Raw genomic sequence first — 62,596 nt, forward strand, 5'->3', positions numbered from 1 at the left:
AAGCCTCCCCTCCTCTTCAATTTTTTGGAAGAGTTTGGGAAGGATAGGTATTCAGTCTTCTGGTCCTGGACTTTTATTTTTTGGGAGGTTTTTCTTGCTGTTTCTATCTCCATACTGGTGATTGGTCTATTTGAATTCTCTACTTCTCCTTGGTCTAGTTTTGGAAGGTTGTATGTTTCTAAGAATTTATCCATTTCTTCTATATTATCCAATTTGTTGGCATACAGCTTTTTATTTTTTTAAAGATTTATTTTTTTCCTTTTTCTCCCCAAAGCCCACCGGTACATAGTTGTATATTCTTAGTTGTGGGTCCTTCTAGTTGTGGCATGTGGGATGCCGCCTCAACGTGGCTCAACGAGTGGTGCCATGTCTGCGCCCAGGATTCGAACTGACGAAACACTGGTCCGCCTGCAGCGGAGCGCACAAACTTAACCACTCGGCCCCCGGGCCGGCCCCAGCATATAGCTTTTCATAGTATTCTCTTCTTATCTTTTGTATTTCTGAGGTGTTCATTGTAATTTCCCCTCTTTCATTTCTGATTTTATTTATTTGAGCCTTCTCTCTTTTTTTCTTGATGAGTCTAGCTAAGGGTTTGTCAATTTTATCTTTTCAAAGAACCAGCTCTTGGTTTCATTAATTTTTTCTATTGTTCTTTTAGTCTCTATTTCATTTATTTCTGCTCTGATTTTTATTATTTCCTTCTTTCTGCTGATTTTGGGATTTGTTTGTTCATCTTTTCCCAGTACCTTTAGATGCACTGTTAGATTGCTTATTTGGGATTTTTCTTCCTTGTTGCGGTAGGCCTGAATTTCTATAAACTTTTCTCTTAGAACCGCTTTTGCTGTGTCCCACAGATTTCGGTATGTTGTATTTTCATTTTCACTTGTATCCAGAAACTTTTTGATTTCTCCTTTGATTTCTTCATTGACCCAATCGTTGGTCAGTAGCATTTTGTTTAATCTCCACATTTTTGTAACTTTTCCGGTTTTCTTCCTGTAGTTGATTTCTAGTTTCATACCTTTACATAACTTTGTGGTCAGAAAAGAGGCATGGTATTATTTCGATCTTCTTAAATTTATTGAGACTTGTTTTGTGGCCTAATATGTGATCAGTCCTGGAGAATGTCCCATGAGCATTTGAAAAGAAAGTATATTCTGTGGTTTTTGGATGGAATATTCTATATATATCCACTAAGTCCATCTGGTTAAATGTGTCCTTTAAGGCCAGTGTTTCCTTACTGATCTTCCGTTTGGATGATCTATCCATTGGTGTAAGTGGAGTGTTATTAAAGTCCCCTACTATTATCGTGTTACCGTCTATTTCTCCTTTTATGTCTGTTAATAATTGCTTTATATATTTAGGTGTTCCTATGTTGGGTGCATAGATATTTACACGCGTTATATCTTCTTGTTGGATTGTTCCCTTTATCATTATAAGTGCCCTTCTTTGTCTCTTGCTACAGTTTTTGTTTTAAAGTCTATTTTGTCTGATATAAGTATTGCTGCCCCCGCTTTCTTTTCTTTGCCATTTGCATGGAATATCTTTTTCCATCCTTTCACTTTCAGTCTGTGAGTGCCTTTAGGTCTGAAGTCTGTCTCTTGGATGCAGCGTATATATAGGTCTTGCTTTTTATCCAGTTGGCCACCCTATGCCTTTTGATTAGAGCATTTAGTCCATTGACATTTGAAGTAGATATTGATAAATATGTATTTATTGCCATTTTGTTACCTTTTTTTCTGGGTGTTTTAGTAGTTCTTTTCTGTTCCTTTCTTTTTCTCTTGCTCTCTTCCCTTGTGGTTTGATGACTTTCTTTAGTAATATGTTTGATTTATTTTGTCTTACTTATTTGCTTACTTATTATAGGTTTCTGATTTGTGGGTACCATGATGAGGATTTTATGAAGCGTTACTCAGTGTAATGCTGAGTGAGTTCCTGGGCTTTACACAGATGTCTGGCAAAAGAAAAATGCAAGTTGAGTATGAGCTGCAAGCATGAGAGCAAAGAAAAGAGAAGTAGCTGGATAGACATTAGAATGAGAAGGAAGGAACAGAGCCAAGAAAAAAGTAAAAAAGATATTTGAAGGTACAGGAAGGGATTTGAGTTTCCAGATGCAAACCTCATCTGTGTTGCCACGTCTCAGTTGGTCTTTGTCCTAGCCCTACTCAAAGAGATCAGATTGTAAAGGCCATATATAATTGAAGTCAAACAGGGAAAAGCATTTAAGTCACACAAGTAAGATGCCATTCTAGAATTTTCTTTTGAAAGTAACACTCAGGAAAACAAGTAAAAATACAAATGACATGAACTTTCTGCTTAAGTATCTCACCCTAATAAGTGGTTTTAAAATGGGTTCCTTATAATAGCAGTGAGTCCAAAACCTTATCAAGGATATTAAATTATAGCTAAAATGAACTGTAAAACAATTCAAGGCATCATATTGTAACAAGGTGATGTTATAGTAAGGGCTACAGTAAGTATGGATATACGCGAACCTAAAACTAAGTGCATTCTTGTCAACTTGAAAGTAGAGAAGAATATATATGTTTTCAAGAAAGCAATATAACAAAATTGTTATAAACATGAAGTAGGAAGTCAGAGTGCCCTGGATTCAAGTTCTAGTTCAATGATTTATCATATGGAGAAAGTTGTTTTCTCCCTGAGCCTCAGTTTACTACAATGGAAATAATGAGAGTATCTATCTTATAGAGTTGCTGTGAGGATCTCCACATTCATTTATTGAACAAATATCTATTGAATGTCTTCTCTATGCCAGACATTCTATTATTATTAGTGCATGAACCACGGCAGCACTCAATCAATATCACCTATTATTATTTTTATAGCTCCAAGGCACTGTCTATTAAGATCATTATTCTTTGCTCTTATATACTAGACAGTCTTCTTATCATAACTTAGCTTCAAGGTAGGCTAACCTACTCAGTGGGAAGTTCGTAGAGTAGCCAATGTTGGGTCTGATCTACCAAGTAGCAGTTGATTTCTCTGTACACATAAAGCATTGATATTCAGGCTTATCAGGTCTTTCTTGTAGTTTTGGTTAGTAGAAACCAATTCCTCAAAGCCTGATTACCTTTAAGTATACCAATAAAGTTGTATTCCCCAAAAGTGGAAAGCCAAAGTTTACTCACAATTATGGAGTCAACTTAGACTCAATCTGAGGAACCAACTGGGCTCCATCTAGTTATTTCATTTTAATATTACACATTTTGGCACTAAATGAATTATATTTCTCTGAATTTTAACCCCATCTTGTGTAATTATTTCAAGATTATTTCCAAGACTGAAAAGGATCTGAAAATTTCTCTCTTCTTCCTGTATTCATTTGGTTTGCCTGCTCATTCTTCTCCGGTTCTCTTCTCATCTATCATAACATCCTATTGGCTCTCCAAACCAGGGCTTCGTGACTTGCCCTATCTGTGAGCTCAACTGTAAATAGAAACATTTATGCTTTTTTAGAGTTCCTCAGCTCAGGGTCTTAGAAGTCTTAACAATCTACTGTTCTTTATTGAAGTTAACACAAATATATAAAGGACTCATAAAACCCAACAACAAGATAAAAAACTATCCAATTAAAAAGTGGGCAGAGGATCTGAAGAGACACTTTTCTAAAGAAGACATGCAGATGGCCAACAGGTACGTGAAAAGATGCTTTACATTGTTAATCATCAGGGAAATGCGAATCAAAACACAATGAGATATCATCTCACACCTGTTAGGATGACTATTATCAAAAAGGCTAGAAATAACAAGTGTTGGTGAGGATGTGGCGAAAAGGGAAACCTTGTGCATTTTTCATGGGAGTGTAAATTGGCGCAACCACTATGGAAAACAGTATGGATATTCCTCCAAAAATTAAAAATAGAATGAACATATGATCCAATAATTCCTCTTCTGTGTATTTGTAGAAGAAAACAAAGCACTAATTCAAGAACATGTATGCACCTCCATGTTCAATGCAGCATTATTTACAATAGCCAAGATCTGGAAACAGCTTGTGTCCATCAATGAATGAATGGATAAAGAAATTGTGGTATATTTACACAATGGGATATTATTCAGCCATAAGATAAAATGAAATCTTTCCATTTACAACATGGATGGACCTCAAAGACATTATGCTAAGTGAAATAAGTCAGACAAAGACAAATACCCTATGATCTCTCTTATATGTCGAATCTATAAAACAATTAAAAATAACATAAAACAAAACTAAGCTCATAGATACAGAAAGCAAGTTGGTGGTTGCCAGAGGTGGGCGTTGGGGGATGGGGAAAATGAGTGAACAGTTTTGTCTTTTTTTAATTTAAACAAATTGAATAAATAAATAAATAGAAAGTGTCTGGTAATGGTAACTGAGTAATTCAGATCTGGAAAAAATGCAAAAGGATCTATTTGAAGGCAGTGGAGAGCCGAAAATGAAGTGAAGAATTACGGGTCTAAAGAAAGAAAGCAAGAGATGTGAGCCTGGCATTTTAGATGTTTATATCTTAGCAACATCTGTTTATTCCAGAAGTAAAAGAAAAAATTAGAATTTAGTATACAAATGAGAAGTTTCTCTGATAAACTTTGCTCCTTAGGCTTTGGATTGGAACCCCAAAGTACTCTACCTTAGGAATAAGATGGGACTGAAAGTTGATTACTCTTTTAGGAACTATAGCCCAGCCCAGCCCCTAATGTACTAAAATAATCTGGGATACTAACGTCCTACCAATGTCAGAAGCAAAAGTAAATTCTCTCTGTAGGAAGATCAATTCATCCGAGATGCTAGAAATAATGTTAAAACTCTGCAATTTTACAGAATAGGTCAATATACAAAAATAAATTGTATAGTTATGTAGTAGCTTTAAATAATCAAGAAACAAAATTTAAATTATTATACCATTTACAAAATTGTGGATAGTTGTAACACTTGGGAATACAGATAACAAATATGTTCATGTTGAAAGACTCAATGTTGTTATACCTTACACTCTTCCCAAGTATAACTATATATTCAAAGAAATTCCTATCAAAACCCCAGTGAGCTTTTTTCCTAGAAATTGGTACATTCATTCTAAAATGCGTATAGAATTACTATTAATCTAGAATCACCAAAACAGTTTTTTAAAACGTTAGAGGACTCGCAGTACCTAATTGCAAGACTTAAACCACAAATCTTCATTAATTAAAAGGTAATAGTCTAAAAACATATCTAGATCCATGGAACAATACAGAGTCCAGAAACAGGTTAATCATATAGAGTCAATTGATCTTCATGGGGTTATGGATTGTGGTTTCAAAATTGTACTTCGTTACAGGAAAAAGAAGAACTTTTATCTCTACATTACATCATACAAAAAGTTTAATTTGAAATAGAATCATAGACCTAAATCTACAACCCAGAGCTCTAAAACTTCTAGAAGAAAGCAGAGGGGAAATTCTTTGCAACTTTGGATAGGCAAAGGTATCTTAGATGAACCACAAAAACAAGAATGACTGTAAACAAAATGGTGATGGATTGAATGCCAAGAAAAATAAAACTTTCTACCCATGAAACGATACTTAAGAGAATGACAGACGAGCTATCAACTGGGGAAAAAATATTTACAACAAATATACCGTCAAAAATTATTTATCTAGAATTTATATATGTAACTCTTACAAGTCAGTAAAAAGAAGACAAATAATCCAAGAAAAACTGAGCAAAAGGCTTAACATGTTCTTCACAAAAGAAGATATCAGAATGGCCAATGAAACAGGTATATGAAAAAGTGCTCAACATCACTAATCATCAGAGAAATACAAATCAAAACCACAATGAGATAGCACATCCTACCTGTTAGAATGACTATTATCAAAAACTCAAAAGTATTGACAAATATGGAGAGAAAAGGAAAATTTTATACACTGTTGGTGGGAATGTAAAGCGGTACAGCCACTATAGAAAACAGTATGAAGGTTCTCAAAAAATTAGAAATAGAACTATGATATGATCCAGCATTCTCATGTTTGGGTGTATATCCAGAGGAAATAAAATCACTATCCTGAATAGATATCTACACCCCCATGTTCATTGCAGCATTCTTCACAGTAGCCAAGATATGGAAACAACCTAAGTATCCATCCCTCAATGGATAAATGGAGAAAGAAGATGTGATTGTGATATATATAAAAATATATATATATCATATGTACACACATGCAAACACAACACACTGGAATATTTTTCAGCCTTAAAAGAGAAGGAAATCCTGCCGATTTCAACAAATGGAAGAACCTGGAGGACTTTTTGCTAAATGAAATAAGCCATACAGAGAAAGACAAATACTGAATGATCTCATTTATACGCGAAAAAGTCAAACTCGTAGTAACAGAGAGTAAAATGGTGATTAGTGGGGTAGGAGTGGGGAAAATGGGGAGATGTTGGTTAAAGGGTACAAACTATATCAGGTATGAAAAATGAATAATAAAGAGGAATAAATTCTAGAGACAATGTAAAGCATGGTGAATATAGTTAATAATAATGTATACTTGAAATTTCCTAAGAAATTAGACATTAAATGTTCTTCCACATATACAAAAAAGTAACTATTTGAGGTGATGGTCATGTTAATGAGCTTGATTGGGGTAATCACATCACAAAGTATACATGTATCAAAACATCACATTGTCCACCTTAAGCATATGCAATTTTTGTCACTCATATCTCAGTAAAGCTGGGGGAAAATAAGGAACGGTCAATGAACCTATGAAAAGATGTTCAGCATCACCAGCCATCAGAGAAACATAAATTAAAAGAGTATGAGATATCATCTCACATTCACTAGAATAACAAATTAAAAGAGAGGCATTACTAAGTATTGGCAAGATTGTGGAATAACTAGAACTCTTATACATTGCTGGAGGGAATGAAAGCCCTGTGACTACTCTGAAAAAACAGACCGACAATTTCTTATAAAGTTAAAAATGTATTTTTAACCCCAAGTTTAGGAAACCCCTAATCTGGTAAAAGGGACTGCTAGCAAACCCGCCTGGTCTCTACCACAGAGAGAGACATTTTTTCTTTCTTTCTTTCTTTCTTTCTTTCTTTCTTTCTTTCTTTCTTTCTTTCTTTCTTTCTTTCTTCCTTTCTTCCTTTCTTCCTTTCTTCCTTCCTTTTTTCCTTCCTTCCTTCCTTCCTTCTTTCCTTCTTTCTTTCTTTCTTTCTTTTTTTGAGGAAGATTAGCCCTGAGCTAACATCTCTGCCAATCCTCCTCTTTTTTGCTGAAGAAGACTGACCCTGAGCTAACATCTGTGCCCATCTTCCTCTATTTTATATGTGGGATGCCTGCCACAGCATGGTTTGATGAGCGGTGTGTAGGTCCACACCTGGGATCTGAACCAGTTAAACCCAGGCTGCTGAAGCACAACATGTGAACTTAACCACTGCGCCACCAGGCCAGCCCAACATTTTCTTTATTTTACTGGTCAGGAATAAACCTGCCCTCTGTCTTGGAAAGAGACACTATCTCTGTCTTCCAAGGCTGTTTGCTATGCAAAAATCCTTGAAAAGATAGTCTGGAACAAAAACTGATCAGAGAAGTGGAGAAATATCCTGGAGAGTAGTCTCCCAACATCAACCTATGGTGTGCATCAGAATCACTTGACTGGCTTGTTTAAATACAAATTGCCAGGGCTAACCTCCAGTGTTCCTGATTTGGTAGGTCTGAATCTAGGAATGTGCATTTCAAATAAGTTCCCAGATGTACTGATACTGCTGGTCAAGAATCCGTCCTTTGAAAATCACTGTTTTAAGTCTGCTAAATGATCACACTTTGTTGTGCTGTTGTTCATTTGCTTTTATTGGGCTCTGCTTTATAATCAGAAACTCACAATTCTAAATTACTTATACCTATTATGATCGTTTATTTCATTAAATTTAATAACTGACATATCTCTTTTAGAGACAATTCTCATATCTTATAATGTGATTCAGCTTAACGATTTTTATACTTTCATTCCAGACAAACCTCAGCTATTATCAACTTCAGTTTACCCAGATATGAAACAAAGGAGACAGCTGAAATAAAAAAGAAAAAAAATCCTACTTATGGTCTTATCTTGATAACGTTAACAATAACCTTGCGCCTAATGTTGGCACTAGTGATATTCCAGTCTATAGCTGCAAAATACAGTGATTAAAGCATAGATGTTGACATCATTTAAAGAGCGTTGATAATTTTCCACTTATTGTAACATACTCTTGGTTACTTCAGCTGTAAAAATATTTTGAGTCAAAATTGAGTTTTAAATGATCTAACAATAATAGATATTTTAGATTACACACAGGTTCAGAAATCTATGTAATTAATACAGAAATATGCTTTCTGGCTATATAAGAATTGCTGCAAATCTAGCAGTGTTTTTGCTTTTATGGACTTAAAATTTAGCTGTTCTATAAAATTAATTCCATAAGTGGTCAAACAGGGATATGCAGCTTATTCTTATGAGAAAATCATTTGCTGTTATTCAGAATCATATTTTCATACTCACAATCTATTTCAACAGACATTTTATAGGAACTATGCAGTAACCCAAATTTGCCACCAGAGGGTAGATTGGGAGATTTGTTTGTGTTTTTCCTCTTAATCCAGGGCATTTACTCTATCTAATCAACAGATGGTGCTTGTGCTCATTTTACTTAGAATGTTAAGCTCTTGTGTTAAAAATCGTGGAAAATGTATCTAAAAAAAGGAATTAAATCTTAGAGAAGTTCACAAATGGAAGATAGGAAAAACTAGCACTCTGGTAAGTACTTTATAGATGTCTTCATAATTCCCACAAAAATACTACAAAATTGGCAATACCATATCAATTTTACAAAGTAAGGGTACTGAGGATAAACAATGTGTGCAAAATCTCATGGCAAATAGTGGAACCAGGATTTGAACACAGGTCTTCCTAGCTCCAAAACCTAAGTTTTCCCAATATTCCATACCAACAAATCAAGTCCTAATAGAAATAAATTGTTCGCATGATCACGTGCTACTTAACACATTTTTACCTTTGTTACCGCTCTTACCTCCTTGTTTTCTATGGTAGTTATGTGTGATGTGTCTTTATCACTGCTTCTAGATTTGTAAACTCTGTAAATTCGGGGAATCCATGTTGCTTCTCATTATATCTACTGTATGGCACAGGCAGACACATAGGAGTTCTTGTTCAATTACAGTTGTGTGTTGCTTAATGATGGGGATACATTCTGAGAAATGCATCGTTAGGTGATTTCATCATTGTTCAAACATTATAGAGTGCACTTACACAAACATAGTTGGTATAGCCTGCTACACACCTAGGCTATATGATACTAAGCTTATGGGAATACACTGGTCTCTATGGTCCGTCATCAACAAAAATGTCGTTATGCAGCACATAATGATATTGAAGCTTATTATTATGTGCCTCTATAATTAATGCCTTTGCTAATTTTTTATTAAGAAATCATTTCACAATTATTTTTCTCCTTGTGACTAATCTGTCCATTTCTTTAATGTGCGAGATTCTCTTAAAATCACATATAAATAGCAAACACACTTGAGATTGACTTAATCATCACAAAACATATTCATAAACTCAATATAAAACTTATAAATCTTTGAGTTTCATTTACTTCATCATCTTATGGGTTATTTCCAAGACTTTTATTTTTGAAGTTTTTAAACACAAAAAGTGAGAAAATAGTATAGCCTCAAAATATCTATCTTCCAGCCTAAATAATTATTAGCATATAGCTAATTTTATTTCATCTATACCCCACCACAACCAGGAACAGATTGTTTTAAAGAAAATTTCAAACATCATATCATTTCATCTAGAAATATTTTATTATATAGCTTTAAAATATAAGAAAATTTAAGACACAACCACAATATAGATATCCACACCTAAAAGACAAGAAAATCAAAAATTCCTTAATATTATCAAATACCTGGGCAATGTTCGCATTTCCATGATTGTTTCATAAATGTGTTTTTTACTATTAATTTCTTCCAAATCAGGACATCAACACTCCCATACGTTGTTTGGTTTATAGGCATCTTAAGACTCTGCCTATACCAGTTCTTCCTTCCTGCTTTCTTAATTCTTTTTTGCCATATATTTATAGGTAATGTAGGGGAGAAAAAATTTTTCCTCTACCCTTCTAGGTTCTTTTGGATGGTCCAATTATCAAACTGACCTGAGGCAGATTAACAGGAGAAAATCTAATTCAGAATTCAAATCTAGGTATTTTTCCAAACCTTATCGCCTCCACCCTAGCCTTGCTAGTCAAAGTCTGTTCCAAGTTCTAATACTATTTTGGTATCACTCAGGAGCTTGTTAGAAACAGAGACTCTCAGACTCCATCCACTCTAAGTGAATCAGAATCTGCATTTTATGAAATCTCCAGTGATTTGTATGCACATTGAAGTTTGAGAAGCACAGCTCTACAGTACTTGTGCTTTTATTTACTTGTCTGGTAAAGCCTTTTGCTGAGTTAAATTGACGTTGAAAATTAGCCATCTGCCCACTGTCTATGTCTAGAATGTAAGTTCAACAAGAGTAAGGATTTTTATCTGTTCATGGCTGGATCTTCAATGCCTGGAAAAATACCTAGTACATGGTATAAGCTCAGTAAATATCTATGGAGCAAATAAATCTAACACAAAATTTGGGAGGGGGAATGTATCTCTCAGAAATGTTTTAAATACTGAAGCAGAAAGAAATATATCCATAGGCATAATTCATTGCCAATCAAGGTCCAGATAAGATCGTGCTCTCCATTCAATTTGCCACAAATGCTGCAGGAGAGAAGGAAAGAACTGTTATTCTTGCTGCCCTTGCATGTCACCTTTGTGCAGACTAATCTGCACATAACCTCAGAAGCCCAGAGCTATGAGCACACTGCTGTGTTCAGAACACTCTTTTCAGAGCACTTGATTTCCATGATTGACATCCAGCATGTCTATTGAGAGAGAAGTTCTTAAAGCTTGGACTCCATAATCACCTTTCAAATGAGAACCTTAGTCATGAAGATGCCCAAGTTTAATAACACAATTAATATATCTCCAACATTCACTAGATGAATCTCTGCCTCAAGGGGTGATTTTTCATTATCAAATGGACCTAGTGTTTTTAGTGGATTCCTTTTCATTAAATCTTAGTACTTATCTGAACCAAAAAAAAGTGACTTTCCACATTTTGTTATACTTATTTGTGTGCATTTCAAACTTCTACCATTAAACTATGTTTCTAAATGAGTAAATCTCTTTTAAAAATATTGTTGCCATGTAATATTTGATATATTTAAAATACATGCAACATATGTGAGTTATAAAACATAACAAATCTTGACATTGTAAATCCAGACCCAAGATGGGAAGAAAAGATTATCAGTTCTATTCTACCCACCTGTGCTTGCAGTTAGCTGGAAAAAGAACAGTCCCTCAAAGGTACAGTCACTTCATAACCTTCAGAACCTGTGAATATTCTGTGAATAATCTGTGTGTGTGTATGCACACACAGTTATACGTACATATACATATATACATGTAATGTTCCTTGTTACTTTCGGTTAAAGAAGACAATAATTTGGTAAAATTAATACTGGACAGGATATCAGTTCTAGCCGTAGCTCTGCCACAAACATTCAGTCAATCCTACCTTCTTAAAAGTGGAAATTTCCTTTAAATGAAGAAATACAAATACATAATCTCTAAGAATTCCATGAGCTCTAAAATTTTATGATTCTATGAAGAAGTTTTGTGAGCTACCTGAAGAGAGATAGACAGAGAGGAGAATAAGTGAAAGTTTAATATAACTATCAGCTGAACTTCAAAGCAACCCTCTTTTCTCTTTTGAAGTAAGATTTACATGCAAATAATTCATGAAAGAAAAGTGATAAACACAATTGTATCGTTGGTACTTCAAAAAACTGAAGTGATCGTTAATGCATCAGATACATATTTAACATCTTTCTTTAATAAAATCAAATTGGGCAAACTTTATTTAATATCTTATACATTCTTGCTTATACTTCATTACACTTGAATTAAAAAATATCCCACCTTTAAGGAGTTCAGAACCTAGTGGGAGAAACATACGAGTAAATGGATAATGTGTTAGTTTCCTATTGCTGGATACAACAAACCTAGTGACTTAACACAACACAAATTTCTTATCTTACCGTTCTGGAAGTCAGAAGTCCAAAATGGGTTTCAGTGAGCTAAAATTAACTAACAATTCTTAGATTTGTAATAGTTCTTGAGGGTGTTAAAACAGGAATTTCCATTGAGACCCAATGCAACAGAATCAATATTCCAAGTAAAGGGATAGACTCTCATGAAACACTTACAATAAAGGTAAGAGGAAACATTTGACCTCCTAGATTCCCATACATTCTTGGTTCATAAACTAGCTCCCTTTCACGGAGGGCAGGGAGAGACTGAAGAAAGAGGCAGGCCACTCCAGGTTGGTAAGTGGCAGGTTTAATAAGTAAGGGAACTTACTTGTCTTGGGCAGCCACAAGAAGAGTACATCTCTGCACCCACTTGCCAGAATCTTAAGTTTATAGAGAGGCCTTAACTGAGTTCAGTCATGTATACCCATCCAGATGGTTTCAACACTTTACTCTCCCAAAGCTATGTCCTTGGGGCAGTTTCTAGTGCAGGGAAGGCAAGCAGAACACACATTCTGGGGACAGGGTAAGAAGTGAGGGGCCTCCTATTTCCTGGGTCCAGCTCTCCAGTCAACTCATGGTCACATCTTCTTGCTGACCCCCTCCGATATACATATGAAGGATCTAAAAACATCAGAAATTATGAAATTCAGGGGAGGGTTTTTGGAGAAGCCTATTGCTGTTCTGTGATTCTCACTCTTTCTCTGCCTACATGTTCTCTCTGTTTCAAAGAGCAGAGATGTAACTACCTGACCCTCAACTTCTGACTTTCTTTCTTTTTTTTTTTTGAGGAAGATTAGCCCTGAGCTAACTGCTACCAATCCTCCTCTTTTTGCTGAGGAAGACTGGCCCTGAGCTAACATCCATGCCCACCCTCCTCTACTTTATATGTGGGACGCCCACCACAACATGGCTTGCCAAGCGGTGCCATGTCCACACCTGGGATCCGAACCGGCGAACCCTGGGCTCCAAAGCAGAACGTGCACACTTAACTGCTGCGCCACTGGGCCTGCCCCTTGACCCTCAACTTCAACAGGGGGAACTTGGAGAGGGTAATGAACATACCCTGCACTTTGGGAAATAGCAGCCTGGTGTCTTACTCCACCCGGGAAGCTAAAGATCTAGAGATACCCTGACTGGCTGCTGTTTAAGCAAGGAATGAAGAGGTGGGTCAGATGTGGGCCAGGGAGAGATCGTCACCATGTGCTTCTCTTTACCTTGTCCAGGAAGACCGCCTGAAAGACCACACGAACGTGGGCAGAAAGAACCTGGAGGTATCACCAGATAACTTGGAGCTGCAAAAGTAAGTGAGCCTCTGGAATAGAAGCATGTGCCTTGTCTGTGGAGCTCCAGATGAGATTCTCCAAAGAAACCCATAAGAGAGTCAGATTGAAATACAGTCAAGTCTATAAAGCACTGATAATGCGGCTGCACAATTAGTAATAACTTGGTCCCCTTTTTCCTTCTGTGTCTCAATTTGGGTGGGATTAGAAACCACAGTTAGAAAACTGGAAGAAGAAGGACAGAAGCACTAGATGGAGAGAGCATGAGCCAACATACTCCTTTTTCTAATGCAGGCTTCTGATCTGAGGCTGGTTTGACACAGGCCCAAGTGTGGAAGGTGGAGAAATTTTAATGTTAAATCAAGATTGAAATGTGATTACTGCTTGCAGAAGTCATGAGGTTTTTCTGAGTTTTCATGCAGACAGAAGAATAATTAGTTCCCCATGGCAGATTTATAAAAGCAGTAAGAAACATAAATGAGGCTGCTCTAGCTGCGCCTTGCTTGTTCACCGTAATAGTTTCAAATGGCTTTAGGAGTCAGGGCTGGAAGGCGCTATGATGAGTGATCATCCAGTGCTTTCCATAGCCCGTAGTGCACGTGTAACCTTTAGGCCATCCTATCAGACATGGCGTATGCGCCTCCTCAGAATCTCTCAGCCTCACCTGCCTCCCAGGCCTCAGCCACTTGCTCTGCCAAGGCCACTGATACCCATTGGGCAGTAATGTTATGCTTTACACTGGTTAATTTTGTAGGAAAAAGGTGATTTCTCAATGTTTGGTTTTGCCTTGCTATGCCTTAACAATGAATTTGAACATTCATTCATACCTATGCTTTCTATTTGTGTATAACCTCTGTGATTTTTCATACCCGAACTTTTCTAATTTTTCAAATGGAGTGCTGTCTTTTATTCTTATGTACTCCTTATGTATAAAGGTTGTTAACTCTTTGACTACTATATAAGTTGCAAATATTTTTCCAAATTCATTGTTTTTGAATGTTCTTTATGGTACTTTTAGGAATGTAGAACTATTGAAATTTTATGGAGTTTAATCTATTAATGATTTATTGTCATGATTTCTGCCTTTGTTATCATTTTAGAAAGCCCTTCCTCACTCAAAGACTATAAAAATGTTTACCTACATTTCCTTCTGGTTTTGTGTCATTGTGTTTCACATCTAAATCCTTAATTCACAAGGAATTTCTTTTGGTGTTTGAAATGATGCAAGTATCTAGCTTTATTTTCTTCCTAATATTTAGTCAGTTGTTCTATTGCCATTTGGGAAATAATCCTTTGTTCACAGATCTTAAATAAGCCTTTATTGTGTCCTAAAGTCATGACATTAAAATACACTTTCCTATTGAAAGGTTTCATTATATTATTCTACCTTTGCAGAGCTAGAATGAACCCTACTTAGTGGATTATATTTGCTCATGTTTTATTTTGTATCAACGTATCACAATATATAAGTAAGCGTATCTTTATTTGCCTTGAACTTTTTTGATTTTTTATTTTTAATGAGAGTTATTCCAGCCCATCAGATACATTAGAAAACTCTCCTTCTTGGTGCTCTGTAATGGTTTGGGTAGTGTAAGAATCGTCTGTTCTTTAATGATTTGACAGAACTATCGTCTGTAACTTCTTTAAAGGTTATGCCTTTTCTCACAAAGAGATCTTTTACTGCCTTTTAAATTTCTTCTAAGATCTATTAAGTTTTCTATTGCTTCTAGAGTTAATGTTGATCATTTATATTTCACAATAAAGTTTTCCGTTTGTTCCAGATGCGTCTATAAAGCTAATGTGTATCGTGAATCTCTAAGAGTACAATGTAAAGGGTTTCTAAACTTTTTTGACTGGGAACATTTTCTTGTTGTTTAATCTCTCCTTTTGTAGGACTATTATTCTAAGTTATACTCCTTAGGATATGCTGACACAATGTCTTAGAGCATTCATGTAAATTTGTATTTAAATTGTCTCTGTACAAAAAATTGTATTTCTTTTCTTATTCTGAATCTTGTATATTACTTTTTCTCACTTTATTTTATATAATTATTTTTACTCAAAAAATTAGCTTTTGGGTATGTGTGTTAATTCTGTTTTTCTAGGATTTTTTTTCTTTAAAAATATGAATTTCCAAATTCTTTATAAAGTCAGACACCATGGACAATCAGTCTGTAGAGAAAATATTTTGAGTGTAAGGGAATTCTTTTTTTTGCCTCCTTCCGTTTGATAGAAAGGACAGACTTGTACCCTGTCTGTACATATAGCTTATTGGATAATAACATAAACATAGATCAATGCTGACTTAGATACCCCATTTGAACTGAATTATAAACTGTATTTCTATATTTCAAAACATGTAGATAGTGTCTACAGAGGGCCATCTGGACTATGAGACCTGTAGCAAAATAACTAATATTTACCTAATTCAGGCATTTGCTGCTCTATGAATTAAATGTCTTGATGAGTTGTTAAATGTCACGTTATTTTTCCTCTGTCTGCTAGTTCTCTAAGCATGTTATAATTTCTCTGAATTTTAGTTTCCATACTTATGAAGTAAACATTATAATATCTACAGAACAGGAGTTAGGTGATAATTAGAGCTAACGGGTTACCAGCCTCAGGACCCTTTCCCAATAGTTGTGGCCTCATAAATCCCCTACATAATTTAAAGAAGAGATCTTTGGGGCTTGCAGAATTCTAGGTGATTTCTCTTCATGATAGGCCAAAGCACCCAAGTATTTTAACCCATGGATAAATCTGAACCATAAAGCTAACACTTACAAAATTTTAAAGTTCCTGCATTACAATAAAGTATATTTCATTGATTTGAAAATGCATTTTTGTACATTCTCAATGATCTTTACAATCGATGATGTCTTACGAATTTTATCAGGTTTTTTTCTTTCTGAAGAGTACATCATGTAATTTTATAAATGAGGACATCTTAGATTCAACAAAATATTAAGATCTCCAGGCTTTTCAAATTGAACACCCTCTACCTAGGAATATCCACATACCTTAATGAGTTATTAGCCATTAGCAGAGGGAGTAAGTTTTGATGTTTGTCTTGTCCATGAGCCTTGTTTCCCCGTGACTCGTCATCTCCAGTATATTCCAGCCATTCAAGATAACAGACACACATACACACAGGCACATAGAAAAGGTCTTCAATGCACAGCATTGGAGGGTTACATTCCCTAAAATAGGTCCCTACCAACAGGCTCATAAAAAGGTAAACCTCAGAGCATGGTACTCGAAAGCAATAAACCAAAACAATAGAAGTCATTATGCAAACATGAAGGAACTTCCTTGAGGAAACAATGCCAAATTCCTGTTTCAGACTTAAAGGCACAGATTCCCTTTTTTTCTTTTATTTTTACTAAGGTGACATTAGTTTATATCAGATGTACATCATTATATTTCGATTTCTGTGTAGATTACATCATGTTCACCACCCAAAGACTAATTACCATCCATCACCACACTCATGTGCCTAATCATCCCTTTTACCCTCTTCCTACCCCCCTTCCCCTCTGGTAACCACCAGTCCAAGATCTATCTCTATGTGTTCGTTTGTTGCTGTTTTTATCTTCTTCTTATGAGATCATATGGTATTTGACTTTCTCCCTCCGACTTAATTCACTTAGCATAATGCCCTCAAGGTCCATCCATGTTGTCACAAATGGCAAGATTTCATCTTTTTTATGGCTATTTATATGGTATTCTATTGTGTATATAGACCACATCTTCTACTTCATCCATTTGTCTCTTGATGAGCACCTAGGTTGCTTCCAAGTCTTGGCTATTGTGAATAATGCTGCACTGAACATAGGAATGCACATATCTTTATGCATTTGTGTTTTCATATTCTTTTGATAAATACCCAGAGGTGGAGTAGCTAGATCGTGTTGTAGTCCAAGCTTAATGTTTTGAGGAGTTTCCAGACTGCTTTGCAAAATGGTTGCACTGGTTTGCACTCCCATCAGCAGTATATGAGGTTTCCCTTTTCTCCACATCCTCTCCAACACTTGTTATTTCTTGTCTTGTTAATTACAGCAATTCTGATGGGCGTGAGGTGATATTTCATTGTAGTTTTGATTTGCATTTCCCTAATAATTAGCCATATTAACATCTTTTCATGTGTTTGTTGGCTATCTGTATATATTTTTAAGAAAAATATCTGTTCAGATCTTTTGCGATTTTTTAATTGGTTTGTTAGTTTTTTTGATGTTGAGATGTATGAGTTCTTTATATATTTTGGATATTAACCCCTTATCTGGTATATGGTTTGCAAATGTCTTCTCCCAATTGTTAGGTTGTCTTTTCATTTTGCTGATGGTTTCCTTTGTTGTGCAGCAGGTTTTTAGTTTGATTTAGTCCGATTTGTTTATTTTTCTATTGTTTCCCTTGCCTGGTCAGACATGGTACTTGAAAATATGCTGCTACAACTGATATCAGAGAGTGTACTGCCTATGTTTTCTTCTAGAAGTTTCATAGTTTCAGGTCTTACATTTAAGTTTTCAATCCATTGTGAGTTAATTTTTGTATATGGTCTAAGATAACAGTCTTCTTTCATTCTTTTGCATGTGTCTCTCAGGTTTTCCCATCAGCATTTATTGAAGAGACTTTCCTTTCTCCATTGTTGGCATGCTAGCAGAATGTATTACTTTGCAAGTGTGATTGCCTGTTAAAAACATAGAGGTATAAAACTTTTCTAATAAAGCAAGTACATCTATTAAATTTCTACTTAAATTGCAGAAACTATTACAGTAATAGAAGCAAAAACAATTCCAACTACAATTTGAAATTAAATTGACTCCAATCTAATTACAAATTGACACAATCCAAAGAAACTTGAAGTTATTTAAATCAGCCTCAAGCCAGTAAGTTCTGGCTGCCTGACTGAAATGCAAGTTCTAATACAAGTGTTTGCAGCCCTGTCCTGTGCTCTGAGTTGATGTAGGCATGTCTGAAGCAACGATGAAAATTCAGGAACTAATTCCAGAATACTTTTCTTATTCTTCAGATGACTTTTAAACACGTAAAATGTTAGTTTGGGAATCATTTTAGAAGTTTGGTTGGTTTAATTTAACCAAATTAGATCTGCATCCTCATAATTGTGAAAACAGAAAATAGAAGTCTATGCAGTTCTGAAATTCCTTACAGGTTATTTCACAGCAAACCTCCCCCCAGTGCAGACACAGGAGCAGCATAGGGTGTAAGAAAGAGACTGATTAGAGAGAAGGAAAAAGTCTGTTTTTTTGCCTTTAAACTACCTGGAGATCTTGAATGAGACGCTATCTTTCTAGATTTCAGTTGAAGGAATTGGATACATTTTCTGCCTTTCCTGCCAGTCTTAATCCCCAATTTACATAACAAGGTTGAGGAAATTTGGGAAAGCCAAAGCAGTAATTGGGAGTGAACAGCATTACAGATGTTGTAGTTGGATGATGCAGGGAGATTAGGCATTTTATAGAGGTGCTTGTGTGACTGGATCTTTGCATCCATCCTTGGGTAAAAATTATTTTCTGAATGGAGAGTCTATATTCTGCTGAGAAGCTAAATTCCCCTAAACTTTGAGACACAGAAGTTGGGAACTGGCTTGGCAGGAATTTTAGTTCATTACCACTCTTTTTTCATCACTAGCTAAGAACTCACCCAATGAGTTTGCGTGGGCAGCATCTGTTATATTTGAAGACATAATTACGCTGCTTCCAGTTGAGAAATTTCTGCTTGCAACATCTCCTGGGCTGTTCCGAACAGAGTGTGCTCCATTGACAGCTGCCTCTGGAAGGAGCTGGAATCAATCTGAAGCTCCCAGGACTGAAAGACAGACCCCTAGAGACTACAGAGATTGGGTAATGACTTTTGATCTATTTGCGGAGCCCGGGTCATGGTATTTCAGGGACATATGGGAAATATTTGGAGGTACAGGACTTTACATGTTGGTGAGGAATGTTGTGTTTTGATTCTGTCAAGTTAAGCAAGAGATAACAATAGTTTAATGTGACCACTCCAGATGGAGAAGATATATTGCAGTCTTCTGGGCATGTTGTGGTGAGTGTTCCCTTTTAGAAAACTGTAGCATTTAGAAAGCAGACGTCGCTATATGTGATCTCATTGAGAAGAGGTACCATAAATCTACACCTAAGAAAGACAAGTGACAGATACTTTTATGTATTTAAGAGAATTTTCTTTGGGGTTTGGCATCTATACATTTGGATAATGTTTTAAAAATTGTTCAGCATTTTCAAAAAGCCCTTTCTTGTCTCATTTCAATGGCCTTGAGCATGAATATTTTTCGTTATGAGCAGGGTCATCTGCAGTAAATTATGGCCCGGTGGTTGGCAGGAGTCACTGTCCTAAGTGACATTCCTGCCTATGGAAATTATGAACACCTTTCTAAGACTTTGTGAAGGACACATCATTCTCCTTTGCTGTTGCTTTGTGATGAATAGCCTTACTGGGTGAGAAGTGAAAAAGTGGTTCATATTAATGTGAATGGTATTTAGAAGTAACATGCTCCTGCAACCCTTATAATTGCAGACCTGCATTCAAGGCTGGGGAGAAGAGGATGAGCCAACCCAATGGATGAACATTCCCCAGACATTGAGAGATTAAATGATTGCCCTTTAATTCAGTATATAAAAGCCAAACAGCTGTTGTTTTTTGTTTTTTACAATATACTTATTCTTTATTTTCTATTTCTAGAAATAAGAAATAAGTTGTTACCAGACTTTCTTCAAGTCTGAAAAAAGAAATCAGTTTAAATATATAATCACTTTAGTACACTTAAAGCGTCAGACCAGAAATATGATAGCATGGAACTAAATTTGGGGATCGGAATATGATGATAAAGGAGTCATTTTACTCTAAGACAGCTTGCTTTAATATTCCTTCACTGGCCTATCCCATGTCTCCTTGACTTTGTAAAAGAATTGAGGGAAAAATTATTTCTTCCACAGCTTCTCCTTTGTTGTCTACCTTATTTTATTTTTAAAATTTTGAAGCAACAATCTTTCAGAGGTCAAGTGCTTTGTCCTTAATATTGCAGAAGAGCCATGAAAATATAGTGCCCTCTAGATGTTTGCTATTTATTTTTCTTTTCTCCCTTGGACACTTTATTTCCCATTCATCCTAAAACTCTTTTCTCTTCTACTGCCTCTGGGCTTGGAGCGCTGAGCTATTGGCCTCTCAATCCTGTTTGAAGATCCTATCAAAAGTGTCTAGTCCTTCTTCCTTTTACACAAAGGTGCTTAATCCTCAAATCTTACATTTGTAAGCCTGGGTATCCTATTGTTTAGTGATTTCTTAGCCAGCCCTAGTGGTCTAATTGTTAAGATTCGGGGCTCTCACCACTCGTCTATCAGCTATTATACTGTGGCGGTGGCATTTGCTATGATGCTAAAAGCTATGCCACCAGTATTTCAAATACCAGCAGGGTCACCCATAGTGGACAGGTTTCAGCAGAGTTTCCAGACTAAGACAGACTAGGACCACTCACTTGTGAAAAATATTGACCATGAAAACCCTGTGAATAGCAGCTGAGTATTGCCTGATATAGGCCAGAATGTGAGAGGATGGCCCAAAAAGACCAGACAGGATTCTACTCTGCTGTACACAGTCACTAAGGAATTGTTACTGACAAAGACACTAACAACAACAAATAATTTCCTTCTTATCTGGCTGCATGCCCAGTTGTGCAAGTAGTGCAGGATAGGTTGCAAAGAGACCAAAGAAACGACTGAGAGATGGCCTACAAGACATGAGGTTTATTGGGACTTACATACAGGGAGTGTCCAGGTGTGGCCAGCTGGACAGAGTTGCACACTGCTACTGCAGGGCAGGGAAAGGGAGTTGCTTATATAGGCAAGGGGCATAAAGGCTATGAGCTTGCCAAGAGGGACTATCTCTGGTATGGCCAGTGTTCCCAGGAACAGTAGCTCACATGCAAGGGCTCTGTGTTCCTTCATGATGTTCTTTGAATGAGATAAGTTAAGATCTGGGGTGGCCAGGCCCGAGATTGTTACAAATCCCAACAGCTGGGTGTCCTGCCTAGACGGTTGGGGTCCTTCCCAGAAGGGGGCCAGAAGGACACGTGGTTCTAATAGGGCACACAGGTTATTGCTGAGCAGCGGGCCCAGGCCCACACTGCACCTGCCATGTGTTCGAACGGCCCTTACAATCTTATCGCATCATTCTTCCACAGAGTCCCTTGACAGAGACACATAGAGGAGCATTGTAACCAGATACAACAGCAACAGAGAGCACAGCAAGAGAACAAAATCAATAACAAAAAGGCACAAGTGCCAAAGAGCACTTTTCCCCATACTGAGGGGAGGGATTGAATCCAAGCGGAGACCAGGTCAGTGGACAGGGCGTCAATAACCCGTATATGGGTGTGTAAGGAGGCCACTGTAGAAGAAATATTATGAGCATAGTCCAGGATATAGACACAAGCCCCTCCCTGGGCAGCAGAAAGCATGTCCAGAGCCATTCTATTTTGCAACACTGCTTGTCTGATTTGTGATGTTTCCTCATTCAAAAGTGTTATTGCATATCTGGTGTGATCAGAGCTGTTGCCACATGTTGGGCTAAGGCAGACACTTGCCATTCTACATCAATGTCACAGAGGTTGACCACCCTTGGAAAAGGATTGTTACTTTATTGACAGTTCCTTTCCTAATAGCAATGTCAATACTGTCAAATGTTCCTTTGTTAGGGGTGTCAGACTGTTTTGCAACCTGGGACAACTCACCATAGTAAGACTCAGGAGAAGAGAGAGGCTTTTCCTTGGTAAACTAGAGTTGGAAAAGGAGAACGTGATTGAAGCTAGAAATTCTCAGGTCATATCAGTTTTAGGAAAAGTGTGATGTGGGAGTCAAAGATCTAGAATTTGATTTTTTTTTTAAACTATATGCCTGTCTATTTCTTGGAAAGTCATTGCACACCCTAGATGGAGACTACTGGGATATACACTTCTTCCTCCCAACAGTTTTTCCCCGTTGACATAATATTATAAATGTATCTTCATGTTATTATGTAGTCTTCATTAACATTTTAGTGACTTTATCTACCATATTTAATTAATTAGCTAATATATTTAATTAACGTATTATAGTTTATTTACTCTGTTTTGAATTTCTTTTTATTGCAAATAACAAGCATAAAAGCAATTTTGTAGAAAAAGATCCACCCTACCTTCAAATTGAGAATGTATCCTTTTAGTATAAATTTATTGAGTGGAACTTCTGGGACATAAGATATGGATGTTCTTAAAAACTCCTGGTATATATAGCAATACTGTTTACCAAATAAGTTGCACTAATTTATGCCAGCACTAGTAATCACTGAGAACAACAGCTTTGCAACACGGTTTCCCGTTTCTTTTTAATGAAGTCATAATTATATTCAGTAAATCAGGACAGATCTTAAGTGTACAATTCAATGAGTCTTGACAGTCATCTCAGTCAAGATACAGAGTGTACCATCACCCTGTAAGTTTACTCTTTAACTCTGCCTGCAACCCCACCATCAGCCAAACACTATTGTGATTTCTATTCCAACATATTGATTCCACCTCTTCTTGATCTTCATAGAAATGGAATTATAGATTAAGCATTCTTTTGTGTCTGGTTTCTTTCACTCAGCAAAATGTTTGTGAAATTTATCTATGCTGTTGCATGTGTCAGTCCATTCCATTGCATAACTATAACATGATTGTGTATCCCTTCTACTATTGATGGACATTTGGGTAATTTCAAATAATTTGCTATTATAAATAAAACTTCAGTGAACAATCTTGCAAACAAGTCTTTACATAGACCTATATTTTCTTTTATTTTGAGCAACTACCTAAAAGTGGAATTGAAATCTCACAGGGTTGTAAGAAACTGCTAGAATTGTTAACAGTCGTAATATTATAAACTGCCACCAGCAACATATGAGAGATCCAGTTGCTCCTCTTCCTCTTCAACATTTGTTGGTTTTGGTCCTTTTCATGTTGGCTAATCTAGTGGGTACGCAGTAGTAGCTCATGACAGTTTTAATTTGCATTTTTCTGATGATGAATAACAATATTGAGCATCTTTTCATGTGTTTATTGGCCCTTTGTGTATCCTCTTTTGTGAAGTGTCTGTCCAGTATTTTGCCCATTTTAAAATTTAATAGCATGTCTCATTATTATTTATTTCTTGAAATATCCTGGATGTGAGTACTTTATCATATGCCTATTGGAATATTTCATTTTGTCTCTGAATTGCCTTTTTACTTTCTTAATCATGTTTTTGATGATAAGTTTCTTATTTTAATGAAGTCTTGTTTGTGATATTTTTTCTTTTATAATTAGTTGTCTATCCCAAATTCATAGAGACATTATCTTCTGTTTTCTTCTAAGGACTATAGTTTAGTTTTTACTTTTAGGTTTGCAACATATCTCAAGTGTATTTTTGTGTCTGGTTTGAGAAACGTGTCAGGGTTATTTATTTTTTTTCAAAATTGATACCCAATTATTCCAGTAGAAATAATCACCACAAAGATTTTCCTTTTCTCATTGAACTGCATTGGAGCCTATGTCAAAAATTACTTGATTGCATATAATTTGGTATATTTCTGTACTCTACTCTTGTCATGGATCTTTTTCAAATCTTTTGTCAATACCACACTGTCTTAATTACAGTATCTCTATAGTAAAGCTTAAAATCAAGTAATGTAAGCTCTCAAATTTTATTATTCTTTTTCAAGACAGTTTAAGCTATTATAGGGTCTTCATATTTCTATAGAAATTTTAAAATCCGCTTGCCAGTTTTTATTAAAAAGGTTGCTGAGATTTTGACTGGAAGATAATCTATAGTTCAAAGTGAGAAATGGCAGCTAAACAATATTAAATCTTTTATGTATAAATAAGGTATATCTCCCCATTTATTTTGGTTTCTTTATGTCTTGTAATTTTCGTGTGACAATCTTACTGGTCTTTTGTTCACTTTATTTCTTGTTTTTCTTTTTTATATTATTTAACTCATTTTTAAAATTTTGTTTTCTAATCATTTTCATTAGTGTAAGGTAAACAATTGCTTTTCTTTATATTGGCCTTGTATCCTGGTACTTTTCTGAATTCACTCATTAGATCTAGTAATTTTTGTGCAGATTAGTTAGGATTTTCTAAATTCACTATCATACTATCTGCAAATAAATTCAGTTTTACTTCTACTTTCCCATCTTTGAGCATTTTTGTTCTATGTTGCTTTGCTTTTTCTTTTTGCTTTATTTTATTAACAGCACCTGCAGTACCATGCTGACTAGAAGTGATAAGAGCAGATATCCTTGTGTTTGTCTCTCTCTTATGGTGAAAATATTTAATATTTTACCATTGATTATAATTATAGCTGTAGAATTTTTTGTTCAAGTCCTTCAACTGATTGAGGATCTCTATTTCTATGTCTATTTTGCTGAGAATTTTTTGTTAGAAAGAGGTGTTGAGTTTTGTCAAGTGTATTTTCCAACTTCGAAACTTGTCATCTTTTATTTGCTGGTTTGATTAATTTCCATATTATTCTAATAATCTTGGCTACCAAATTATCCACCCAGAACATTAAGAACAGTTTCTCAGGACGGAGAGTACCCCGATAGCATTCTGCAAGAACAATTAATGTGTTACTGCTCAGTAAGATTGTTGGTGAGTGTAATGACGACCTTGAACTCTTTCAGTTGAAATCATAGTTTTTGCCATTTTTAAATAAGAAATGTGCAATACACTTTAGTAATATTTTCAGCTAAAGAGAGTTAAAATTATCAATGACAACCACAATAAATGTTGCAAAAAAAGCAAGTAAGTTTCTCTTACCTACTTACCATTCTCAAATTTATGCAGCAAATCCATATTGTGTACCTACCATGTTCTGTGTGTTAATGGCCTAAATTCCCATAAATGGTGAACAGATATTTACTATAAATACACTACCACTTCCTCAGGTATTTTTTGTAGCAGTCATATCCTGGTTATTCCAACCAGTGTGTTTTTATTGTTCCATACTCCACACTGTAAGTCATTAGAGCTACAGTTTGTTTTCCTCTTTTTGTTAACATATAGCACCTGTTCAGCCTAATTAAAGCCTTTGTGGGTATCTAAAACTGATTTATCTCTGCTGTTTCCACTTACTCTTCCGTTTATCGGCCTCAGAGAAAATAGTCCTATGTAGAAGCCCTTTAAAACCAAAATACTGATGTCATTTTTCCTGCCACAGAGGGAAGGCAGGAGGAAGAGAGAAAGAGCAAGAAGGAAAAAGAAGAAGGAGGGAGGAGTGAAGAAGAGAGAGAAGGAGGAAGGGACTGAGAGAGAGAGAGAAAATCCTTGAGGTGGTACACTACAATGGTCAGTAATTTCTCTTTCTCTTGAATAAAGAAATTTATCCCATTTTTTTCCAGAGGGCCAGGAATGAGGAAGCTGGAAAGATAACCAACTTCTTTTGACTAAGATTTTCAGCCTGTAACTTTTTATATTCAATTACTGAAAATTCCATGAAATGTAGTCATGCTGATCGTCATTACAAGAACTGAAATGATACGAGGAATGCTCCACCACATATACCAAGTAGTTTCTGGGGGTACTGGTTAAAAATGCAGCTCTTGAGTCTTATACTTTATCTTATAATCAGAATCTCTGAGAGAGAGAGCTGAAGGTTCTAGTATGTTTGACAATTCACCCAGGGATTCTGAGCTTTGAGAAAAGGAGTGAATGGAAATAACGTGGTAAGGATATTGGACCACTGAGGTTGCTTCTTTTTCGGTTTTCAATAACTTTACTGAGGTATAACTTGTATATTATAGTGTAATTAGCCATTATAGGTATACAAGTCAAGAGTTTTGACAAATAAATAAACCTATGTAACAGCCATAAGATCAACCTAGATGTTAAACATTCTCATCACCCTAGAAAGTTCCTTTATGTCTCTTTGCCCCCGCCCAGCCCTAACCCCCATGCACCCTTGATCTGATTTCTATCAGGATATATTGGTATTGATTTTTTTCTAAGATTTCATATAAATGTAATCATACTATACATACTCTTTTGTGCTTGCCTTGTTTCTTTTGCTCAAAATAATGTTTTTGAGGTTTATCCATGTGGTTATATGTATCAGTAGTTTGTCCCTTTTTTATTGCTGAGTAGTATTTCTTTGGATAGATATACCACTGCCTGTTTATCCAGTCTATTATTGACGGACATTTGGGTTATGTCCAATTAGAGCTTATTATGAACAAAGGTGCTATGAATATTTGTTTACCAATCTTTTTGTAGACATACGTTCCATGATGTGGTCATTTTATGTTGTATGTTTAACTCTATAAGACTCTATAAGATGATGCCTAATTGTTTTATCTAGTATTTACCATTTTATACTTCTACCAGCAGTGCATGAGAGTTTCACTTGTTCAACTTCCTTGCCAATAACTGGTCTTTTTAATTCTTGCTATTGTAGTGAGTGTCAAGAGGAATCTGATTATAGTTTTAATTTGCATTTCCCTTATGTCTGAAGATATGGAGCCTCTTTTTTGTGTACTTATTAGTCATTTTTTAATCTTCTTTTGTAAAGTGTTCGTTCAAGGCTTTCATCCATTTTATTCCTGGCTATTTGACTTCTTATTAAACTGTAAGAGATCGTTATATATTCTGGATAAATTTATTTGTCAGATACCTGTTTTACAAATATTTTCTCTAAATCTGTGGCTTGACTTTTAAATTTTTTAATGGTCTCTTTTCAATAGTACAAGATTTTAATTTTGATGAAACCCAATCTATCATTTTTTTTCTTTTATGGTATTTGTGTACTAAGATATCTTTGCCTACCCAAAGGTCACAAAGGTTTTCTGTGTTTTCTTCCAAACTTTTATACTTATAGCTCTTATGTTTAGACCAATGATTTACTTTTATCTTTTGTGGGGTTTTTTCATGTGCATGGTTCTAGCATGATTTTTGAAAGTATGACTCTTTGCCATTAACTTACCTTGGAAGCTTTGTCCAAAATCAATTGACCATTTGTATATGCCACTATTTGTGGGCTAATTATTGTATTCCATTGAACTATGTATTTGTCCTTATGACCCCACCACACAGTCAGTTTTGATTCCTGTAGCTTTACAGTTAGTCTTGAAATCAGGTAGTGTAATCATTTAAGTGTGTTTCTTTGCAAATATGTTTTGGCTATTTAGGTCATTTTAAATAGATTATAAATTTATATTTTCCTTATAAAATGATTTGGGAAGAATTTCTTCCGTAAATTTTAAATAGGATATTCACCAATGAAATCATTAGAGCCTGGAATTTTTGTTTGTGTGTATGGAAATGCTTTTGAAAACAGACTCAATTTCTTTAACATATATAGAGCTAATCAAATGTTCTGTTTCCTCTTGAAACAGTTTCTAAAGTTGTGTTTTTCAAAGAATTTGTTCAGCTAATCTAATTCATCAAATTTATTGGCATGTTTTTATCATATTTCATTATTATCATTTTATTGTTTTTAATATCTTTAATGATATTCACTCTTTCATTTCTGAGACTGGTACTTTATATAACTATTTTTCACTTGATTAATCTTCCTGGTGCTCATCAATTTTATTAATCTTTTCAAAGGACTAACAACTTTTTAAACTTTTCTCTAATATTCTATTTTTTATTGTGGTCATAATAGTTTGTAACATTTTGAAATTTCAGTTGTAAATTATTATTTGTCAGACACCGTATAAATGTGCCCCTTCACCCCTTGTGCCCACCTCCCATCCCACTTCCCCCTGTAACCACTAAACTGTTCTCTTTGTCTGTAAGTTTATGTTCCACAAATAACTGAAATCATATGGTGTTTGTCTTTCTCTGTCTGGCTTATTTCACTTAACATAATATCCTAAAGGTCCATCCATGTGATGCAAATGGGACAATCTTGTCTTTTTTATGGCTGAGTAGTATGCCACCTTATATATATATATATATATACCACATCTTCTTTATCCAATCATTAATCGATGAGCATTTAGATTGCTTCCACGTCTTGGCTATTGTGAATAATGCTGCAATGAACATAGGAGTGCATAAGCCTCTTTGTATTGTTGATATCAAGTTCTTTGGATAAATGCCCAGGAGTGGGATGGCTGGATCATTTGGTATTTCTATTTTCAATTTCTTGAGGAATCTCCATACTATTTTCCATAGTGGCTGCACCAGTTTGCATTCCCACCAGCAATGTATGAGAGTCCCCTTTTCTCTAAAACCTTTCCAGCTTTTGATATTTTTTCTTGGTGATTATAGCCATTCTAACGGGCATAAGGTGATATCTAAGTGTGGTTTTGATTTGTATTTCCCTGATGATCAGTGATGTTAAGCATCTCTTCATGTGCCTATTGGCCATCTGTATTTCTTCTTTGGAAAAATGTCTGTTCATGTCCTCTGCTCATTTTTTGATTGGGTTGTTTGTTTTTTGGCAGTTCAGTTGTGTGAATTCTTTGTATATTATGGAGATTAACCCTTTGTTGGATATATGATTTGAAAATATTTTCTCCCAGTTGGTGGGTTGTTTTTTCATTTTGATACTGATTTCCTTTGCCTTCCAGAAGTTCTTTAGTCTGATGAAGACACTTGTTTATTTTTTCTTTTGTTTCCTTTGTCCAAGTAGGCATGGTATTCAAAAAGATCCTTTTAAGGTTGATGTCAAACAGTGTACTGCCCATATTGTCTTCCAGATGTTTTATGGTTTCAGGCCTTACCTTCAAGTCTTTGGTCCATTTTGAGTCTCTTATCATGTGTGGAGAAAGATAGTGGTCTACTTTCATTCTTTTGCATGTGGCTGTCCAGTTTTCCCAGCACCGTTTATTGAAGAGGCTTTCCTTTCTCCAGTGTATATTCTTGATTGCAATGCCACCAACTTTGTTCTTGTTTCTCAGGATTCTTTTCAGGGTCTTTGTTGCCCCACATTAATTTTAAGATTCTTTGTTCTATTTCTGTGAAGAATGTCATTGGGATTGCATTGAATCTGTAGATAGCTTTAGGTAGTATGGACACTTTAAGTATGTTTATTCTTCCAATCCATGTGGATGAGATATCTTTTCATTTCTTTATGTCATTATTGATTTCTTTCAGTAATGTCTTATAGTTTTAATTGCGTGGGTCTTTCACCTCCTTTGTTAAATTCATTCCTAGATATTTTATTCTTTTTGTTGAGATTGTAAATAGGATTGTATTCTTGAGTTCTAGTTCTGTTACTTTGTTATTGGAGTATATAAATGCCACTAATTTTTGTAAACTGAATTTGTACCCTGCAACTTTGCGGTAATTGTTGATTATTTGTAATAGTGTTCTGATGGATTCTTTAGGGTTTTCTATATATAAAATCATGTCATGTGCAAACAGAGAGCGTTTCACTTCTTCATTGCCTATTTGGATTCCTTTTCTTTCTTTTTCTTGCCTAATTGTTCTGGCCCAAACCTCTAGTACTATGTTGAATAAGAGTGGTGAGAGTGGGCACCCTTGTCTTGTTCCTGTTCTCAGAGGGATGGCTTTCAGTTTATCTTTATTGAGTATGATGTTGGCTGTGAGTTTGTCATATATGGCCTTTATTTTGTTGAGGTACTTACTTTCTATACCTGTTTTATTGAGAGTTTTTATCACAAATGGACGTTGGATCTTGTCAAATTGTTTCTCTGCATCTATTGAAATGATCACATGGATTTTGTTCCTCATTTTGTTAATGTGATGTATCACATCGATTGATTTGTGGATGTTGAACCATCCCTGTGTCCTTGATATGAACCCCACTTCATCACGGTGTATGATCTTTCTAATATATTACTGTATTAGTGTTGCCAATATTTTGTTGAGGATTTTTGCATCTGTGTTCATCAGTGATATTGGCCTGAAATTTTCCATCTTTGTGTTTTCCTTGTCTGGTTTTGATATCAGGGTGATTTTGGCCTTATAGAACGTCTTAGGAATTTTTCCACCTTCCTCAATTTTTTGGAATAGTTTGTGAAGGATGGGTAATAGGTCTTTGAATCTTTTGTAGAATTCTCCATAGAAGCTGTCTGATCCTGGACTTTTAGTTTTTAGGAGGTTTTTGACTATTGTTTCAGTATCTTTACCTGTAATTAGTCTTCACTTTCTCTATTTCTTCTTGATTCAGTTTTTGGAGGTTGTAAAAGTCTAAGAATTTATCCGTTTCTTCGATTGTCCAGTTTGTTGGCATATAGTTTTTCATAATATTCTCTTATAATCTTTTGTATTTCTGTGGTATCTGTTGTAATTCCTCCTATTTCATTTCTAATTTTATCTATTTGAGCCTTCTCTCTTTTTTCCTTAGTGAGTCTGGCTAAGGATTTGTCAGTTTTGTTTATCTTCTCAAAGAACCAGCTCCTTGTTTCATTGATCCTTTCTAGAGTTTTTTTGTTACAATTTCATTTGTTTCTGTTTTAATTTTTATTATTTTCCTCCTTCTGCTGAGTTTGGGCTTTGTTTGTTCTTCTTTTTCTAATTCTGTTAGGTATAGTTTAAGATTGCTTATTTGAGGTTTTTCTTGTTTGTTAATGTGGGCCTGAATTGCTATAAATTTCCCTCTTAGAACCACTTTTGCTGCATCCAGTATGAGTTGGTATCGTGTGTTCTCATTCTCATTTGTCTATAGATATTTTTTTTATTTCTCCCTTTATTTCTTTGATGATACATTGGCTGTTTAGTCTCCACATTTTTGTTACTTTCCCAGCATTTTTCTTGTAGTTGATTTCTAGTTTCATAGCATTATGGTTGGAAAAGATACTGGATATGATTTCAATCTTCTTAAATTTATTAAGGTTTACCTTGTTTCCCAATGTCTGGTCTATCCTTGAGAATATTCCATGTGCACTTGAGAAGAATGTATTCTGCTGTTTTTGAATGGAGTGTTCTGTATATATCTATTAACTCCATGGTCTAGTTTTTCATTTAATTCTGCTATTTCCTTGTTGGCTTTTTGTCTGGATGATCTATCCATTGATGTAAGTGGAGTATTGAGGTGCCCTACTATTATTGTGTTCTTGTTGATATCTACTTTTAGGTTTGTTAATAGTTGCTTTATGTACTTTTGTGCTCCTGTGTTGGGTGCATATATGTTTATAAGTGTTATTTCTTCTTGGTAGAGCATACCTTTTATCATTATATATGCCCCTCTTTGTCTCTCTTTACCTGTTGTGTCTTGAAGCCTACTTTGTCTGATATACATATAGCTACACCTGCTTTCCTTTGTTTGCCATTAGCTTGGAGTACTGTCTTCCATCCCTTCACTCTAAACCTGTGTTTGTCGCTAGAGCTGAGATGTGTTTCCTGGAGGCAGCATATTGTTGGCTCTTGTTCTTTAATCCATCCTGCCACTCTGTGTCTTTTGATTGGAGAATTCAGTCCATTTACGTTTAGAGTGATTCTTGCTATATGAGGGCTTAATACTGCCGTCTTATTAACCATTTTCTGGTTCTTCTTCATTTTCTCTTTTTCTCATCCTGTGTATTTCAGACTACCAATTTGATTAGATAGTTTTCTATGATGGTTTTCTTCATTTTCTCCTTGTTTATCATATATCTCCCTGTTCTAATTGTTTGTTTAGTGGTTACCATTAGGTTTGTATAAAAAGTCTCATAGATGAGACAGTCCATTTTCCGATAGACTTATATTTCCTTGGACTATGCCAATTCATCACTTTTCTCTTCCACTTCTAAGTTATTTTTGTTTTTATTCGATCTTGTTTTGTGAGTTTTTGGTTAAAATTATGAGATTATTTTTATGTTTATGTTTTCCTTCTCTTTATCCTTAATGTTAAAGTTAAGTGTTTACTAACCTGATCTGAGAGAGAGCTGCCATTTTCTGTTTATTGCCTTCCTAGTCATCTCCTTGCTCAGGGCTTTGTAGCCCTTTTCCTATTTTTTTTCAGGTATGAGGACCTTCTTGAGCATTCCTTGTGGGGGGCATCTTGTGGTGATGAACTTCCTTAGCTTTTATCCAGGAAAGTTTTTATTTATCTGTGTTATCTGAAGGATATTTTGACTGGATAGAGTATTCTTGGCTGAAACTTTTTCTTTCAGAAATTTGAACATGTCATTCCACTCTCTCCTAGCCTGTAAGGTTTCTGCTGAGAAATCTACTGAAAGCATGATAGGGGTTCCTTTGTAAGTTATTTTTTCTGCCTTGCTGCTCTTAGTACTTTTTCTTTGCCATTGACTTTTTCAATAGGTCTTTTTACATTGATGTAATTACAAGATCAACTCGCTTTGCTAACTTGTATTTCCAGCTCTTTCACCAGGTATGTCAAGTTCTCAGCTATTATTTCTTTGAACAAGATTTCTGCTCCATTCTCCTTTTCTTTCTCCTCTTGAATACCTATAATCCTTATGTTGCATTTCCTAATTGAGTCAGATACTTATCTGAGAGTTTCTTCATTTCTTTTTAGTCTTAGTTCTCTCTTCTCCATCTGAAGCATTTCTATATTATTGTCCTCTAAATTGCTAATTTGGTCCTCCATATTGTCAGCTCTGTTGTTTAGGAAATCCAGAGTTTTCTTGATCTCCTCCATTGTGTTTTTCATCTCCAACAATTGTGATTGCTTCTTTATCGTTTCAATCTCTCTGTGAAGAAGCTCCTGAAATCATTGATTTGTCTTTCTGTGTTTTCTTGTAACTCGTTGAGTTTTTCTATGAGAGCTATCTTGAATTCTTTGTCATTTAGGTTATGAATTTCTGTGTCTTCAGGGTTGGTTTCCGGGTACTTGTCACTTTCCTTCTGGTCTGGAGATTTAATATACTTTTTCATACTGCATGATGACTTGGATTTTTGCCTCTGCATAGTTATCTGGTTGCAGTTTCCACCTGCTACCATTGGGTGGGGATCAGGTGATGCGTATTCTGGACCCAACATGATCTGGGGCTTCCCAGCTCCAGTTGCTGACTTCTTTTCTCTCTGTGCAATGCTCTGACCAACGGCAGATCTGGAGTGCCAGGCAGGGGGAGGGGTGCTTTCTTTCACCTGTGCTTCCCCCAGGCTCTGCTTTTTTCTCTGTGTAGAGCTCTGAGTGATTGCACGACTGGATTGCCACCTGGGGGAAGGGACACTTTCTTACACCTGCACACCTTTCCCAGCTGCCACCTCCCTCTCCCTATTGCACTCTGTTATCACAGAGTGGAGTGCCAGGTGGGGGAAGAGGCACCTTCTTACACTTGTGCACCTTTCCCAGCCACTGCCTCTCTCTCCACATGGTGCTCTGGGTGATTGCAGGGCTGGAGTACCAGGTGAGTGAAGAGGCACCTTCTTACACTGGACCTTTCCAAGCCCCCACTTCTCTTTCCACATGGCATTCTGGGTGATCACAGAGACCTGTGCACCTTTCCCAGCCCCTGCCTCTCTCTCAGAGGGGTGCTCTGGGTGATTACAGGGCTGGAATGCCAGGCAGGAGGAGGGGCAATCTCTTTCTTTTACGTGATCCCAGTGTTCTTCCTGGGCCCTCATCAACTGCTCTCCTGGGGTGCTAGTTTGATGGAGACACCCCAACAAACACTGTCTTCTCTAGGTGTGGGGCTGTCCCTCAGGTGGTGAGGGAACTCAGAGAGCATTGGTGTTCCCATGGAGGGCCGCCCCGTCCCAGTTTCCTCTCAGAGCTGTGTGCTGTCCCAAGGTCGCTGACAACCATTGGGAAGAGAAAAGCCCCCCTTACCAGCTTCCACTTCCTTTGGAGGATTCAGCCCCACCATCTTCAGATGTATGGCTACATGGGTCTCTCAGATGTCTTTTGTGTTGTGTGAATGTCCTCTGTTGGTATATGAGTGTCCTTTTGGTTGTACCTTAGAGAGGAGAGTTCAAGGGGAGAGCTCACTCCACCATGATGCTGACGTCACTCCAATATTCTATTTTATATTTTGTGATTATTTCCTCTTATCTTTATTACTTCTTTCCTCCTACTTACTTTGGGCTTAATTTGATGTTTTTTCTACTTAATAAGATAGAAACTCAGATTACTGATTGTAAACTTTTCTCTTTCCTAATATAGAAAGTTCAATCTCTAAATTTCTTTCTAAACACTACTTTAGCTGCACCCCTAATTTTGATATGTAGTGTTTTTATGATCATTCAGTTGCAAATATTTTGTAATTTCCCTTTCAATTTTTTAGTTATCTTTGGGTTCTTTAAACATGTTCTGCACATATCAATTAGATAAACTTCATTGATAGTATCATTCAGATTTTCTATATTATTACTGATTTTCTGTCTACTTTTTCTATTAGTTTCTGAAAGACAGATATTGAAATCTCCAACCAGGAAATTGAATTCCCTTTAATTCTGTCATTTTACCTGTACATATTCTGAAGTTCTATTATTAGGTGTCTAAACATTTAGGATTGTTTTTTCCTTTCTGAGGAATTGACTTTTGTGTTGCAGATGAATAAACATTATGAAATATCCTTCTTTCTCTCTAATAATACTCTTTGTCTTGAAAGTCTACTTTGTCTGATATTAATATACCCATGCCAGTTTTCATATGCTTACTGCTTACATGATATACTTCTTTGTTTATTTTACTTTCAACCTATTCCCCTTCAGATTTAAAGTTTGTCTTTTGTTAAAATCATGTAGTTGAGCTGTGCTTTTTTTATACAGTCTGACCATATCTGTCTTATAATAGTATTTTGTGCACTAACATTAAACATAATTTTTGATACATTTGAGTTGAAGTTTACCATCTTGACTTCTTGCTATTTGTTTTCCATTTGACATTTCTTTTTGTTTCTCTTTTTCTTTTTTCCTGCTTCTACATTATCCTTTTTCTACGATGATCAAATATTTTTTAGCATTCTGTTTCAATTCTTCTATGGGCTTCTAAAAATATACTGTGTCAGGATTGCAATATTATACCCTGTTGTCTGATGTCTGAAAACAATCACTTGTATATTTTATCAGTGAGAGAGATAGTCTTATATGATTTACTCCATCATAATTGGAAGTGGAAATTTTTCATTATTTTTTTTGAATGGAAATTTGACATTATGAAATAATTTTATAAAAATTAATCTGGCAGCAACATGCATAATGATTTGAGTCATAGAGACTAAAATATGAATGATTAACCAGGAACCCAGCAAAATGATACAGGTATTAGATATGAGACATTAGACTGGAGAGATGGTGGAAGTGGAAATATTTTTAAAAGAATGTCAGAAAAAGAGAAAATTTGAACAAAATTTTGAAAAGCAGTTTTAAAAAATTTGAAAGAAGAGTATGATTATTTAGTAATAGATTGGAGATAGGATTTTAGGAAATCATAGAAAATGAGAAAATTTATAATTTTCCAACTTTCAAGATTAGGGAAAAAAGAGTCTACAGTTAAGAAGACAAAACAGGAAGTGAGAAAGGAAAAGAGGGTAATTTTATTGGTGGGCTTGTTGGACCAAAGATTTCCAAAAGGAGTGAAACTGGATATGTCCTGAACACCCCAGGGAAATATGGGATTAGAGCTTAGATGAGTGGTCAGGGTAAGATGTACAGATTTGTTTTTCTTTCTCAGCTAGGAAATATATGAAAGCTTGTGGTTAGGGAGAGATACCTGAGAGGATGCCTATAGGAAGAAAAAAAGTAAGCAGTGGACGGAATATATGGATTTCATTGGATCAAGGAGAATGGGAACAGCTAGTGGGTGTGGCTGGAGAACAGTTTAGCTGGGAATCAAACACTAGAAGTGAAGGAAGGGATAGGCTACTAGGAAGACAGAAGGAGAGAGCCTACAGGTTTTAGTTGTGGCATTTGTCTGGTTTGCTCCCAGTACATTTAAATGAAAAACACAAGGAAAAGCTCTTGAACCCTCTGCTAAGTACCTCATTGTGAATACCAGCTTCCTTTGGAATGTCTCCTCCATCTTCAAGATCTTTTCATTCAAGGATGAGAAAGGAGAGATTAGGATTGCTCTTTCAACTCTAAATGAATTTAGAAACACAGTAAAAGGCATTCGCTTTCTGCTCTTGAAACTTTCTAAAACTAAGAAGCGCATTGCCTTATATTCTTCCATTTAATAATTCTTCATAATTTAAATATACTGTCTTTAACATTGGCTCCTGGACCCTTGCAACAACCTTATGAGGTACGCTGCACAGGGCCGGTCTTTTCAGCCCCATGTGTTTTCCTAGATGGATAAAGAAAGGCCCAAACTACAGGTCTCTGTCTTCACAGTCTTCTAGAGTTCCTTCACTAACTCCAAGTACCTCTCATAGTTCTACACTGTGATGGAGAATAGGATAATAAACTTTCCCTGCTCTGTTCACAGTTAGAGAAATAATGATGTGCTGATTCCAGAACAAAAATAAGTAAATGCATAATAGCCATAAACTTTCTGCTAATATCTCACTTAAACACATACTCAGAAACAAATGTAGCCATTTTTAAGCCAGGAGGTAAAAAAAAAAAAAAAGAAAAAAATCCAGACTGTCCAAAAGTTTTATGTAATATGTAATTCTTGAGCCAGCCTTGATGGCCTAGTGGTTAAAGTTCAGCATGCTCCACTTTGGCGGCCTGGGTTCACTTCCTGGACGTGGAACCACACCACTCATCTGTCAGTAGCCATGCTGTGGCAGCATCTCATGTAGAAGAACTTACAACTAGAATATACAACTATATACTTGGGCTTTGGGGAGGTAAAGGAAAAAAGAAGATTGGCAACAGATGTTAGCTCAGGATGAATCTTTCCAGCCAAAAAACAAAGAGTCTCTAAGCTAATATGTAATTCTCTCTTTTTAAAAAGTTTTGCCCACTTTTTCTCTCTTTGGGGCAGGGAATATGCTCTTTCAGTGTATTATTCGGCCTGGTTAAAATCATATAGGTAACTCTGATTCATTATAACTTGGATCTTTTATCCTTTCATCCAAATAATTGTCTATGATATGATTGCTTTCTTTCTCCCACTCACTCTCTTCTACATTTCTTTTTTCATCCTTCTGAGTTTATTAGTCAATAAAAGATGAAACAAAAAAGTATGCCATCACTGAAGACAGGGAAGATATGATTTCATGTCTCTTACTAATATGGTACTTGGTATATAGATATAATTTTCATCCCAATTATCACATCTCTCTTGTGCTGTGAGAATGTCACACATTTTATTTACATTTTATTGTGCATGTTCACAATAGCTTTGTCTTGTGTCTTTAATTTGGTTGCCAAACAAGCTGCATACACAGGATGGTTTCTTATTTCTAGGCCCTATCCAATTTTCAGTTTTGTCCTGATAAGAATTTTATACTCAAATCTGTTAAGACAAAATTGCTCTTCTTCTCTCATCTTCTACTGAGTTACACTGTGCCCAAACTTTCTAACATCTATTAATACTTTTATAAAATTTCATTATAGAATAGTTTTATGAGAAGAAGTAAGACTCAGTGAAAATAACATGGAGTAAAATAGATCTTGTTCAAATCCAAAATTGACATTTTCTACCTGTGGAAAAATAATTGAGATGATTAAGCATATAGATGCTATATCTGTGGTATAAAATTTATAGATTAAATAGGTAAGGTACTCTATATAGAAAAAATGAGAACTCTTGGTAGAATTTATAAGCAAACAAATTCTTAACTGCTCTTTTAGGTTTCTATTTGAGAAGACATATTGGTACAAAACAACCTGTCATTTATTCACAACTCAGTTCAAAAAATTATACTATATCTGGCATGAACAAAGCTAGAGACATGAAACATGCAAGCTGTAAATACAGGCAGAGTATAAAATGTGGTTCTTGCCTTTAAGAAGCTTATGGATTAGTATGACAGACAAGACCTATCCATCTGAGACAATCACTGAACAACAGAAGGTATGTTATAACAAGAGCTACCATTTATGGAGTGCTAAGCAGTATTACATGTTTTATAGACATTATTTCTCATCTTATTTATCATTTAGGATTATTTATTGCCTTAAGCTAACCCTACAAGGTAAGTGTTATTATCGCCATGGTACAGTTTAGCAAACTAAGTTTCAGGGAGGTTCAGTTGACTAACAAAAGTTACACAACTAATAATAATAACAAAAATAGCCATCACTTACAGAGTACCTACAAGGTGTGGCCTCAGTGGGGGCACAGTGATGGAATTTAGAGCATAGGACCTGTAGCTCATGTCTAGTTCTGCTCCCTGTAATCGGAGATCTGAGAGATGCATTCTCATGGCCACCATATCCTCTAAAGGACAGAGTCAGAAATTTAATTCAAAACTTTTTGCAAAGCCCTCTGGAATTCATCATTACCTTTATCTCACCATTGAGAAGACTGAGATTAATTAGGATGCCATAAGTAGAAACCGGCCTTTATGTGTTTTCAGAACCAAAGCTTGCTTAGAGCTACCTTAGACCCCTGTGGGGTCTTTGTATCCTCATATTCTGGTCAATTCTCACCTCCATTTCTACAACATAGTTAAGAATTGAGTGTGGATTCCTTGAAAATACTGTCCAAGCTTCGGCATAAGCCCTACATGTCTTCTTGATAAGCTTGAGAGTAACTATAATGGGGCAATGAAAAAAGTAGCACAAAGGTCTCTATTGTTTCTGTTATTCTTTTGTTGAGAAGTTGGTATCCTTGATCTCATCATCAATGTACCTGTCAGTACAAAATGCATTATTTATGAGAGTTTTCTATATAATCCACATGCATTTGATGAAAATGGTCAAGCCCAATATGAAACAGAAAATGCATCAACGTTCTTTTGAAAGTCTCGTATTTCCCTCTTGCTGGAGTAGCTAGAGGGAAAGACAGAAAATAACCGTGAGAGAAGGGAGACTTTTGAACAATGGAGGAGAGTCTTACAAATGGCACATTCTTGGTATTATCTTTTTACAACCAAATTTGGTTAAGTCTGCAGCAGCTCTCACCACAGTCGTGGAGGCCATCTGTCTGCAGAAAACTTTTCAAAGGTTAGGTTCCAATTTTTGGCTACTTGTGTCATTTTATCCTTCCCTTCATTACACAGGTGTGTTTTTTTTTTTGGTATAGTGAATAGAAAAAGAAATAAATATCAAAGCAGCATTTCCCAATAAAATTCAATAAAATTCAAGAGCAAATATGACTACAGAAGAGTAGATTAAACAAAGTTAAACAGTCTTGATTACAGAACTATACTGAGCCTTAATTATGATATTGTAAGTTAAGACTCTCAAAACAAGTCATGTCTTTAGCATTTGTAGATACTTATTATATATATGTATGTAGTCTGTGACTCTGCAAGCAAGTCATATGTAAACCATTTATATATATAATCTAAAAAATATATATACATACACGTTCTAACATTTTCCCATAGCTATTTTCACATATACCATCTTAAGGGAGTCATGTTTTATAAGAAAGCAGGGTGAATGCTGATTTAGAATGATAAATCAATATAATCTATGTAGATTATATATATGCAAATCTATAATAACTATAATCTATATTGATTTAGTCTTGGTATTTGAAGCTAAAGGTCTCACTTTCAAGGACGGAGAATCCCCTGGAATTTATAATGTCTGCTCTCATCTTAGTCTGACATCCTTATACACATTAGTGTGAACCAGCGGGATATCAATGTGAGACACATTCATCAGGGAGCTAGTATAGAAACAAGTCAAAGAAATAAGAGGGCTGTAGGAGTATCATTAAGGAGAGGTGCTTGAACCAGGAAGACTCTCTCAACAATTGTAGTTAATATTGTGAGCCTGAGATATGGCAGAGCAGGTAAACACAGCCCTTGAAAGTACAGGTAGGCACAGTCCTGGTAAGAGGTGCCTGAAGAAAGGCTGTTTGCTTAGGACCTGCTACTCCTTACAAAATGGAATACAGAGACTCCTCCTGCCTCAAGGTGTCACCCTCGACACCCAGGTCCATTACACAGAGGAATGAAACAGAGGCCACTGACTGGGCTCTATGTCATGGCTACGAAACACAATCTGTCATGGCTAGTACATTCTTGTGTCATCCTTGGGACTAGACTCCAGCTTTTCCTATGAGAAGCACACAGTGCTAGCCATTTAGCCCTCCTCCCTGCACCATTATAAGCCCCACAGGCTCTCCAGCTTGCCCATTTCAGAAGAGAACTGGATCTGCTCTAACGCAGTGGCCCCAGGTTCACTTGCCAATGATTGCAATTCAGAGGCCTCAAATGCCAATCACTCGGCAGAAACTGGAGCATCTAAATTGTAAATGCCTTGAGAGAAAAGATTAGTTTTTAAAAATCATCCTACTACCATCTCATAAAATACAGTCCTGAACTTAGAACATAATCAACTCACAAAGCTTACTGTCAGAGAGGACCAATGAAGCAGGGTGAAATGAAACCAGGCAAGAAAGATATGATACAAAATAGTGAGTCGCAGTGGCAGTCTTTAAGGTTAAACGATGTACTCATTCACTCTTTCACCCATCTATTTATTGGACAACCATTTATAGGAACCTCCATACTAGGTCTCAGAGACAAAAATGAGAATGAAACAGTTTCTCAAGGAATCCAGTGAGTCCAGCTGTTTTTCACGCCCTGGAATGCATATCAGCTACCGGGAATGATGGTTTAAAATGCAGATCCCTGGTCACACTCCCATAGATTCTCCTTATGTTTGGCTGGGGTAGATTCTAAGTCTTGATTGTTTGTTATGGTGATTATGATGCGCGCCATCTGTATGATATATGTAACTCTAATCAGGCACCTAGCAACCAGAGGGCGCTAGTATATCTCTTCTGAATGGACTGAGGGGTTAGGAGCATAGTGATTAGGAGCATTTCTTTTAGAGTCAGGCAACCTGAATTCAGATTCTGGCTCCGTCACGATCTGTTTGAACTCAGATAAATGACCTGACCTCTTTAAGACCCAGTTTCATTTGAAGTAAAATGGGGATAATGTTTCTTATCCAGTGGCTTTATTTTGAGAATAAAATGAGATAACGTGTGTCTGGCACATTACTTGGTACATAATAGGTGCTCAATGCATACTTATAACAGTAACAACAATTATTACTGTCAGTGGTGCTATTGTTATCACTACCAGAGTGATTCACCAAAATTAAGCTATATTAATCAAAATTAGTTATATATAAATTTTTAACATAAAATTGCATATTTACTATATAGTTCACACATTATTAATCATTAATTATAGTATAGATTAATTATGTTAATACATATAACCAGCAGAGATTATGACTGACAAATCCAAGAGAGGAATTTGTGGAATTTTCTATAAAAGAATAGTGAAGGTGTCATCTGAAAAATCCTTCCATTTCCTACAAGGTAAGACTTACCATCTCTCTTATATGTTGATTTGATATAAAAATCCTATTTGCAATGTAGAATTGTAATAATTTGACTAGGAAAGAAAAAAGAAAAAGAAGGAAGTTGAGGAAGTGGTGTTGAAAACACAAAGAGAGAGAAGTGACTGCTCTGCTTTATACAGCCCATAATATACACACACCTCTGCAGGCCTGGAAGGCAAATGCATGACCCTGTGGTACAGGTATATGGTTTGGAGCTAAACTTATTTTCGCTTAAATTTCTACCTAGTGAACCGTCTTGGACAGATTATTAATCTTCCTGAAATTCAGTTTTCTCAACTGATAAATGGGTACAATTCTATCTCAAAATCTCTTTCTTAGAACCTCCAGTTGTAAGGATTAATAAAACAGAGGATATAAATTGTCCTCTATGCTAAAGATGACCAACAAATAGTAGTTCCCCTCTTCCTTGCGTATCTGTGGATGGGGTACCTTCTGTTTACCCCTCTAGATCCACTCTCTAGTCTTTACAGTTTTCTGCCCAAGAGACTGACTTGTGAGAACTAGGTCAACAAGTCCCCTTGACCATCCATTTTCAGTTCAGTTAAGACAATGGAAATCTTGAGCAGGAGACCTGAGGGAGGCAGGAGAGTGATATCAGATGATTTATTGCCCTGGCTCCCTCCATGACGTGACCTTACGCAGGCTGTCTCCTTCTGCTGAAGGTCATAGCTCCTTTCAGTGTGGCTCTCTCTACTTGACTTTCTCATTCTGGGTCTGGTAACTACTTCTTTTCCTCTCTAGTTAGGTCTAAGGTTGGTAACAGCTCACTTGTTACTAGCCACAGGGCATTGCACAATCCCCTGGGGTTTCCCTCATCAGATGACCATTTAATTTTTTGTCAAACATTCTGAGCACAAACTAAGTTGCGTTAATAATACTAAGCCAAGCAAACCAGGATGTGTGGTCACACCACCTTGCCTTACGCATGCCTTTGCATGCATCCTCCTTCTAGTTATGCTGATTTTCCTGCTATATTCTGTCCCAATACATAGGTGGACTGTAGGTTGTGACTTCAAGTACTATGTTGGAATGTATGTATAAAAATCAATAGATTACATCATAAAGGTATATATTTTTCTTTCCTCTTTCAGAGCCAGATTATTTCCTACTGGGGTTGTCCTTATGAAGAGTATGATGTTGTGACAAAAGACAATTATGTCCTCATAATTTACAGGATTCCTCATGGAAGAGGATGGCCAAGGAGAACAGGTAGGATTTATTCTGTAATGAAAGGAAAAAGACTAAAGCAGAGATTCCCACATGTGCTGATTGATGCCAGCAGGGCAGCTTTTGTCCTGAAATAGAACCTAGTCTCTTCCCTGAGAGGAGGAAATTCATCACCTCCACCTCTACTACTCCATTGCATGTGTATAACACTTGGAGTTTTTAAACATTTTTATGTTACTCTATTTGGTCTTTTCTTCTCTCCATCATTTTGTCCTCCTTCCAAACAAACACAAAAACAAAGAACACTTGGCCTTACTCTGGAGATACCACTTTCTAGGCTTAAAAAACAGAAACTTAAGAGATATTTTTGACATTTTCTTCTCCCTCACCTCCTATATCCAGCCAATCACCAAGATCTATCAATTTTGCCTTCTAAATTTCTCTCTCTTCTGAAAAGTTCTCAACTTGATTATTGCTGAAGTCCAGTCTTGGGCATCATCATCATCTTTTGCTTCAGCTACTACAGTAACTTTGAATTATTTCACTTGTAATTCGTTCTCTACCCAAGTCAGAGGGATTTCATTTTTTTAAGTAAATCTGACATTATTAGTTCTATACTTAAACTTATTTAAAGAGCTCTTTCTAGCTCCTTACAATACAGGTTGATATCTATAGAGGGATCCACTTGACAAGAAGTGCTTGCTTTCTTCTCTCATTTCTTAGCTCTTTTTGTTACTGCACAAAATCGAGCTTCTCTTGCCTGATGCAAATAAACAAGCCAATTAGTTACAGCATCGGCCTTTGGGAAAAGAAAGCAGCTTTATTCTGCGAGATTGATCTGCAGGAAGAGAGGGGCTGTGTGCCCTCAGATCTGTTTCCCTAATTCAGGATTTGAGGTGAAATTTAAGAGGTTAGGACAGCAGGCTGTCACACAGAAACGCTAGTGGGCAGGTTTTGATTGGTGGACTTCAAGCATTTATGGTAAGGTTCTAAACATTTAGGATGAGGTTCTAAATATTTATGATGAGTTTCTAAACATTTATGGTAAGGTGGGGAAGGAATTTTAACACTGGACCTTCCTGAATGATGGACCCCTTTTTTCTGATAAGAGTCCTCCTTTTAAGTTCTGGTCATATCCCGCTCCTTTGGTTCATTGGGGAGGAGAATCTTTGGTTCCGCAGTCATTTCAGGTCAAGATTTCTTCTGTATGTGCTCTGCTTAGGTGACTTTGCAAATTTTCTGAAAGACAATTTCCTAATTACTCTGTTGATAAGAGGGGGTCAGTCTAATTTGTCCTGGAGGGCCCATGGTTACAATTTTATTCTTTGGAGTCTTGCATAACAAAACTTCTCAATAGCAGAAATGTTAACTATTTAAAGAGAAAATCTAGAGTTTTTAAAAGAGAAGGAGATGGAATGGTGGTGTTAACTTTGTAGAAACAACCTTCCTCCAAATAACTCCATTACCTTTGTGAATACCCAGGAGAATTTTGTTTTCCAAAACTTTCATCTTGTCATTTCTGCCAGGTTGCTGCCAAAATGTATGAGATGAAAAGCTGTCTCCACAGTGATAAGCTGCCTGAGGGCTCTGATAAGAGAGGGGCCCTGGGCTATGAATGCTGTTTGTCAGTAATTTAGCAGAATTAGTAACACCTTTTCTTTCTGTTTTCTCAAAAGGTGCATAAATGGACGTAGACTCTTAGTTCCTTGATTCCAGATGGCTGAAGACTCTCTAAGAGTCCAGTCTAGCCTACACAACCTGAGGAAGCTGATCTAGCCACAAAAGCATCATAAAACCATTTATAAAAGGCAGGAAAGTTTTGGTCATTTTTCTCTCTCCTCTTTGTTTTCAACACAATTTCCCCACTTCCTTATTTTTTTCTCTCCTTCTTAGTCAAATTGTTCCAATTCTACATTACAAATGCATTATGTATAATCTCAATGTTACAAAGAGAAAGATAAGACATAAGGAAAACAAATAACTTACGCACGTAACTAGTTCAGAAGGGATTAGAACCCAGGTTTGCCTGGTGCCAAATTTCATCTCTTAACCTCTCATCTACACTACAAGAAGTCAGGAAAGATTATTTTCTTGTAGACACTAAGGAAGTTTAGACACAAAATTCTTGTTGCCTGTGTTTCCCAGCTCTGAAGGCTGTTGTGTATTTGCAGCATGTCTTAATTGCATCTGCTGGTAACTGGATTTGCAACCTGCCCAACACGAGCTTGGCTTTCCTTCTGGCAGATAATGGTTATGATGTGTGGATGAGGAGCACTCAAAGAAATACCTGTTCCAGAAAACACTTCAAATTTTCAGCCAAGTCACCAGAATTCTGGGCTTTCAGGTAAGGAGATACCTACTAATGAATAAAGTGTATGCTTGCTCATTTATATGGCTGAACACCCTTTTTTTAAAGATTTTATTTATTTTTTCCTTTTTCTCCACAAAGCCCCCTGGTACATAGTTGTATATTCTTCGTTGTGGGTCCTTCTAGTTGTGGCATGTGGGACGCTGCCTCAGCGTGGTTTGATTAGCAGTGCTATGTCCGCGCCCAGGATTCGAACCAACGAAACACTGAGCCGCCTACAGCAGAGAGCGCGAACTTAACCACTCGGCCACGGGGCCAGCCCGTGACCGTATAGTGGTTAGTACTCTGCATTGTGAACACCCTTTGTTTTTTCCCTTTCTGTGCAAATGTACCCAATGGAATCCACCAGAAAGAAATAAACATTTTTTCCTCTTTCTAGGCTTTCTTCACAGGCTCTGAAGAAATCCCATTTTTATTACACTTTTATTTGTTTTAAAAATCCCATTGGTTGGCATATCTGTGTGTGCATGTAAAATATATATGGGAAAAACTCAAAATGCAGAAGTCAACTTTCAAAAGATTAATACCAGGACTATCACTTTGTCAATGTGGATGCCAAAGGAAATTTATATGGTATCCTCACTAAATGGGAAAAATGAAACTGATCAAGAAATGGAATAAGATTCTGCTTGAAAAATCCTGAGAACTACTCATTCATAATAAACCAAGATTGAGCCTTGTCCTCAGGCATAGATCATTCTCAGATGTTTATTGGCTGAGTAGTGAAGGAACTCTGCCCTCCATAGGCTGGTGGTGCCGGACACTGTTCCTAGATTCTGCTCCAGGAGAAGTAAGGAGAAAGCTTGATCACAAAGGATGACTAAAGAGCAGAGCTGGCAGCAGTGGCCCCTGGGGGCACTGTCTGTTCTAGAAGTCAGGCCAGCTTGGTCACAGGGAAAAACTCCTGCACTTGCATCAGAGCTAAGAACCAAGCCTTGAAGGTCACTAAAGCTGTTTATTCCTTGGCCTCATTACTGCCTTATTCCTGGAAGCCATTTGGCATTTCTTATTCCACACCCCAGTGCAGTTGTGTCATTGCACTATTGCAAATAACATGATGATTCCCTAGGTGGGTGTTTTCCCAACTACACAGAGGAAAGAAGCACCTGAGGTAATTGGTAAACAGGCTGATGTCTGCAAATCTGTTTGTTTCATTCTGTTTTTTAAATAAACATTCCTAGTCATTTTTCTTTTTAAGGGATTTTGGTAAATCTGCTATAGAATTAAGTGAAAAGCCTCTGTTGGCTTTTGCAAGTCAGATTTTTCTGATTTCAGTTTCTTAACAGTGTTACTCTTGCAATCAAGGTGACATTCTCAAAAGTTGCACAGACACATAATATGATATATTAATTTTAGTCTTATTTTTAACAAAAGCTAAGTATCTGTATCTGCAATAAATATGTTTAAATATTGCAGGCCAAACAATGACATGTTTTGTCCAATTTTGTTGCTGTTTTTCTTTGACAGTTTAGATGAGATGGATAAATATGACCTTCCAGCCATAATCAATTTTTTTGTAGAGAAAACCAGACAGGAGCGACTCTACTGTGTGGGCCACTCCCAGGGCTCCAGCATTGGTGTGTTTGCGGCAGATGTGATTTCAGAGTGTCAGAGGATCTTCTTCCATATTCATGAAAGGGGTCAGGATTTCTTCCCTCTGTGCAGTCTCTAGCTTGGGAACCTGAGTTGGGAAACCATTTCATCTGCCTGGTTTCTGAAGAATAAATAAAATGAGGATGATAATAGGGATTTTTCCCCTCAGGACTGAATTTGGAGACTGATGGATAAGTCTGAAGGAGAGAGAATTATTTATTTATTCATTTGTGTACCCAGCAAGCATTTGTCAGACACTGGGTTAGATGCTGGAGAGCCAGATATAAATATGGTATACATCTTGCAGTCTAGCGAGGGACACCAAAAATAAAGCAGAGAATTACCAATCTCAGTGATTATATGCCACAATCAGTGTGACTTTCAGTTCCCAGCAGATGCTGGAGTAGGCTAAATGTGGATAGGGCCATGTTGGCAGTGCCATGAAGCACTTCATTCCCTTCTCTGCTCTCCATTCAGCTAGAGACCTCGACAATACCAATAGAATTTCCACCAGTCTCTTTTCTGTGTCTTAATCGTTATCAGGTTTCTAGTGTAAAGTAAGTCTCTATATGCCTGTACTATAGTATACATCTTACATGCATTCTCTCATTCGAAACTACAAACATTTGAGAGCAGTATCACCCATATTTTACAAATGGCTGAATTTAGGAATATTTTCTAATGATGATAATGCCAAATAACACCTTAAGTGTAATATATACAGGCGATCCCTGACTTACAACAGTTCGATTTACAATTTTTCAACTGCATGATGGTGAAAAAGTGATATGTATTCATTAGAAACTGTACTTTGAATTTTGATCTTTTCCGGGCCTAGCAATATGCAGTATGATGCTCTCTTGTGATGCTGGGCAGCAGCAGCCAGCCACAGACAGCACAAGATCAAGGAAAACAACTGATACACTTGCAATGATTCTGTACCCAATGCAACCATTCTGCTTTTCATTTTCAGTAGAGTATTCAATAAATTGCATGAGCTATCCAAAAGTTTATTATAAAATGGGCTTTGGGTTAAATGATTTTGCCCTACTGTAGGCTAATGTAAGTGTCTTGAGCAGGTTTAAAGTAGGCTAGGCTGAGCAATGATGTTCAGAAGGTTAGGTGAAATAAATGCATTTTTGACTTGCGAAATTTTCAACTTGTGGGTATATTGGGATGTAATCGTATCATAAGTCAAGGAAGATCTGTATATAACTTAACATTTGAAAGAATCATCTTATAAAGCTTCTATTTTCCACATTTACAGATTGAGAAAACTGAAACTCACACTGGGAAGATAACTTGCCCAACTTTTCACACAGCTAATGAATGAGAAGCCAAGATTATAGCCCAGTTTATCTGATACTAAGTCCATAGTCAAACTGGAATGGCCCTTGGAGTTTACCTAGATATGCCCCACAGTGGATGTTTGAACCTGCTCTGCAACATTCTCTTTAGGTAGACTTGCACTCTCTGGGGGCAGGAAACTCAATTCATTCTGAATCAGTCAATTCCATCCTTGAGAAATTTGGAAAATCTTTCTCTAAACATGCTACTTTCTCTGAGTGTTTTTGTCTGTTTATTTTGTTATGTTTTTAATATATCTAATTTTACTATAATTTAAAAAACAAGTTAAGAATTGTTTTAAATCTATGAACTTCTATCTTCTTCCTTATCAGCTTATGTAGCATTCTCTACAAATCCAGAGGTGGCTAAAAGGATCATGATACTTTTTGCATTGGCTCCAGTCATCACGGTGAAATATACTCAAAGTCCTATGAAAAAATTAACTCTTTCCAGAAAAGTAGTCAAGGTATGTGACTTCCCCAAGTTTAAATCTGTAGTAACTAAAATTAGCTCTATTTCCACTGACTTCAAGAGAAGGGGATCTCACACAAATAACATTTTACAAACTTTGTAAGAATATAATAGGTGCTCAAGGGATCCATATGTGTTTACTGATGATGTACCATTTTACCAACAGGGTTCAGAGAGCTCGCTCTGATGCTATTCTACCCTATTGTCTTCATCCATGTCCAGAGGCTTCTCTACCATGTCATTCTTCAATCACAGATAAAGGAGGAGGTCATTTGATCAGTTGAGTTGTTTAATATAGTAGGTTAAATTTTTCTCTGAGGCCCCCCCAGTTTTTCAGAGGCACGATAATGTAGTAGTTGAGATTACAGCATGGTGCCAGATAGCACGGGTTTGAATCCTAGCTAGATGAGTGATTGGTCAAAACCTTAAGTGTTCTAGGAGTCATTTCATCTAGAAAGTGGGAGTAATAATAGTCCCTACTCATAGGGCTGCTGTGAGAAATAAGTGAGTTCCTACATGTAAATCCCTTAGAGGCAGGAATTGCACACTGTATGCCTTTAATAAATGTCAGCTATTGTTATTGCTGTCTTGATTTTCATAGAACACATTATCCCATCACTAAAAGTCTAATCTTGTTCTATTGCCCACACTGCACAGACTTTCAATCAACTCCTCAAAACCTAGGCATATCCTAGACCTCAGGTCCTTTCTGCTAGCTGACAGCTAACTAAGCTGATCGTTTACTCAGCTTAGGAGAATTGATCTATGTGAGTTGGTGTATTTTCTTGTTGCATGTTAATATGAGTTACTCCCATGGCAGACTGAAGGTGATCATACTGTTCAGTGACTTCAGTGAAAGCATAAGAATGTGAAACAATTTTTATAAAAGCCAGGATTCCGGTTCATGAGAGATCGGAAAATTAGGCAGAGAAATGGATTGATCAGATTTGTATTTTTAGAAATATTGCCCTAAAAGGGCTTTAACTCCAATAGAGGAGATACCACATATGACTCACTAATTCCTAATAGAAATTCCAGGATCATTGTAATGATAGAGCAAAGAAATTGCTAGACAAACTCAGAGAAATGTGAAGATGTTTCTAATTGTTGGAATCACAGAAGACTTCTTGGATGAGACGACATTTGAGTTTGGACTTAAGGACAAGATTTCTACATATAGGGTGTTGTAGAAAGTCTTTCCAAAACCAAGAGGGAAACATGAGCAACATTAAGTGGTGAAGTTCAAGCTGGGAGAAACCCCATGTAACTGACTTTATTAGGGCTTTAAATTTGTGAAGAAGAGTATGAGAAAGAGTATTGGAAATGTAGGAGTAGCTTCTGAAAAAGCTTGAATGCCAAGTTAATAAATTTGGAATTTATTCTGTAGCTAATGGGTGACCATGGAAGGTATTTGTAGAAAGGAATGACATGCATAATGCTCTTTTTTGGAATGAGTCTCCTGGTAAACAAGTGGAAGTAGATGGGAGTAAAAGACATCAAGAGGGGCTAAAGATAAGACAATGGTTATGGGATTACTGTTACATGTCAACTGATAGATGTTGGGAAACTGAGCCAGAGTTGTGCAAAAGAAGATAAATCTACAGAATTTGACAATGAAATGATAGACAGCTTTATAAGCATGGTATAAACTTTGAGAGGGTGGGACTTTCACTTCTTCTCTCTTGTTAGCCAAATGTTCTCAGGCATGTTGGAGAATGGCTTCCCATTTTTGCTGGAGAGCTCCTGGACTGGGATGACCCTTTTGCTATCTCTGATTAGAGAATTCTTTTTATTGATACTATCAGTCCTTTTCTATTGCTCCTTCATTTCAATTCAATTCAATTCAATTCACATAAGACATTAGCATAAGGTCTTGAGTCAGACAGAACCAAGTTCCCATTCTGCCCTATGTGACCTTGGATAAGTTATTTAACCATGCTAAGCCTAAGTTTTCACATTTATAAAATTAGTAGAATTTGAAGTTTTGACATCAGCAAGACGGTGGGTTAGGAGGTCCCAACACTTGTCTCCTCAACAAAAACAACAAAAACAACAAATAACTTCAAACTGACAGAAAAAGCTCTGGAAAAGCTCTGGACTATAACGAAGAAGCAGCAGAAATGCTGTGGATCTCAAAACTCAAGCATGGCTGTAAAGAAAAGCATAGGAAGCATTTTACCTCCATCACCCCATCCCACAGTCTAGAGTAGCTCAGAGCCAAGAGGGATCCTCTTGGAGGGATTTTATTTCCATGGGGGAAAGGAGAGGAGGAGAACACCCACAAGACTTGTTACTACCATGGACATTTTTGGCTTTTATTACCAAGGATCCACACAGTCTTCATCAGTGCTGAACCCAGCTCACAGAAAAGCTTGGCATCCTTGCTGCTGCTTCTGGTCCCTGGGGCTAGAGCAGTCGCTGAGGTGAAACCTGTTCCTAGGGGCTCCAGTTACTGCTGTGGTCTATACTCCGGGATAAGGACAACACACTGTCTTGCCATCTATGGAACCAGACCTGCCACTGCTCTGACCCAAGTCATGGCTTTGACCCACCATTACCAGGGCCACACTGCTGCCAGTCTGTGCTCTGGTCCCTGGGTCCTGAGCTAGGGCTTCAGCTCAGTATCACTAGGGCCAAGCTGCTGATGCTCTGCCTCTGCCTCCAGGGCCAGAGTTGTGAATTTGACCTGCCATTCCTAGGACATGTTGCTGCTGCATGCTGCACCTTGGGTCCAAGCCACCACTGCATCCTGTCATCCCTGGGTCCATGCTAGTGCTGAGTTTCCCAAGCTCTCCCCCTAGCCCAGGGCCCAAGTCATTGCAGCAAGCACCACAGACTCAAATTCCAGTTCCATAGGAGATATGTACATGCCTATATCTCAGCCACCACCACAGCAAGTGCACCTATTCCCCAACCCAGATACTGTGCTAGTTCTGAACCCAGGACACTGGCTCTGCTACTGCTGAGTGCCAGTGCCCCAGACCCAGCACCAAGGATACCTCAGCTACAGCTTCTCTCCATGGGAAAAAAAGAACAGGAGGATATCAACAGTCTTTGCCACTGAGGAACACAATAACTCTAGCCGCCACTACCACCTGCAGGACCTCCACAGTCTTGACCAGTGAAGATCCCCACAGTCTTCAGCATTGTTGACCTCAGCGGATGGAGCTGCTCAGAGGCTGTGATTCTGGGTACTCCCTAGAACCAAGACACTGCACCCTATGAGCTGGCACCCTTGCAGCCAACTTTAGGTGAAAATCTTTCCATACTAAAGTCAGTCTGAAAAGGCTGGAAGAGGTGACTACTCCCTCAAATATGCAGATATTAACACAAAGCCACTAGAAACACAAAAAAGCAAGAAAACATAACACCACCAAAGGAACACAATAATTTTCTAGGAATTGAACCCAAAGAAATGGAGATCTGTGAGTTACCTGAAAAAGAATTCAAAATAATTATTTTAAGGAAGCTCAGCAAGATTCAAGAGAACACAGATAGGCAACTCAATGATCTCAGGAGAATGATGCATGAACAAAATGAGAAGTTCAACAGAGAGATAAAAACCATATAAAAGAACCAAGAAAATTCTAGAGCTAAAGAATAAAATGATTGAAGTAGAAATTGGGATAAGACAGCCTCAACAGCAGTCTCAATCAAGAAGAAAGAATCTGTGAACATGAAAACAGATCTCTTGATATTATCTAATCAGAGGAGAAAAAAGAAATAAGAATGAAAAAGAGTGAAGAAAGCCTGCATGAATTAGGGGGCACCATAAGCATAGGAAAATTTCCATTATAGGAGTCCCAGAAAGAAAAGACAGAGAAAAAGGGGAAGAAAGCTCATTAAAAGAAAAAATACCTGAAAACTTCCCAAATCTGGCAAACAAAAGCTGAAGGAATGGTTCATCACTAGTCCTGCCCTATAAGAAATACCACAGCTTGTTTCTTCAAGCTGAAACAACAGTATGCTAATTAGTAACATGAAAATATAAAATTCAATGGTAAAGGTAAATATATAGTCAAGTTCAAAATACTTTAATACTGCTGGTGGTGTGTAAATCACTTTGAACTCTGGTGTGTAGATTAACAGACAAAAGTGTTAAAAATAACTATAGCTACAATGTTTTGTCAAAGGATACACAATATAAAAAGATGTAAATTGTAATATCAATAACATAAAATGGGGGGGCACAAGTAAATGTGTGGAACTTTTTCATGTGATTGAAGTTAAGTTGTCTTCAGTTTAAAAGACTTTTAAAAGATGTATTGTAAAAGTCTCATGGTAATCCCAATGCAAAATCCTATAATGTTACAAAAACGATAAAGAGAAAAGATTCTCTTCAATAAATTGTGTTGAGGTAACTGGATAGCCACATGCAAAAGAATGGAATTAGACCCATATGTTACACCATTTACAAAAATTAACTTGAAATGGATTAAACTCTTAATCTGGACTTAATTCATAAGATTTGAAACCATAAAACTCCTAGAAGAAAATATAGGGGAAAAGCTTCTTGACGTTGGTCTTGCCAATGATATTTCATATCAGAAACCAAAAGTACAGGCAATACAAACAAAAACAAACAAGTGAGACTAACTAAAAAGCTTCTGCATAAGAAAGGAAACAATCAATAGATTGAAAATGCAAACTGCAGAATGGGAAAAAATATTTACAAACCATGTATCTGATAAAGGATTAATATCCAAAATATATGAAGAATTCATACAACTCAATAACAAAAAACAAGTAATCCAATTAAAAAATGGCAAAGGACCAGAATAGACATTTTTCCAAAGAATACACATAGATTGGCAACAGGTACATGAAAATGTGCTCAACATCACTAATCATCAGGGAAATGTAAATCAAAACCATAAAAAGCTGTCACCTCACATCTCTTAAAATGCCTATCATGAAAAAGACAAGAAATAACAAATGTTGGCAAGGGTGTGGAGAATAGGAAACCGTTAGACACTGTTGGTGGAAATGTAGATTAGTACAGGCCTCGTGGAAAACAGTGTGGAGGTTCCTCAACAAACTAAACTGGAAAAATTAAAAAGAACATAAAAAATACTGCACTTGCGATGACACGGATGAACCTGGAGGGCAGACAGAGAAAGATACTGTATGGAATCACTTACATGTAAAATGTAATTTTAAAAAGCCATTTTCATGGAAACAAAATAGAATGGTAGTTGCCAGAGACTGGAGAAGGAGGAAATAGGGAGGTGTAGGTCAAAGGATACAAATTTTCATTTATAAGACATTTAATGTCTTATGGTGTCAATTACTGCTTAATAATAAAGTTGTAAACAAACAAACAAACAAACCACCTCGGTAGAATTTGTCAAGTTGTTTGGGAGAGTCACTGAAATAATATATGTTTAAGCATCATACCTCATTTATAGCACGTGCTCAATAAATATTGTCTAGTATTATTAATTGAGTTTATTGTAGATTCATGGCTACAGCACTTGGTGTTTCAGATCTCCTGCTTATTCATTCTTTCCTCCGCTCCCCTCCCTTGTTCTGCCCCTGGGTATTTATGCTTTTGTGTTCTTGTCTGTTTTTTTCTGACCTATAGCTTGCTTTGACCCTTTGCTTTTTACGTGCTACAGTAATAAGAATTCTAAGTATTGTGTCCATTTCTTAAAAGAAGAAACTGAGGCTCAGAGAGGCTAAACATCCTGTCCCAAATCACCCAGCGATTGGGTGGCTAGTCAGAATTTGAATTCAGATCTCACCAGGCCATCTGTGGTTAGTGCGCTTTCTTATATGTTGTCATTTCCCCCACCTTTTCCAATGTCAACCTAAAGAAGTCAGTCCTGGATCCTCATGCAGCCATGCACAAAGGTGCCCAGCACAGCAGGCAGTTGAGGGCTGAATCCAGCAAGCCATGTGCCCTGGCATGAGGCCATGTGCCCAGAAGAAGGAGTACTTTTTCTAAATTTTCACAAAGGTACCAAAAGAGCTAACAGAAGCAGGCTATGTCCACACTGTTATGTGACAAATATGCTCCCTCCAGAACCAACTTGGAATTACATCTACAAGTCAACACGTTTGCCACTCTGCAAGTAGGTGCTGCATGGCTTGCTGGCCTGCATTACTATCTTCTCTTTTAGATTAGAGTAAATGAGCAAGTATTTATGTTATAAATGTTTGGTAGTTTTGATGAGTCGCTCACGTAAGGATATAGAGGTGAAGTGAAGTCAGAGACTGTCATACTAATTCACTCTGTATTTGGGAAAGCCAACTATCAGAGCAAAGAACAAGGACCTCTTCTGGTGGATATAACCTCTTCCTTCACATCATATTTCCATGGTTGATTACTTCTATGAACTTCCTTTCACATGGATTTTCTGCCAAGTGTAGATCACAAAGATACTGGTAAATGAAAAATAAAAATGTTGACTGATTAGAGCCAGATCCTACCTTCTACTTTAATTACTTGTTTATGTGGAGATCTATTTACGTTATCACACTCAAGAACATAGAATAGATGTCAATAATATTTTAAAAGATAAATTCACTCTATATGTCTCCTGCTGCTATTACTAAATTATCATATAGACAGTGATGGCGGAAGAGTTACAATTTTGTTTTTGTTTTGTCTCTGATCTTAGAAGAAAGGCTTTTAACTTTGTATCATTTTAGCTGTGGGCTTGTCATATATGGCCTTAGCCACTGCCTTTTCACCTTCCTTTCTCACTTTCTCAATTTAATGGGGAAATTATGCTTGCCTGTCACTTAGATGGAAGCATATCGTATAGTCAGAGCTAAGTAAAGAGACTTTTAAGCAAACTCAATAATTTCAAAAGCATTGTCTTGACATGGCCTAAGAGTTTGCTAAAGAAAGACTTCACAAAATGACACCCTTGAACTTTCACTGGGGGCCCTCACTGTACATTTACATAGTCAGATTACCTTTTTCCTCACTGTTGGAGACTGGACTGTGGAATGTTACAGTGCCTGCAGGGACGTTTATTTTAGTGGAGCATCACAAAGGATACATAGTAGCGTTTGTGGAACTTTGAAAAAATACACATGTCTAGAACTCAACCCTAGAGATTTGGATGTTGATTCATAGGCTTGGGTAGCTCTAAGTAGTTGTATCTTTTTTTATAGCTCCAAGATATTTCTGATGCCCACTTTCATAGAAAAATAACTCTTTTGCATAAAACAAAATGCAATTGAAAATATGAAAAAAATCAAGGTTATTTTGTGATCCAGAAGAAATCTAAATGTTAATGGACATTAAAGTACTGGATGGATTATGTCCCACAAATTTTCAAAGAGCCCTGTAGAACATTTACCACATTTTTAAAATGAGAAAGCAAAAGGAAATATTCAGATCTGTTCCCAGTGCCTTATGATGAACTTTCTCAGAATGTCCTCTGGGACTTAACACAGAGTGAAGCAGACGGTCACTGGGGCTTTTAGCCCTTGACCTCCTACACTCTTGGATCTGTCTGAGGTGAGACTGGGAAGAAAAGGTGCATTACCTCTGTCTTTGACCAGCAAGATGCCCTCTGTGGGCTTTATGAAGAAACTGCCCAGGACAAAAGAATAGAGCTAAGAGAAGTTCTTAAAGATGGGCTTCTTTGGTTAATGTGTCTTCATGTTATTGTACGTGTTTATTCCCTAAAAAAAGGAAAAAAATATTCATATTTACTTGTGGCGTGATTATATGATTAACCTACAGATGAGAAATTATTTCTTTACTTGGCAGAGTCGCTTGGATGTGTATTTGGCACAGAGCCCCACAGGAGCGTCTGTTCAGCACATGCAGCCCTGGGCCCAGGTACATGCTTCCTGTTCCTGAGATGACTCACACGTATCTCTGCAGGATCCCCGAGAAGCGCTCCCAGAGAGCTCACTGCACCGTTTATAGGCACTGTCACTGGCATTTGATGTTTCTAGAATCAGCATCAACTCATGTCGATTTCCTTCTTTTTATTTCTGTGTCCTAGATGCTTGATTTTTGGGCCTGGTTCCCAGATATGCAGACTGAATTCTGATCCTTAGATTACCTAAAACTGCCTTTTCTGGGGAAAGCTTGTATTTCCCCTTTTGGGAAATCATCAGCTTTATACGACATGATACAGGCTATTCCATATCTGCTCATACTCCAATTGTCATATGGGCCATTTCAGAGTGTGGAAATAATGCTTTATTCACAGCAAATTAAATGTTAGAGAGGGGTTAAAATAGATTAATGGTTTCCATTTTTACCCTCATTTTAAGGTTTGGGTTTTTTTTGTTACTATATTACTCAATATTTGGCAAGCTCAGAGACAAGTCAAATTCAATTGGTATGACTTTCTGAGCCAAGTATGAGTGTGTGTGTGTGTGTGTTTGTGGTGGGGGGAGACAGAAAGAGAGAGAGAAAAGATCTTCCCAAAGTTTTAATATATTTGTGTTCTCTAGGAATTTGCATTTTAAACTATGCCCTAATAAATTCATTCCATGCTTTCAAGTTGAGAATCACTGCTATAGATATACTGAAACACTAGTTGAGGATTTCTGAAATTCTCTGAAGAGCTCTAACCACAGGAGATAAGCCTGCAAGTTCCTATGGGAAGAAATATGTTCAGGACACAGGGCCTCCTACTGGTGAGGAGACAGATAGACTCTGGTGGGCATGGCCTTCCAGGTAATACAACTTCAATTTCACGTTTATTGAGCACTTACACTGTGTCCTTCTTGCTGTTCATATACATGATGTCATTCAGTCTCACTGAATTCTCCTAACAATCTTTCAACAAAGGCATTGATAACCGCATTCTACTAATGTTATAGCCAATCTCTTACACATCTCACTGCTGACTCCTCTCAAAGAGAACTCTTGTCCTTTGACAGCAAGTCCTTTTCAGGATAGAAATAAGTACAAAGGGGAGATAAAATATTTGGTTATAAGTTATGTAGAAAGCTAAGGCAAGGATGCTGCTGCTGCTGCTGATGGTAGTAATATTAGTAAAAAGAGCAATTTTTTCAGCATTCTTAAGTGCTACATGGTTTCTATGCCTTACCCTATTTAACCTTCACAACCCTGTGAGAAGAATGTTACCGTCTTTCCCATTTCACTGACTAGAAAGTTTCAGAGAAGACGAATACCTTGCTCTGGATCACAGATTCAGTAATTCCTTAAGCCTGTATTCAGACAAGCTCTGTTTGATGCTAGAACTCAAGTCCTAACTAGTACATTCTGTTGCTTCCCCTTGCTGAAAACCTGCAGAGACTCAATAGCAGCAGACTACTCCCTCTGTAAATATAAACCATGATTGGAATAATTTTAAAATAAAAATCAGGATTAAATCAGTGAATGTGAAAAAAAATCTGAGATTCAAGTTAAAAGGCATACCTGAGATTTGGTATAGTTTGAGAATGATTTAATGAAATGCTTCAGGTAAATGTGAAAATTATCTGTCTCCTCCATCCTACACGGGTAACAAATAACAGGAAAAGGAACCCTAGGTATATGAATGTTTCTACTCTAATATCTGAAATCTAAAAATTAAAATGCAAAAATGGCTGTGTGGTCGCTCAGCCTGCGGCCACATTACTGACAACATGGCAGGCTGCTGGGCCCTGCAGACGGGAGACAGACAGCAGCGCTGCACCTCACACAGAAAGAACCGAGGGCGTTCTGGGGGTGAACATTCCTTCCAATAGCAACAAAAGTGTTTCAGGATAGAGAACATGGTCATAACCTCCTAGACCATCTGACAAAGATAATAATATACAGAGTTGTTTAATAATAATAGCTGTCATTTTTTAATGTAGGAGATGTATAGGTAATGCTTGATTTAAAAAAATTTATAAAAATTCCTGAAGCTAAGATATTCAAGAATCATTCAGTTCGGCATCTTTTGAAAAATTTCTTTCTATAACACTGTAACATATAAAGGCCTCATTGTCTGAGGGTTGTCAGTGGAAAAGTATAAGGGGATGTAAAAGATAGTTGCGTGGATTGACATCAATTTTCATCATTTTTATTATTTGACTTACTAATCTTTATTGAATTTTAGTTTATGTTCCTAAAGAGTGGAACATAATATCAATTCTTTTCTTTTGTGTATCTCTTGTTTACTGTCTTTAAATGTGTGTTATTGTCCTACATCATTTTAATGCTTAGTGTTTGTTGTTTTTATTTTATTACAGGCTGTTAATTCTGGTCTGTTCCAAGCTTTTGATTGGGGGAAACCTGATCAGAACTTGATGCATTTCTGCTGGGTATGATGATACTACTACTCAACAGTTGCATACTGCAGATGAGCTAATAAACGGCGTGTCCACTCATTATGCACCTACTAGGCCCCAGGCACTATGCCAGATATTTTATATAGATCAGATGCTACTTATTGTGTTCTTATCATGTGCCATATCATTATTTTTGATCCTCATGGTGACTTTGTATGGTAAATATTATTGTCTCCATTTTTCCAGAGGCTCAAAGAAGTTAAGTAAATTGTCAAAATTAACTAGTAAAGACCCAGAATATGACCCAGGGGTTCCTGGATCTTATGTCCACTCTTCTTCCACCACACTTATTCCTTCTCAAAAACCAAAAACTCTCAGGACTTAATTAAGACCGTACTTTAAAGAGAGAATTAATGATATACAATCTTTTTTTCTAGAGCATATTCTCTGACTTCTTATCCATCTCTCACAAAATAAACTAACAATGTCCTAACAGTACTTTGGGATGTCATTTACTACTCATTGTTTTTACAAAGCCAATATATGGATCATTAAAGATACACTAGACAGAAATATCACCTTTAGCAAGAGCCTGTGCTACCTGCCAGAGAATGGTGTATCAAGATATTTCTTGCCATTATCTGTGAAACTTTTGGAGCAAAAATTCTATATTAAAGGGAAATACACATTGCTGTTGTTGTTATTGTTATTTTTTTCTAATATATAAGGAAATCCAGTAATGATTTTGGCTTCTGGCTGATATCCTGAGCTCTAATTAAATGAATGATCATCAGAAATACATGGGTTTTTCAAATCAGGGATGTGGAAATTTGGAAATTTTTTAAAAAGTACATTTTAATGCCACCATCGTAACTACAATAGTGAAAATGTATAACTTCAACTGGTGTGAAAAATCTGATTTTTCTCCTAAACTGTTATAATTATTATGTATGTGGGAATGAGTATGTCCACATACAGAGACTCATACACTATGCCAAAGTACTAGTTGTTCTTGTAATTAACCAATTCCTTGTCCCAACAAAGGTATACAGTTGGTTTAGGAAAAGTTTTTTAGATGAGGACCTTACCCTGTAAGACTCAGATACCTACTTGAATGAGAGTTGAGTCAGATATTAGCTTTATCATTGTGCTTGCAGACCCTATCAAAATACATGGGGATTCAAGTTCACTTATGCATCTCTTGCTTGGGACTGGGGGGAGAAGAAAAGAAAACCCAAAACAAACTTAAAATGAAGGATATGTGTGTTTAAAAGCAATAATCTTAGTCACAGCTATAAGCAATAACACCATAAATTAGACAGGTGTAATTACCAATGTAACCACCAATCCTTTATTACTATGAAAGTAAAATAAATTTATTACTATGAAAGTGAAAAAATTTATTAGCCAAAAGCCATCATATGCCATTTGGATCCTGATCTTGATATTCATTGTTGCTTTGCCATCTTCTGGGCTCCCCCATTCATCTTTAGCAGAGTATTAAAATCATTGTAGTAAAGGAATGCTGATTTCAGGGACTCCTCAGGCCCACTTTGTGCCTTAAAGCTTGCTAATATTTATTGCTGCCTCTGTGTTGTGTTGTTTTTCTATTCTTTGTCTCTCTCTGTCTTTGTATTTAAATGTTTATACTTTGCATTATTCTACCGAGAAAAACAGGAGAACATGCCCCTTCTTTCTTCAGTTGCACTTTACACGTGGGGCCCTGTACCAGCCTTTCCTGAGCCCATCTTCCCCTGGCATGCACTGCTGGTCAGTGCTAATCTGCCCTCATTTCCGTCTCTGCCCTTTGCATTGGCTTCTCGTTCTCATTTACCACTTGCTCCTAAGCCCAGGTTATTATAGGGTAAGAGTGATATACTTAAGATGTTTAGTAATGCAATGACCCAGGCACTAACCAATCAGTCAACATCTCGAGTGACTATACCAGTGTGCTCTGCCTGACTGTCACCCTGCTAAGAGAACACAAGATGTACAATCACCAAAGTAGAGTCTCCCTCAGAAACATTTCTAGTCCTCTAAGAAACCTCTCCCTGGCCAAGGTTACTGTTTCCTAAGGATCTACAACTTTGTCCGCGTTACCTTCCCTTCCTTATCTTGGTGCCAGAATTAACTATGATGTATTAATTTGCTTGGGCTGCAATAAAAAAAAAAATACCATAGACTGACATGGTTTAAACAACAAAACATTATATATCACAGTTCTGGAAGCTGGAAGTCCAAGATCAGAGTGCCAGCATGGTCGGGTTCTGGCGAAGGCTCTCTTCCAGGCTTGTAGACAGGCACCTTCTTGCTGTGTCCTCACATAGCCTTTCCTCTGTGTGTGAGCTGGGAGAGAATGGCTCTCACTGTTTCTCCCTTCTTATAAGGACACCAATCCTATTGGACTAGGACTCATTACTTATGACATAATTTAACCTTAATTACCTCCTAAAAGCCTTATATCTCCAAATTCAATTACATTGGGAGATATGGTTTCAACGCATGAATTTTGGGAGAAAACAATTCAGTCCATAGAATATGGTAACAGTCAAGACTCTTTTAGTTGCAGGTAGCAGAAACTAAATCTATTTTATGTTAAAATATACATATATATATACACTGCTTTGCTGAACTAAAAAGTATAATGGTAAACTCACAAGAGCCAGAAACTTGTCCTCAGGGCTCTCTCCCTCTCTCCCTCTCACTCTCTCTCAATTCTGCTTTCATATGCTCTTTCAGTTCTTAGTCTGTTTACAAGAAAGTAGTAAGATGGTGACTGGATGCACTTACCTCATATAGTGCTTTTAATTGCAAATCCAAAGAAAAAGCCAATATTTTGGCAAAAAGTTCCAGAGAGAACTCTGGCCCAGTTTTAGTCACGTGCCCATCTCTCACACAATCACTGTGGCCAGAAGAATGAAAGACAAATTGGCCAGACCTGGTCACCTGGACCACACTGGAACTGGGGGATTGGGGTTTGTTGAATCAGCACAAGAAAGATTGTGCTACCAGAAAGAAGGGGGAAGGAAAAATTTGCCAGGAGCTTAGCACCACAGCCATTCCTTTTCTCTATAACAGGCTGACTCCTCTTGAACATCATTTTTCAAATGTCTGTGTTTGTACATTGGTCTCAATGCCTCCTGAAGAGGCTCCCCAAGTGTCAATAATTCCCTGGAGCCCAGATCTCTGCATATGAGAAGGGGCATTTTTATTTACCCTATTCAATACTCCCAGACCAAGTGCTACTACAAAGATCATCCCCCATAGAAATAAGAGCCCCTTCCTCTAGGATCTTTTCCTACTTTTCAGAAGTGCAAATTAGAAATATAATGGTTGTCTCTTTTTATTTACAATTCATATTATTGCACAGAAGTGCTTTCAAGTATTTTTAAGTTTTAATGTTTATATATCATTAAATGTATCCTAATTGTACAATTTTATCGTTTGAATAACTTGCTTAACAACTGATTGCTAATGTTACTTCTATAATGTGCTTTTCTGTGAAAATTCTTTTTTTCTCTCTCTCTATTTAATTATATTTAGCTTACACCTCCCTTATACAATGTTACTAAGATAGAAGTTCCAACAGCGGTGTGGACTGGTGGACAGGACCTTGTGGCTGATCCCAAGGACGTTGAGAATTTACT

The 62,596-nt window shown here is 36.8% G+C and overlaps 1 protein-coding gene across 3 annotated transcripts; it reads left to right on the forward strand.

The window, feature by feature from the left end:
* Nucleotides 1-19,215: 19,215 nt before the first annotated feature.
* Nucleotides 19,216-59,639, forward strand: LOC100071694 (lipase member K-like). Of its 3 annotated transcripts, XM_070262490.1 has the most exons (8): nt 19,216-19,334; nt 25,719-25,846; nt 42,895-43,012; nt 45,142-45,314; nt 46,806-46,978; nt 48,611-48,744; nt 56,479-56,550; nt 58,911-59,639. In XM_070262490.1, exons 3-8 carry the CDS (start codon nt 42,986-42,988, stop codon nt 58,986-58,988), a joined length of 657 nt encoding a protein of 218 aa, XP_070118591.1. In that variant the 5' UTR covers nt 19,216-19,334; nt 25,719-25,846; nt 42,895-42,985; the 3' UTR covers nt 58,989-59,639. The 3 variants fall into 3 exon arrangements, with proteins under 3 accessions (XP_070118591.1, XP_070118597.1, XP_070118593.1); XM_070262496.1 differs by lacking the exons at nt 56,479-56,550; nt 58,911-59,639 and adding an exon at nt 48,916-52,103; XM_070262492.1 differs by lacking the exon at nt 25,719-25,846 and having other exon boundaries at nt 19,231-19,334.
* The last annotated feature ends 2,957 nt before the right edge of the window (nt 59,640-62,596 follow it).

This window comes from Equus caballus, chromosome 1 (assembly GCF_041296265.1).
Source record: "Equus caballus isolate H_3958 breed thoroughbred chromosome 1, TB-T2T, whole genome shotgun sequence".
NCBI classification, from domain to species: domain Eukaryota; kingdom Metazoa; phylum Chordata; class Mammalia; order Perissodactyla; family Equidae; genus Equus; species Equus caballus.

Coding starts and splice junctions, on each gene's coding strand:
- LOC100071694 (XM_070262490.1), top strand. CDS start 42,986: ATGGAAGAGGATGGCCAAGGAGAACAG. Junction 45,315..46,805: donor CCAGAATTCTGGGCTTTCAG/GTAAGGAGATAC, acceptor TTTCTTTGACAG/TTTAGATGAGATGGATAAAT. Junction 48,745..56,478: donor TTTCCAGAAAAGTAGTCAAG/GTATGTGACTTC, acceptor TTTACTTGGCAG/AGTCGCTTGGATGTGTATTT.